The sequence below is a fragment of the Mya arenaria genome, chromosome 15 (assembly GCF_026914265.1).
Source record: "Mya arenaria isolate MELC-2E11 chromosome 15, ASM2691426v1".
NCBI lineage: Eukaryota > Metazoa > Mollusca > Bivalvia > Myida > Myidae > Mya > Mya arenaria.
Genome location: NC_069136.1, coordinates 35,815,641 through 35,887,729, shown reverse-complemented (window position 1 = coordinate 35,887,729; position 72,089 = coordinate 35,815,641). Strand labels below are relative to the sequence as shown.

The following is a 72,089-nucleotide window of genomic DNA, read 5'->3' as shown; positions in this document are numbered from 1 at the left end:
CAAAACTTCATTGGTGCAATGTATGATCTTTGTCGATATCCAACATAATTGTCCGCATGCAACTGAGTTGCATGTCTAATTGGTGCGCTATTCGTTGGGACACTGTCCTAAAAGTGACACCAGGACTTCTGCATTTCCATTGGCCGTTTTCCAGCTTAAATTCATGCTTGCCGCCGCCAAGATCCACTGAAAGAGTATAACATTGGTTAAATCAAATAAAACACTGGTGAGAAAGCAAAATGAAGAATGAACTTAAGGTCACCGCCACTATACGCTTTTGGAAAAAGTACCTAGTAAATGTATAAAGCCAGTCTTGAAACCATAACTATTGATTTAATTATCCCATAATCTAATAAGATTACAAATTCAACCCGTCTGCTTTAGTTCCATTCAGATATTCATTGACAACACTTATCAATGATTCTTTAATACAGATACTCGTACTTCTCAATTTTGCCAATAGATTAAAAACAAATGTAATACATTCGATAACGACGGTTCGATTTTGTCAGTACCTAAACATTACTTTCCGATAAAGACAACCAATGCTTAACTTACCTCTTATGCTAGGTATGTTCGGTCTGTCTATGTTGTTTTTATTCTCAGCGATCTCTAAGTTAAAATAACCGCTCTGTCCATTTGTGTTGTTTTCATAAATAGATACGTCATTACAGTATTTTACAGTATTGTTTGGATTTCCTGCTTCTGCAATTATTTCCCTTGCGGCAGCGTTGCCTTCCTGAACAGAAAGTTCATTATCAATGTGGTGGCAAGCGTTATCTATTTCCTTTTTTATTTCTTCTGGATTCATGCATGAAATAACTTGATTTTTTGATTCCTCACCCTCGTCACATCCGTTTGGTGAGATGGGCTGCATTGAGCGTGCATGCTCATTCTCCTTTTCATATGGCTCTTGTTTAATTTGAATCAATGGCAAATTTTGCTTGTTCTCCTTTTCATCTTTGATTTCCTTGTGTATTGCATTCAGTTTTAGAGGGTGTATATCTGATACACCTTCATCGGTGGAAAAATGCTTTCTAAGAAGAACATCTGTGTTTGTGGAATGGTCTACCCCACTGACAGTTATACTCAAAGCGTTTATGTCGCTATCGTCTTTTCCGTTGGCATTGTTGATGGCAATTTCATTTTTAATTAGGGCAGGAAACGTTCCGGAAGCAGATACATTCACTTCCAATGGTAGGAAATCGACGGTGTGAATGTCTCGCTTTGTTTCAATGTATTCCTGGTCAAGTGGATCCCTAATACTAGCAGTACTTTTATCCTGGTTTTGTGTGGTAGGATGTAAATATTTCTCTCTGAATGTCCTTTGAATCAATTTCTTTAACTGATCGTTGGAAAACCCTTCTAGTCCGTGCCGTCGGAGAACCTCAGACGGTTGATTGTCATAAAAGTAGTGGCTCCGTTTGCACCTCGGTGTGAATTTGCAGTCGTCTTCTATGAAAAAGTTACAAATATGCAGAAAGGGGCAACTGGTATTTTTGTTGCATTGTCCTCGGTTGTAAAACCTACAAACTATTGGTAACGTTGTACTGTTCCGACTACGTACGTCTTTACATATCAGTCGAATTTCATTCCCATGAAGATTTTCTACTCTGTGGAGTGCCAGAACCTTTTGGTTGTGTTTGGTTTTGAAGTTGTGGCCAAATTTGCAGCGCTCATTACTACAACCGTCAATTAAATAGAATTTGCATAAATGCAAATCGCTACATTCGTGGTTGTTTCTCACTTCTTTGGTATAAATCGGACATATCTTTAAATCTAACTGCGGCGTTTCAACAGTTTTGCTGTGTACTTTGACTGCTGATTGAGCATATCTACTTTTAATGAACTTCCGCAAGCATTCGATATTCTCTAATGATGGCTTATTTTGCTCTGCAAATCTCTGAAAAATTCGCCGAATTTTGACTGCTTCCCTGTCACTTTGCATGACAATTTTCATTATCTTTTCGCCCAAAATACATTTAAATTCTTCCGATGAGTGCTCTATTTTCTCAATTGAAAGCGGTATCTCTTCTCGGTTCGGCGATGTGTTATTTTCATGCATTTCTGGACGGTTATAAGTCGGGAAACTACCCACGTTGTTTGCTTGGGTTTCCATCGAATGTTTTATCATTCTTTCATTCGTTTGATTGATGTTATTACCTTCGTAATAGGAAGTATCAGAATTGTTTTCAGTACTTTCATGCATTATTTCCCTTTCCCAATCCATGTTTGCGTCATTCTTGGTTCCCTTATAAGGATGCGTTTGGGCCGGGGATTTTCGGTGTTTTCTGTACTCGGAGTAAGGCCGATGAATTCCACCATATTGTACCTTGGTCTTTAACGTTTTACCATTTTTAAGACGTAATGGTGTATTTGTGGGTTTTGGTTTCTTTGTCTTTTTCAAATAGTGTTGATCAACGTTCAGTCTTCTTTTTCTGTGAAAAGCTTTATCACTGTATGTTGGTACGTGAGCAACGTTGTCATTTCGATCAAAGTTTAAAAGAAAATCATTTTTATCGTCTGAGCAGTAATCATGAGTTCCATAATTGTCGTTGTCGATCTCAACGTGCTTTCGATATTCACCATTCTCGTCAATTTCATCCACGACCGTTAGTTCGCCTTCTTCTAATTCTCCATCGCTGACATCGCTGAGAGTCGCATGGCTCATTGTTGCGTGTTTCAGTCTGCTTGGTCGTGTCAAACTCGGAGATTTGTATTTACTTCTTATCCTTTCATTGTTAAATAAGAAAGAAACCTATTAAATGTTAACATACAGGTTTTAGTTAACAATAGTATTATACTTTAAAGCTGCACTCTCACAGATTTACCAATTTTAAAACTTTTTTTTATTTTTTGTCTTGGAAAGAGCAAATGTTGGCGTAAATATCTGCAAACAATGATATAAGATTGCTGGCAAAAGATCCGATCGCAGATTTTCATATTTCCGTTCGAAAATTAATGTTTTATGGCCTAAACCGTTACTAACGGTTTAAGAAAAATGCATAACACATCAATTTTTGAACTTAAATATAAAAATCTGCGATCTAATTTTTTGTCGGCAGTCCTGTATAACTGGTTGTCATGGATTTTCGCAAAAATTGGTTCGTTCGAAGACAAAAAATAAAAAGTTGTCAAAACGTTCAATCTGTGAGAGTGCAGCTTTAAATAAGAATCATAAATAACTTTATTTACTAATACCATTACCATTAACATTAACATTACGATACGATGACTCATGGAATATGATTATATTATTATAAATATTTAAGTTATATTTCCACACTTTTATATCCATTTACCGATGATTTAATAGATTAAATAACTTTTAATAGAAAAACAATAACGTGTGTTAATATCCTAAACTGCTAATCCCAATCTTACTGCGTAAATAGCTCACAAATAATTCACTCAATGTAAAGTTATCACCCGAAACATTTATGTTATCGTCATGATACCGCGATAACACTAGCTACATAGACTATCGATTATAACGCCTACGATTTCTTAAAAACCTATCCTTCATATTACGTATCGAAAACAAAGACCATTTTCGGAAAATGAAGTTATTGTATGCGCAAATCGATGAAATTTGATAGCATGTATGCATGCAACGGTATATATAGGTGCACCTAGTATTTTCTGTCAATGATATTTAAATATCTTTATGAGTGTTTAAACATCTTTGCTCACCTGTTTATTTTTGGGTTTCATGTCAACACAAGTTTTTGTAAATGGAATTCGGAACGTTTATTGTCCAAATATTCAACTCATGGTCAGTCCCTTAGTTGATATTGTATATTAAACATATTTTAATGCATGAGTGGTCTGGCTGGGGTTTTCCACAATCTGCGCGTTCCACTTTCGTTTTCAGTTTCGGCTTCGGCTTGTGCTTAAAATGGCAAAATTACATAAATTTGGGAGTGCCTACTCATGGTTACAATCATTATTTCTTTTAATTTACAAATAACAGTGAATCATCAGACCATTGGCTTTTTCCATATTTATAGGTTTTGAATCTGAAAGGTTTCTGATTCAACAACATACTGATCATGCTAGATCTACACCGCATTGTTTGTACGCCTACACTGGATTTGGCCACTTTATCGAATACACAATGGTTACGTTCAACTTTTATTTTTTTAGTAACTTGGTTGATGTTTTCCTTTTTTTTCTTTTGTTCTTTCCATTTTTGAGTAATTTCTGAATAATCTGTCAAGGATACAAAAATCATTTAAAACGCGTTACTGGTATACATGAAACTATATATATTTTGATTGTTTATTTGTGTGTGTTCTATATTTATGTTTATATTTGTGTAATGTGACGATGCGCTGTTTATGCTTAAGTCAAAAATAAATGTTCTGTTCTGGTCTGTATATATTTTTTAAGATAACTCTCACTTACTAGCGTGTGAATAAATGAATGACATTGTAGGGCACACATTGCGTATACCTTGGCGTGATACATGCAATAAGGCAAAAGTGCAAAGTTGCAGATATGTAATCGAAGAAATTGCTAACCATGTCTTACTTAAAGATGCACTCTTATTACCAAAAAGGATAAAGCACACTTAATAATATTGTTTTAATATTCCAAAAAAGATGAATAACTGTCGAAAACAATGGTTTTTATGAAGGATACAGAGATTGATTTTAAAGAAAGGTGCAGAAAACACGGTATTTCTACCTTATGAGACTATAGTAGACCATAATATTTTTTAGCATTCACCAATCATGTAATATTTTTGCGCTTTCTGCTATTAAATTCACTGTTACAATCTTGTTATCAGTAATTTATATCTTCCATAAATGCATTATTTAGTAAATAGTTAAAGGTTTATCAATCAAGCTGATGTTTGTTATACATGTTTATGTATTGATTTTGAATAAGATTGTCACTTTAGTACAAACTCTACATAAGTTACTATTTTACAAGATGTGAAAACTGATAGAGCTTTCCAAAAAATGTTGTTAAAAAAACTTTGTACATTTAAGATGAAAACTACTGAAATGAGAAATTCGATAAGAAACGCTACTGTTTAATTATATTTGAATGTTTTAATATGTTTTGTTTTTCGTTTTTATTTGTATAACCTGTATTCATAATTTTTGCATTTTGTCTTATATGAATGAGAAACGTTCTTTTAAATCCAAATAAATCATCTTTTGTCGATGTTGTTGAGTTTATAAAGGTCTGCCCACGCCCTATTTTATGCGATGCATTGTGGCTTGAACCATTCAGAACCTTAAGTGTTACTTAAAAAATATTTCAAAGCCAAAGGGGGGGGATAAATCGTCGTTCTGTTCATTTACTCTATAATTTATCCACACGCTAGTTATCGAAGGGTTAAGCTCCGCCCACTTGTTCCCGTTCCGATATGGGAGTTAATGTATATACGAAAGCTAAGAAAACACTCTGCGATAGTTGTTATATTTTGTGCTACGGAAAGATGTTTTTCGAGTACATGTACAGTCGAACCCCGTTGGCTCGAACTCCCAGGGACCGGCGAAAATACATTGAGCAATCGGTCCTTAACATCCACTTCGAACCAACGAGGAATTCGAGCCATGGGGTTTGACTGTATATATTAAAACTATTTTTTTTATTTTCATTTCGTTTTATATGACACTAAATCTGCCTTGAAAATATTCTATTTTCCTGTTGTAGCAAGTTATATATTTTATAATAAACATTCTATGTCGTCTGCTTTTGAAAATATTAAATGTTGAAAAACGAGGAATGCCTATGTGAACTAAGTGAAATTAATTGACGTACCTAAGGGTTGGTCTTTTCCATTAGGAATACGGTTTAACACGCAAGTACGCTCTATATTTCTAAATCGGACCACCAATAGCATGCTAACGATCGTGTTATGCAGTTTAACAATCGCATTTCGTTTTACTTATACTAATGGCATTCTAATGGAAACAAGAAAGACCATTGATGCAAAGCATCAAAGGGCGCCGTTTAATAGTTTATGCATTTGTTATATGTTGAAAAACAAGGAATGTCAAGGCCAACATGCATATTACAATGCATCGGACCGCATCCATGAAATTCTCAAAATATTTGTAGTATTCTGCTTAACAACATAGGCTAAAGCATTGAAATTGTAGAGTTTCAAGTTGAACATTTCATTATGAGTGTGGTACATTAATGAACACGACAGAATTAGGGTGATTCAATACCATGAGTATTTTGAAAGTAATGCTCTGGTCAAGAAAAAGAGGCAAAGGGCAATAATTCTGTAATTAGCTGAAATACAGCTATAGTCATTGTGAACTGCACTTCCTCTTGTTGTGCTTTACCATTAAATGATGTTTAATGAAATTCCAAAAAGTAGTTTTCTTGTTATGCTACGGACAGGAAAAGGAACAAAGGGAATAACTCTTGCAATTCGCTGAAATAGAGTTATTGTTCTTGTACACTGCAGTTCTAATCATTTAGGGGGAGGGGGCAAAGTCACCGTGCTGGAATGACAACTTGAAGGGAAGAATAAGTTTCTTGATTATATGGGGAATTCATCATAAAAAAGTGACATGAAATAACCATTTTTGTAGTACTTTAATAAACATTATCATTTCGTATGAAAGTTACAAACATAAATAGAACATAATTATTGAACTGTTATATAAAAAGAGAACATTGTTCACTAGATGAAATGCATTTATAACATAACATGCCTTGTTTTTAGCTGTTTTATAATACTAAAATGTATGAAATTGGACAAATTGCATAAAAAACTGGTCAATAGAGTTATTATGTTAACTTCTCCATTTACATGGTAAAGAAGAGTTGAAAATGGATGTTTTAGTTCATAGTGATATTAACACAAAAATAGCATGTGTCTTATAGGACAATGGCAAATTTTTCAAATATGATAAAAATAATGCATACAAACTGAATATGTATCAGACTATGCATGAAAGAAATAACTGTTTCTATTTTTCACAAAGGTTTTGAAATACAACAATGCACATATAAGCATAAATAGGCCAAATATGCACAAAATTATAGTAAACAATGTGTGAAAGTGATACTGAACACTTTAAATAATTTCTTTGTGTATTAAATTAATATATACCAGAAAAGCAATACTAAATCAAGTCCAAAATGTATAATAACATGAAGAACACCCCTTTATGAATATCTTCATAACAAATTAGAGTACATGTAAACAATAATCATTTATATAATTTGTATCAAATGTGTCTACTTCAAAGTGTGTTTTCATTTGCATTAAATTAATATATACCAGAAAAGCAATTAAAATAATAATAATAATAATCCTTAAATGTATAAGAAACTGAAAACAACAAAGAATAACACCCATTTATGAATATCTCCAAAACAAATCAGAGGTCACCTAAACAATAATCATTCAAACAATTAGTATCAAATGTGTCTAGTTTTTGTGTGTCTGTTCATTATCTTTAAATGAGCATCTTTAAAGTGAAACTCTTATTTGAAATCAATACATATAACAGGGCTTCCATTAAGAATTTGAAACTGGAAGTATAAACTTCCTGTCCATCAATTTTGGAAGTTTTACACTGAAATGTGGAAGTTAAAATCTCCCGAATACAATATCTTTTTCCACTATTTTTCAATTAGAATGTTAAAAATCAAGTAATTTGTAACTTTAACTTGCCAAATTCAAAGACTTATATTATAATAAATCATTTTATTTTATTTTATCATAAGACTGATTGAAATTGTGACCATAAAAGTAATATTGACACAAGGATTGAATATTTTGAACTTCCAAGCTTTCTACTTTGGTGGTTTTCTTCAAAATTATGGAAGTTTTTGTTCTTCCTAGAAATCAATTTTGAAAGTTTTACACTGAAATGTGGAAGTTAAAATCTCCCGAATACAATATCTTTTTCCACTATTTTTCAATTAGAATGTTAAAAATCAAGTAATTTGTAACTTTAACTTGCCAAATTCAAAGACTTATATTATAATAAATCATTTTATTTTATTTTATCATAAGACTGATTGAAATTGTGACCATAAAAGTAATATTGACACAAGGATTGAATATTTTGAACTTCCAAGCTTTCTACTTTGGTGGTTTTCTTCAAAATTATGGAAGTTTTTGTTCTTCCTAGAAATCAATTTTGAAAGTTTTAACCCATTTCTAAGGAGTAATATACTTCCTTTAATGGAAGCCCTGCATATAATTGTATTTATAACACACATCAAATTGACTGATAAAACAATAACTACTTACTAAATAATGCATTTACTGAAATATTGTTTACTGATTTATAACAAGCTTGTGACTCTGTTTATAATAGCAGAAAGCATGACAAATATCAAATGATTGGTGATTGCTAAAAGATTTACTGTAGTCTTCTATAGTATCACAAGGCAGAAATACCATGTTTTATGTTCATTCTTATTAGCAAATTGAACTCAAAATCCTTCATTAGAAACATTGTTGTTGACATCTATCAACCAATTTTGAAAAATCAGTACAATAATATTAATTGTGATAAGTCTTGTTTGGGAGTAAGAGTGCATCTTTAAAAATAGTGGGGGGGTTTTCACTTTATATGAAATATGTACCAATTCAATTTGACAAATGAGACAAAAAATTTAAGTTAAGAAATAGAAGTAGTAATTGTACATAATACAAAACAACAACAAAATTGACAAAGCTCAATATAACAGGAAATCTATTTGAAAACAAAAATTATTAAAGGCCATAATTATTTAAACTGAATTAAGGTATTTAAGTTAAACACACTTTAATAAAAGCTTAAACCGACAACATAGTTATTATCAAGGTACACTATGGGACTTTAATCCAAATTTTGAAGATATTTTACCGTGAATTAAAGTTATTTAAGTTTCATTTCACTCAACACCAAACTCCAAGCGAAAAGTAAATATTTTGTCTACATTTGATTTTTGTTTCACATTATCAGAGCTTATGAAATAAACACAACAGTTTCTGGTGAAATAAACTTCAGTTAACAGAAAACATAAGTTCAACCGAACAGCATTATTGATACACATGCAAAAAAATCATTTTGATTGATCTTGTGAGTCTTCTGAACAAAGCAGTTTTTCGATGTTTGAAAATATAAAGCAGTTTTATAAATTCATAAAAAATAATTAATAATAAGACAACCTGCTGAAATCATTTTAAATATTTTCTATGATGTCTAATGAACAATTTAAAAGACAATTTATGATAGTTTACCGTTCAATTTTGAAGAAAATATACATAATGTCATGTAACCATACATTTTTATAGCTAATAAAATGCTTAAAAATCAACCCTTTTCTTGTAAAAATTGATAAAGCTTTATTGGACTTATTCATAAAATGTAATCATTCAAATAAATGAATTTTACATATGATACTAACTCAGAATTCAGATTTAAAAACAATGAATGTACTTTCAAATTTAAATATGTAAAGAAACAAGAACACTATGTACATGTAGGCGGTAATGCCCCTCCAAAAATGTCAGATTGAAAGTTCTTTAATATTATAACATGTAAACAGTCTCTGTAGGTAATCGATGTCTATTTGTTTTTTTTTATCAATGGTATTCTTACATTTAGAATTTTTCACATTAAGTCTTCACTCTTCAACATTTGAAGTTTGGTCTGTTCCCATGCGTTTGTACTTGTAGTGTGTGCACAGATGATAAATACTCAATTCTGAGTCAATGCTGATTTGGTTTTTATGCCCCTTCAGGTTCTTTACCCATCTAGAATGTTTAGTGCTGTAAAGGAGAAAAAAATGTACTTTAAAAGCCTTTCTAACTTATTAGTATAGATAATAATACTGCCATACATATACAAAATAAAATATAAACAGTTTAATATTTCTCGACATTATTTAAAAAAAAAACAAGCTGATACATACATGTAGATAATATATAAAGAAAATTACTAAATTTATTAATAAAATTCATCATCATCATCATCATCATTGTCATCACCACCACCACCACCACCACCACCACTACCACCACCACCACCACTTGATTATTGAATACAGTGAGTTTATAAAACAACAAACACCAACTCAAATATGTTTTATATGAAATACTCACATCATCTCTATCAGATGTGACTGCCTTGTGGATGACATGGATGTCAAATCTGTCTCAATGATCTAACATAGTATTTGATGCAGGCTGGAATTCTTCATAACCACAATTTGATGACTTGGTAATATTCAGTCATTTTCCTACCTGAAAGAAATTAAACTTCTGATTATCAACCGGCAGAAACTACAACTATGAAAGACAAATGCACATGTATCAATTATGCATTCTGCACTAATATCCGTTTTAGCCAAGAGTAAATTGGTAAGCACAAATGTGTAGTTGTGCATATGGTTGATAATGATTCACAACAGTACGGGGTTTTAACGAGACCTACACCAAGCAAATGAATGTCGCTAGTGTCAACGCTGTCGTGGCTTCCAGCCCGAAACCATGTATGTCTTTTCTTACAGGTTTATTTTGAAAATGTGCAGTTTGTAAACAAATAATGGATATGTTCATGTAGTATGGTATGTTAAAAATAGGTCACATACCAAAACACATCATTTTAAAACAAAATTTTAAGTCTAATATGTCTAAGATAAAACAATCAAATAAAAGATTACATACTCATATCATATACATAAATAATGTGCATAAGTACATTTAAAAATACGAAACATGTACATAATGCACCAGTCAATTGTAACCATGGCCCCCCAGGTCCGGGGTTATGCCGGGGATAGCCAGGGAAACGGGCTGTGTTTTACCTTTCAGGTGGCCCTGCAGTGCCGGGTGAATGCGGTGGTTTTGTCTTCGAGCAAAATATAGCGGGGAATATGCCTTACCTTGGCTCCCTGGGGTGCGGGGGCATATGGCAGGGATTTGACCATCAGTTCGTCCTCACAGGACGAGGATTTTACCTGGGATTGGCTGGACCGAAAGTCAAAGTAACCATGCCCCACCACCGCATTCACCCGGCACTGTGGGGACACCTCGAAGGTAAAAACACGGTCCTTTTCCCCCGCTATCCCCCCGACCTGGGGGGTGGGGGGCGTGGTTACAATTGACTGGTGCATAAGTAGATGTAACATGTATATTTATAATAATATATATAATTATAGTACATGTATGTAAAAATATTAACACGCTGTCTTAACATTTAGCAAATAAAAATGATTTAAGAATTCCAAAGATAAATTAAAAAACAAACATTTTTGAACACATCAACGTACAAAACTACTCAAAGATACTTACATACATAGCCCTTTGATACGAATATCCCAGTTCCATGCCGATTGTTGACATTCGATTGTTGACATTCGTTTTTCGACAGAAAATCTTCTCTTACGCGTATAATTCACTTATAATTCATGTTTTACTGTAATGACTCAAATTGTTAGGTGTATCGTAATCAACTGTCAGTGTGCACTTTGAGTGTTTACATATTTTAAACGTATATTCATGATAAAATCATCACCCGAGTTTCCAACTGCTACGATGTAGAAATTACATTATTGACCTATGAATAGCGGGGAAATACCTTCTGGTTCAAAAAATAGCAACATCCGGTATGTGTTACAACTCGGGGACAATCGTAATAAAATTTTACTAACGTCACCTTCAACACATTAACAAATAAAGTTAGGTGAACATTTAATTCTAATATCGATTAGATTAAAGAATAAAAGATTACCTCATGGTTAATCAATGCAGTAAACATAACAAAACAACATAAAACATAATTATTCCCATTCACATAATTACCGGTCCACACATTTTACATTTCCGGCATATGATATTTCAGATATTTCAGGTAACCAATCGGAAAACGTAAACGAATCGGGAACAGTTATTAAACTTATTTGTCGTTCTTCCTAAATAATGTTTTGAAGATAAATTGAAGACTATCTATTCAACCATAAAAAGCATTTTTAACATCCATGCAATCGCCACCCATTTGCATTTTTTAATCATTATAAAATAACAGTAAACCCCAACTGTCAAACAACTTAAAAACCGCTCCTACCACGAACTAAAATAAATTCCCATTCCATAATAGGCGCGCACTTCAGTGCGGCGCCAATAATGCGTTATGTTCAGAAAATGTCAAGCATTTAGGACGTTAGGATAATGTTTGTTTCATTTGAAAAATTCAAATTATAATTGCATTTAATATATAGTACACCCAAAAGTACGCAGCCGCTTGCACAAGATCCCCCCGCCCCCGAAAAGGAAGAAGAAGAAGAAAAACCCAGACAAATAATGAAAATTGCAACACAAAAAGGATAAAGGTTGTTAGGGTGACTAATATCTCTAAATAGAAACATCCATATTTGCTTTTATTTTTCTAAAAGTATTACTTTCATGTGACACTATATATAATAGATAATTATTTGTTAGAGAACTCGCTCATGGTTTGTAAATTGCACATTTAAAAAAAAAATAGTTAGGCAAGGTTGCAAATCAGTTAAATCTAAGATACAGACAGATTAGAACCTTCAGCAAATGTCTCTATTATCTCAAATATCATCTTTGAAGACTGCAATTTTGAATACCGTTACTAACAGGATTAAGCGATTCATTATAGCGCGATTATTTGATTGACATTTTCACGTGATGTAATCTATGTATTCTTAAAGGTCAAAATATACATCTACCGGTGTTGTATAAGTCTCTGTGGCCTACTGGTTTATAAGGCGGTTTTCTATTTGCCTTGCCTTTAACGGCATGGGTTCGCAACCCACCAAAACCAAATTACTTGTTCATACTTTCAATTGCATTGTATATTTCTTCAATTTCGGAATCATAGAGTAAAATGATGATAAAATAAGTGTTTTCAGATGCATAATCGGGAAAACTAAATTTTCGTCCAATAACATGAATGAGTGCCTTTAAAGAATCGTAACAAAGACATCATTACAAAGACTAAGCGTTTTCTAAAGTGTAGGAGGTAAAATCATTCTTTGATTGACTTATAGTATTCGCCTTGAGATACCGGACTTAACAAAACTTGTAATTGAATGCGCCATTCTTATGTTTTGGTGTAACACAATAAAAACAATAAAAAAATGTTTCAATTAACGATCGCAAAAAAATTACTTCATGTTCGTGAATCCGAAAATAAATAGTTTATATATAATCCTGAATAAAATAATGCACATGCGAAAGTTTGGAGAGAAGAGGTGAATGAAAAAAGAAAGTAGCGAAAAGGGAGAATGGTTAAACAGTGGGTAAAGTGATGGATAAAAAAAAACTTAGTAGAGCAGAAAATATGGGAGGAGATCAGGGGAGGCTTATAAAGAGAGTGGGTTAGGTGAAGCGAGAGAGAGAGAGAGAGAGAGAGAGAGAGAGAGAGAGAGAGAGAGAGAGAGAGAGAGAGAGAGAGAGAGAGAGAGAGATGCGGGAGGTAAGAGACTAGAGGAGAGTATGTTGAAAGAGATTGGTGTGTCCACGTATCGTGCGCGAGCGTAAACGCATGTAAGATGGTAGCAATTTCGTAGTGGTGTCCATATGTTAGAAATCGAAAGAGGACGTTACTCCGGCACCCCTCGAAATCAGAGACTATGTAAATTGTGTGCTAAACAAGAGGAAGAAGATGAGTACCACTTTCTCTCCTTGTGTCCGGTGTATGATGATTTGCGATTGTCACTTAAACCGCGTAGATACAGGACTAACACAAATATCCATAAGATGCATGTCTTACTAGCATCCAGAAATGAGAGTATTATTCAAAATATTGCTTTTTATCTTGCGATTAAGAGACGACAGTTATACTTGATGTTCTGTCTTAGTGAAAAACGTAAAAGGTGTGTCGTGCATGTTCATGAGCATTCATGTATATATGTTTGAATGTGTAAATGTTCACTTAAAACACTGTACTGTATTTATATTTGTAAAATTGAGTACAACTGTTTCAGGGGCTGGAGGCATTAATCACAAACTAAATGTCTTGTCTTGTCTTGTCTTGTCTTGTCTTGTCTTGTCTTGTCTTGTCTATGAATACAATTATGATTGTCATAGCAATGCTTTGCTGAATGGCGTGTTTCATTTCAATACAGGTGCGAAATTGCAATTTATGAAATAAGGTTAGAAACTTAAGCAACATATCGTAACAGTATCTGTCAGTGATGACGAGAAAGGTTAAATGTAATAGTAACTAATCCACAGCCCGATATATTCAAACTATACACGAACACTTCAGCGATCTCGATTGTTTTATGGGTAAGTACATGTTGTGTACTGTGTGGTCAAGGGCAACGTTACAAAGACAAACGTGCGTATCAGTGAATGGCGTTGTTATTTATCCGCACGATATTTATTGTAACGTCAATTTTTAAGTTCAGCCTACTTGTTAGGGTTCTGATATCGTCGGGTAAAGTGACACTCTTATTCAACATCGATACATACACATGTATAACAATCATCACTTTTGACTGATAAACCTTTAACTACTTACTAAATAATGCATTTATAAAAAATATTAATTACTGATAACATGATTGTAACCGTGTATTTAATAGCAGAAAGCGCAACAAATATAAAATGATTGGTGAGTGTTCAAAGATTTACTGTGATCTACTTTAGTCTCATAAGGTAGAAATACCGTGTTTTCTGCACATTTCTTTTAAATCAAACTCGGTATCCTTCATAAGAACTATTGTAATCGACATGTATTAATCTTGTTTGGTATATGAAAACAATTGTGTTATATGTGGTAAATCTTAATTGGGAGTAAGAGTGCATCTTACTGGCCTTATTTCGGTGCTCATTCTCATCATAAAACCCCTCTTCGAGCACTAGACTACTGCGTCAAACTAGTGTGTGTATATACCATGAGATAAATTACGTCATATATGCCACGTCGGAAGGCAATATTTTACTTATAATATAGACTTAAATCAAAGATAACTTTTCGCTTACTTCACCATTTTAAATGAAACAAAGGCTAGTCAATGCAGCTTAAAGAGCCCCACCTTTGTTTTATAACCGGAGTTTGATAAGGTGATTAGTTTCTTCAAACACTTCAACAAACCTGTTTCCCAAACAATGTTTTGACAGTGCTCCGTCAGACGGCCGTATCGTGAAAAGGTTTGTCGAAGTGTTATAAGAAACTAAACTCGCAATCAAAATTTGGTAAAAGACCGAAGGTTGGGCTCCGTAAGCTGCATAGACTGCGCTATGTTTCATTTAAAATGGTAAAGAAAAGAAAAAGTTATCATTGTTTTAAGTCTTCAATCGAAGCAAAATATTGCCTTCCGACGTAGCATTTATGACGCAATTTATCACGTGGTATACACACACTGCAAACAAATCCTACAAACAATTTCAAACAATGCATTCAGTAAAAACTTTTCTATTATTTCTCGATTTTTTTTACAAAAAAGTAGGGATAGTAGGGCTTGTTTAAGAAAAGGTAGGAGCCTAACAAAAAAAAGTAAGGAAAAATAGAAAAAGTAGGGAAAGAAGGACCAGCTTGAAAGCCTGCGTTAACAATGACACTTTTGAAAGCGCAGTGTAAAGAACCAGCATTACTCCAGAAAGCACCAGATTCAATCTAGATGACAAATACTAGTATTCAACAGGAGGTATTGCCCGGATTGCCATTTTTAACTTAGTGGAATGTCCGTGTATAAAATGCGAACCACGTCAATTTTGGACCCCTTCCCAGAACTTAACTTTAAACGGGCATGAAGAGACCCACTGACATGTATTGTGTTTACAACTATTTGTTTTAACTGTGTTGCAATTGATTCCTTAACTTACTTTTAAGGAAAAACACCAATCACTGATGGTTACTCTTTTAAGCACAATTTTCTAAACCCAAAATAAGTAAATTTTCAATAGTTTAACCGTTTTAGTTTCGATTTCCAGAAAAAAATTGCAGTGTCTGTCACACTTTTAAGAAGTTATTAACATGCAAGCGCTGCAAGAAGATCGCGTAGTAATTCAAATTTAGCAGTAAACCCTATAAGGTACATATACTTTAGGAATCTATTAAATGCAATAATACACTTCACTGGGAATCAATATGAACTCAGTAATACAAATTACACGTTATAACACTAAAATTAATTAATTAATAATACTTCTAATGATGTATCTGCATTCATCCGAGGTAATTTTTGATGGGAAATGGCCTTGTTATTCCGATTGCTTATAAGATTGAAAAAATAGGACATTTAATTACGGCCTGTTTCAGTTGCCCGAGAAATAAAGACACAAACTGAAATCCAGTTATAAGTTATTTTACATATAATTTTAGTTTTCAGCAAGAAATTACGTTTTAAAATGCCACAAGATTATATAGGGTCATCAGGCATAAATATTTTACATTATATTAGTAGTTAAAGCAGCTATCATGAATTCGGGTTTGAAGTGTCGATCGTAATCCTTGCAGAAAATAAACATATTCCTAACCTTTGAAAATGTGTGACTATTTGAATCAATTCAATAAAGCATTTCAGTCGTTTCTTCAATAATCTCCAAACTGTACAAATGTCAGAATTAGTAACATATCTATTTGTTTAATTTCCTCAACTTCGTAGTCATTTTTGATACTGGTTTAAGTTAGAACCATTCAAGTATGTAATAAAACAATTAGACTATGACACTAAGATAATTCCAATTCATGATTAAAATCGACTATGACTTTAATTCAAATGACCCCCAGTGTCATAAATACTTAACATTCCAACCTCGTTTGCCAGTGCGCTGTGTTTATATTTAACACAATGTCGACATAATTCCATATTTCGTTCAACGTTTTAACCGGAGACGTTTTGACTAACTCCGAACAACCTTCACCTTCAATGCATTTCCGGTCAAATGATTGCGAATAATGTAAACATTTTCGATTTAGCTACTTTTTCACGATGCAAAAGGTTAGTAGCTCTTATTTTTTTGAAAATTTCACTGCCTTTTTTTCAATAGCTGTTTACATGTAGCCACGGTAGCTCAAATTTAATAATACGTCGATAAGAATCGTTTTCCTTTAATTTGTACATATTTGTAATTCAATCACTTAGATGTGTGTGTAGAAATGTGCCGGGACGGTAAAACAACCGGTAACTCAAGCATTTTCACCCACCTTTTCCCCGCAGCTACAAATTTTGTCACATGTTTAGGTTTACATCTGTTTAAAATCCGATTGTTTTGTGTTGTTGAAATAGAATTTGGTTTCCCAGAGTTCCAGGCATTAGCTTGATACACTACCTCATGTTTTTATGAATGAAAATAAACATGAAAACATGCACCAGTAAAGTAGATTTTTATGCGTGAAGAATCCATTTTCAGTTGGGAGGGGACTCAAAATCCTAAAGGGGGTGTTGCCCCCTTGATACAAATTTGGGGAAGACCCCTTGCCGATTTAGGGATATGCCCTGCTACTTTAATTCATTTCTACACCCCTACTCATAGTATGTTTTATTTCAAATAATTTATTTGCATGTCACCCCATATCTTGTAAGCCTTTGTCAATATATACTGATTGTTTTCTCTCTTACATTTTTCTTGTTCATTGTAAAGAAATGTCAAGCTTGACAGTTTAATGTATCATCACAGATGATGTCATAGTTTTACTTTTAAACAATATCAATGGACTGAAGGGTCATATTTTAGTGTCCAAGCCATTTGATGGACACCCTTAATGATTTTTGTCAAGGCAAACCTTTCATAAGGGATAAATAGTATGCGGTGAAATATGTTGGATTACTAGTTGCTATGACAAAGTTGTTGGCGGTCATCGGGTCATACATTGTTGACAGGTTTTTTTTGTGTAAAGTAGGTCAATGTTTGAATGAATAGAAACATGATACATGTAAGCTTGAAATAAGTGCTGTATCTCATAAATGTTGATCACAACTAAGACAAAGTTTAAATTGTTTTAATGGTACCTATTCTCATAATTCTGTTTCAGATTGGAGCTAGCATTATCTTCACATTTTACAAAGATTAAAGAACATTTAATGTTAGTGACAATGGGGTGAAAATCACCAATCAAAATGAATTGCGCTTCAAGCAAAGCTGAGAAACGACCTAGTAAGAAGGGAAGATTCCCCTTCAGGAGAAACTCGAGTAAGTTAAAGGTGAATCCTGAACATGGAACTGTTTCTAATGAACAGAAGCTTGAAGATCAAGTTGGTGCAGGATTACAGAAAAGTGCTGAGGGTGCTGGAAGTAATATGAATGATGATGCTGTCCCTCATAATGTGCTGGTGTTTGAAGAAATAGGAGAGTCAACTGACTGTGTAGACGAGAAAGATGTGGAAGAGCTTGAAAATGCGGCAAAGTTTTCTCTTGGCCAAGATGATGGTGATGAAGATCAGTTTGTAGAACTTGATGGCTTAAATAAGGACATAAAGGCAAGCCTGAACAGAGATGATAGTAAAACAGACAAAACTGATTCAGACAGTTTAGAGCCAAAGAAAAATGAGGTTAAAGAAGACAAAGACATTACTCATCTTGATCATACTGATGAGCTATCACTTGATAATGATGGAAGTAAATGTCATCAGACAAAATACGATAATTTAGTTTTTCCTGGGATTGAAGTGACTTCATGTGATGGTGAAGAAGAACGACCCAAAGTTTTGGATGAAGTGCCGACTGTGATAAACAAAAAAGACCAACCAGAAGAAGATGCTGAAAGTCTTGATGATAAACTAGCATTTACTAAATATGTGGACAAGGCTTCTGTAAGGAAAGCTCTTGAAAAACACAGTGACGACATAGTAGAGGGACATGATATCGAGGTAGGGGAGGAACTCATTGTGCAATATTTAAACAAAAAAGACAAGAAACACTTGAAAATGGTGTTAAGGCCTGCTGCATGGTCAATGAGTCATGAAATTCGCAAGGTTTTATGGTACAACATGTGTCACTACCTCCACAAGGCTGATGATGGGGACATATATACAGAATATCTGGCGGATCTCTTCCCTAATAGTGGGTATTTATGGGTCCATAAATTGTTATTATTTTTAAATGTAACTTAAAGCTTGTTTGTTTTTTTCGAAAATATTATCATAGTTTTTCTATTGATGTCATTGGTATCTGTATCAGAGTACTGAGTCAGTGTTTAATTGCAGCCCTTTTTGGGGCCAAAATTGGGCCCCTTTTCCTCCCTGAAAAGGGTTTTTTTTCCTACCCAGACAAAATATCCCATTTTAAAAACAAAATCGACGAGCATTGACCTCTAAACATTTAGCAAATGAAGCAGTATAGTTCCATTGACGAATATGTAAATATTATACATGTAGGTTAAAAGTTGAATAAAAGGTTTAAAAACAAATTGAACATTATATATGAATCATGTAAGTATTTTTACTGGTTTTACCAAAACAACGCTATTTTTCCACTATTAAAGGGTCCAGTCAGCATTCCCTAGTGGAAAATAACTCGAAATCCTTTTAAAATACAAGGAAACTGAGTTAAAATCAAGGAGCAAAGTGGATTGTTTGGCAATTGTCAATTTAGGAGTAGGTGTCAGAAATAAGGAGTCTCTTACACTTATTTGATTTTCACGAGTGTCAAATCCTGCATTTTGATCTTACATGTAAGTCATTCTCTGTTATTTTGAAAGCAGTTATTTTATTGTGTGTTGTTTTTTTTTACTTTTTATTCAAAATTCAATTACATATTCATTACAGGTGACAATACAGAAGAGCTCCGTCTTCCATCATTTGTGGACCCTACACATCTTTACAGCTTCCATCTGAATCTAGAGGGAATCAAAACTGTGGGGAAAATCCTGTATGTCGTGGAACATGCGTGCCCGGACATTATTTACAGCCCTCTTCTCTACCCCATCGTGTGCCTGTTCCTACACTTTATGGACGCCCCGCAGTGTTACGGGTGCGTGTACGCCCTGATCCGACAAAGTGACTCCATGTTTCTCCCTACCACAAGAACTTGCTACGAGGCTTCTAAACTTGTTATCAGGGACCTCGCCAAGAAATATGCAGTAAGTAATTTATCAGAAAATAATATTTCAAAATACAAACTTTAATGTTTGAAAAAAGTAGCAACTGAATCTTTTAAGAAGTGCGCATTCATCGTTATAAAATGAAAAATCAGAAAAATAAGGTCAGATTAATCATTTGAGAATTCACCAGAATTGAAAAACTGTTGCCACTTTCGCGATTTAGTCACTGTTGGCACCAGCGGCGATCACCGTGATCCTGGTATGTTAAACAAATAAAGGTTTTTAACTTAAACTAAATCTATGCCTTTTGTTCGAGTATACATGTAAGTGGCTGATGATTTTTTAACTATATTTATAAAACATTGGAGTCAACTAATGTAGGAGTGTCAAGAAAATATGAGGAAGAATTCACTGTCCAGCTTGTTTTGTTACATCACAAATTGCTTGGTGTCCACATAAATTTTTTTTTATCAATAGTTTAGTAAGTTCTTTTACATGCTACTGCATTTGTTTTTGTCACTTCTAAAATACCTTAGAAGATTTAAATAAAGCACTTCACACAAAAAAAGTAATGAGCCTTCAATTTATTTTAAAAAATGGTGATGTAACGATGACATTCCAATATAAATGGAACCCTTTCTTGTTGTAAACATTTGCTTTATTATAATTTGTAATGCTTTGTCACATGAATAGTTGTTTTTTATGCCGAAAAACAAAGCAAACCATGCCGAGTTTTGAAGCATACAATCGGTTTTAGGACTTTACATCCAGATGTAATTGGACACAAAGGTGCACATCAAAGAGTAAAGTTATATACTTTTGTGGCAGTAATATGAGCTATTTGAGGCTTATTTCTCGTATATGTCTCTTGATTATTGCGTAACACAGGTACATAACATGTTTATACATTCTTTCTTACTAGCACTAGAGACTTAAAATGCTTTTCAAAATTATTTGGACGTAACTTGGGACTCTTTTACCCAAATGTCAAAATCGGTAATGAATGGTATCGCCGTTACGTATTCGTGTAATAAGAGCTGTGTGACAACAGGCATTTTTTAAGAAATTCCCAATTATCTGGTTAAAATTTACTCAGTTTATATGCAAAATTGCGAATTATGACTGCTTAAAATACAGCGTGTACCGATGTAAACACAATGACTTCGTAGACATAACATAAGACACCGTAGACGTAACATAAGACACCAAAATACCAGCTTTGGATCGATCTTTATAACACATTTGAACTGAACGCTCTTGAAATCGAATGTTTTAAACCTCAAGACAATTGAGACAAATCATTAGTCTGTGCACCCGTACAGGCGAAATATACAAGCTGCATCAATTAATGTCATGAAAATGAATGAAATAAGCCCACCTCGAATCTGTTAGGACGTAACTTCCATGACAACACTTACCCATGCTTTGCTTGTTCCGCCATCTTGGATATACTACACAGTATCAATGCGCGCGTTCGGTGCTACTTTTCTGTCGCGGTATTAGCTATATGCCACACAGTAAAAGTTTGTCGAAATACACAAAGGGCTGTGTACATGAACAAAATCTGAATTATTTGTGACGTAACATTTGAGACACAACTTTAGGCGAAATATTTCAGTCGATCAATACACGTTTTGTACGTATTTATGGGAACTATTGTTTTTATCAAATGAACACCTGACCTCGGTAAAATTAAAAACAGGTCACTAAAGTGAATTATACCTGTCTGTTGTTGTCAAAAAAACAAGCGATTCGAGACGTAACATATTTGACACGAAATGTTACGTCATGTTTTTTTCAGATTAAATCGGGATTTATATGTTTTCAACTCTTCCAAATGCTTATTTGGCAAATGGATGTTGGGAAATATACCTTTCTATAAAGATAAATCGTCTGAAGCGACCAAAAGTCCAAAGTGCTGAAGGAGGCAATATCAGTTTTCTGAACCCACGGTAAAAATGTTCATCAAATGTCAAACAAAATTGACCAAATTTCATAAAAAATAACTAGTTCCTGTATTTTTAAAAATTATTATTATACACATATAAAATTCCATCAATGTTGTCTTTCTAATGACAGGGCTTTTTCTGCCCATTTTGGGAAAAAGACCCTAGACATTTTGGGAAATTTTGCGTCGTGAAAATGCCAAAATTTGTAAATTTTACAGTTAAAAAAAAACAACGTCTAGTCTCCTGCGATTAGGAAATGACTAATATTAGTTTATTTTCCTTTTAAAAGACCCCAAAAATATCAATCCTTGGGGTGTAATATCTATTGCAATAAATCATGACAGTTAATAAATTAAGTTCATACTGATCTCTGAATGTGATGAAAATCAATGATTTCCAAGTTCAATTATCAAACAAACTTTACATCACATAATCAGGGATGTGATTGACCTGGCAGCTGGAGGGCTGAAACCATTTTCGGCAGGGGTTTATGGGGCGCTCTTGGGGTCAAAAGCGCACTACTGTAGAAGAAAAAACGGCTTTTAGAAGCTCATTTGAGGGCTCTCCTGACTTTAAATTTGAAGCAAACTTGAATATTAATGATGATTTAGGATGTTGAAAATGAACCAGTACAGGTAAAAAGACTCCCAAAAAATTATTTTTTATTTTATTTTTTTATTGGGATTTTTTTCTGAAGATTGGGAAAAATATCTTATATTTTGCTTTGGGAATGGGTCCGATAGTCGGACCCGTGGGTACTATAGAAAAAGCCCTGAATGATTACAACACTGGAAGCATAGAAAAACGCGAACTACAACTAAATCAAATTATTTGAGATGTAATTGAAAATGCAGGACAGTGAATTCTTCCTCATATGGTAAAATGAAAAATTTCTGTTAAATATTGAGTTAGTGCCACAAATTTTAGTGGAATACTTCACTTGAAAAATTGAAAGAACTTTGCTTAGTTGACCAATAAAGCTGTTAGTCATGAAAATGTGAATGTATGATAAGTTCAATGTAAAGATTGCCCATGTGATGTTATCCTTCAATATTGTTCAAAATGTTCGCCTTATCTCGTGTCTTGTCATACAAAATCCTAGCAGCCAGCCATTACCTCTCACAAATTAACTGCTTCAACTTTCCATTTTACAGAAGGGAAGCTACTCCCATCTGGTACGCAGCGTGGGGAACATCGACAACGTGTTCGACTCCTGGCTTTGGTGGATCCTTGAGGACATACCCATCACTTACCTAGTAAGTATTTCTCCTACATGCATGTGAATAAGGTTAAATGCCTTCTCACTACCAGTAAGACATGTACAATTGTGCTATGTACACACCTGTTGCAGGTTAGTTGTTATTGATTTTTATGCAAATAATTACCTTTTTGTAGAAAATTTGGTGACATTTGAATAAACAACAACATTATCTTGCAGTCTGCCAATGGACAGCTCTTGCATGTTGTCATTAATTGAGTCATCAAAAATTATTAGCAAGCCCTGCTATATAAACATTAAAATGTGAGCTTGACCAGAAAGGATTTTACCAATGCATGGTTTGTGCTTATTTGGAGCACTGTTAATGAAGAAGTCTAATTTTTTTACCCTGAAATTATTTACTGTTTTTCACAAATTTAAGTAAAATTTCGAAACATGACTTTATTGTTTACATTGTTGACTGCTACTCTGCAGGTCCATATTGTTGACTGCTACCTTCATGAGGGAATCAAGGTGTTTTACCGCGTAGCCCTGGCCATCATCACTCTACATCACAAGCAGTATGGTTAGTACACTGTTGGTAGTGACACTTCACACACTTGTTTTAAGCGACTGTATTAAGTAAGGGTGAAAGGCCGAAAACTGTCCATTATGTCAGAGAAAGAACAGTCCAAGGACGAAGTTAAGCCTTGTTGCTTTGAACAGAAGCCTTGCTGCTTTGAACAGAAGCCGTGTTGCTTTGAACAGAAGCCTTGTTGCTTTGAACAGACGCCATTACCCTCTTCAAATAAAATGGACAAGAGACTAGGCTCCCTTTCATTAAAGCAACTGTATGCGTGATTGGCTAGTCGGTGTTATCACGCTGGACTGCAATTTTGGCGACACGTGTGTCGAACCCGGTCTCCGACACAATTTTTTTTTACATTTTGGTACTTTTTTTACAATTATGATATCAAAGCGTAACACATTCTATCAAATAATCGTCCTGAGATTCGTTACAGAAAAAAATATTTTTTGGTGCCAATCTGGTGTACAGTCCCTTTAAAGGATCTTAGTTGTAACTTACAACATTTTCAGCCTGAAGATACTTCATAGATTCAGCAAGATGATTTCTTTCATTTCCTTGACTTTATTATAATTTTCAACTTTATAAATGGTGAGAGCTTAATTTACACAAATATGTTGCAATATAACGGAAATATTGCACTAGAATAATTTTACTTTACGACTAAGACTGTTTGGTTGTTGCTTTATTTGTTAATAGAATTGACACTGTGTTTCAAATTTGTAGTTAGCAAAATGGTTTAAGCCCTTCAGCAGCCAGGTCAATCACATCCCTGACATTTTGTGATCTTGGTGATTTCATTACAGTTTCTTCCCCACTTTCAGGGAAGCGCTCAGCAAACAAGACTGACATGGTCGCCAGTATCCGCCAGTTCTGCAGAGAAATGCCAGTAAAAATCGACAAACTACTCAAGGTAACTTCAGGCATAGGACTATATTTTTCTCATTAGGACAAAAAAAAAATGCAAGGTTAGGTTTACATCTGGTCAGAAAACAGGAAGGGTTTGTAGCCCTTTTTTAGCTCGTCTGATTTTCGAAAAGAATGACAAGCTATTGTCGCCACTTGATTGTTGTTGGAGGCGTCAGTTAAGTTATGTGTTTAGGTCACTTAAATGAAAAACTATCAAAGCTATCACTTTGAAACTTGGGGAACTTGTTCATCTTATACCCTTCCTCACATTGTACCCAAAAGATGCTGAGTCTGAGGGGTAAAAAACATGAATTTTGATGGATTTGGGTTAAGTTTTGAGAATTCGGACATAGTTTCCTTAATTCTTGTTGGATTGATTTCATTTTTTTTTCACAAACAATAAATGGATAATGCATTAAATATATCAGTTGTGTTTTTGAGTCACACATTTGGAAGGGTAGGGGGATATTTTAGTTTCTTTTATGCTTAACGATAAAATATGGGGGTTTAACAGTGAAATAACAACAGTGAAAATATCAATTTGATATTTTAACTGCAAAATAATGAGTGAAAATATCAACTTTCAGAACTACTTTTAAATTCCTTTGTTGTTACATGTACTTGCCTTGATCAAAACAGAACACTGGACTTCAGTAAATTATGTCAAAAAATGTTAAAAAAATATAAAAAAATGTTTTATAAATTTAAATAAATATATAATTGGAAATTAACAACTTACCGTTTATTTCCGGATATCCCGTTTATCAAACATTTTACTGATATTTGAAGCTGAATGTTCCAACATTTGCTTTCATACCAAACAAATTACAGACAAAAACAACTGTTCGAATATGAATAAAATTTTATATCATCGTTCAAATGTATTTTGAACTGTTTGCCGTTGTAGTACGTAAAATGAGCTTCCTGGAGAATTCACACAACAATTTACAAATAGATCCGGTATTTTTTACCCCACCCACAACTCAAAATGTGACAACAAACTAGCGTGGCATTTACTCTTTATCTGGAAAACAAACATTTTAAAGCGAAACAGACTGGTCTCTGACAGTAAGATGACTGAATATTAACTTACTATAAAAACACACGTACATGCAGGCTTAAACTGAGAAGAATGGTTAAAGTCCAATGAGTATCCACATTTGTATTGCTAACACATTTGACCTTCCAAATTTTCATTCTTTAAATAGCGGCATAGTAATTTGGTTATGTATTCAAGCCCATCTTAAAATAAAAAGTGTTTTCATTATTTTTTGGAAAAATTTGCACTCTTAATACTTCATTGTTTACTGTTCATAAAGCTTTGCAATAAAAAACGAGCGAATATTAAGCTATAAGAATGAATAGCAGAGAACTATTTCTCAGCAAACCGAAAGTAGAAAAGTTGACAGCTATAATTATGCATGAGGGGCACACCACGGGTAGCGGCGTAAAGCCCACCCTTTTCAAAAAAAGGGGGTAATTCAGAAATAAATTTAAAAAAACAAATAAAACTCCGAAAATAAGCATAAAAGAAACAGAAAATTTATTTATTTCAGTGTAAGATCGTATTTAATTTCACTCGTGATCATAAAAAAACTACATTTTCACTCGTGGCTTCGCCACTTGTGAAAATATGTTTTTCTATGACACTCGTGAAATAAAATACAATCTAATACACTGAAATAAACAAATATCCTCTATATCTTTGGACTGAGTAATTTTTAGCATGTCTAATTTTTTAAGTTTTGTGCTTGGGTCACTTACATGCAAACTATCGAAGCTATCACTTTCAAACTTTGAAATACCTGATGTACAATATGAAATAAATAAGCCGTAAAAGGATAAAATCAGACGAGCGTTCAGCACCCGCAGGCAGTGCTCTTGTTAATATTTTATTAGGCTTTATGTGAAGTTATTGTCTTTATTGGTAAATCTTCATTATAAGGATTTTTAAGAGACATACTAAAACACACATATTTTTATTTTAACCAACTGACTATAAAAATGGAAGGGTCGGTGCCTATTTCTTAGGCTGGTCACGGAACCCAAACCAGAAGTTGTTTTTAATTCAGCCTAAAGAATGCAATCAGGCTACAGGTGATTTGATAAATAGTTTGTTTAAAATGTCCTTAATGGGAAAACTCAAAATACCTTTGACCCTTTTCTAAGCTTCTTCGGTGGGTAATATTGTTTCCATCTAAATGATCTTTAATCATACTGTTAAAAAACAAAACAACCTACATGCCTTCCAAATCCTCAAAATGTGGGGGTTGGGGTGAGGATTAACAAACTATGTATTTACATGTGACCTCATTGTCATGGCTTATATTCTATATTCTAGCACCGGCATGTAGGCAGTGCTGAAGTCAATCCTGACACTTTATTGTCCTGTATAGTACACAAAATGTATCATGAATTCATGGTTACAGTGTGTTTACCACGTGATAAATTGCGATATAAATTGCATCATAAATGCTCCGTTGGAAGGCAGTATTTTGCTTTGAATAAAGACAACAATAACTTTACTATTTCTTTACCTTTTAAACTAAATTTAACAAAGCGCAGTCAATACAGTTTACAAAGCCCGTCCTTTGGTCTTTTACCAAGTTTGATTGATAGATTAGTTTCTTGTATTACTTCCCTGTTAGCATTTATGAAGCAGTTTATTATGTGGTATACACACACTGGGTTAAGAATCATGCAATGTTTTTATGACAATTTTGCAAATTGTGAAAATCTTGTTAAATTGAAACAATTTGCAGGTTTAGAAGATGTCTTTTTGTTTCCTCAGGTTGGGTTTGGAGTTCGGGGTTTGAACCGCCGGGAGATCTGGAAGCTGCAGATGAAGCATGAGATGTACGTGAACAGTGTGAAGAATGTGGCAGAGACCCCGTCACGCGCTAATCTGCCCCTCTCCCGCTCCTTCAGTGGCCCCGTTATCCTCCAGAACATACCAACTACTATGCTTACACCAGACATGGTGAGTCCTCAGTATATTGTGCGCTGAAGATAAGGCCAAGCATGTGTTATGGGCATAGGGCTGTTAGATTTGCAGCCTATCAGAATAAAAAAAAACAAAAATTTAACCATAATCTAAATAAAGCAAAGATATATGAGTTTTATAATCATGAAATATATCATACACAGTAAGAAGTTCAATTTTAAAGATGTCTCTGGGGGCCATGATTACAAACAGCCTCAAATAGAAGTCTAGATCAGAAAAGCACTTTTATCATATTACAAATTATCGTCTTGATTCCTTTCTTTTAAACAAAAAGAGGTGAATATTTTATTGAACAATTTCCAATAGAAGTAAAATTCAGTAAATTTTATCATCAAATTTCAACTAGAAAAAAAAATACTATTAAATTAAGATTTTCGTTTTTGCCACTTGTGTCTGAACTCCGACGTAGGACTAGTGTTACAGTAATCATGGCCCCTCAGCCTGACCTGCAAGTGTAACAATCCTTTCTCTTTGATTTTAGTATAGTTTTAAGGCCCCTCGTTTTTCATATCCTATTTTCATGTCGGTTTAAAAATGGAAGCTGACGCTTAGCATAGAATAAATTTGCTGTGACTTAAGGAGGAGCGAAGGTTTTTTGTTTACAATTTCTTTTTCATTTAAAAGCTATTGATATTGGCAGGGATTTTTTTTTCTATTGTGAATTTGTAAACAGGGCAATTAAATTACAAATTGGTAAATAATCAATATAGTATAGACCATGTGATACATGAGATTACAGGGGCAGGGTGCTTTGTTATTCCATACCCCCTATGACCACGCCCCCTATAATTTCTTAAACCTTCAAAGGAAAGAGCTTGAGGAAATTATATCAAGGAAAATTCTTAGTCAGGAGTGGTTACTGTACTTTTAGGTTTTCTAATGCTGGAACATTTTCTAAGAGATGAATATTCACATATCAGCATAAAATTAGGAAAAATAAAAAATGACCTTTTCAAGCAAGATTTTTCCATGCTTGGTTGGATTCCAACAAAAAAAAACACACCTGAATTTGCCTTTTCTGATACGATACAACTGACTTAATTGTAACTCGCTTAAAATTGTGAGAAAATGATGGCCAACAAATCACGTGACTTAGGGCTACAGCAACAGTAGATGTTCATGTTGCTCCGGTGAATTGTCTTGGTTTGGGCTTTCTCTCTTGGGTATTCTTCAATAACATATCAAATATATTACTGTTTTAGAACCAATGGTGGTTTTCTATGGTGTCCTTCAATCCCTTTGGTTACTGATGTAAATTTTTGATCCGTAACTCTTAGTTTCTCATTTGTAAGCCTTTCTTCATCAGAGCTATTGGTGAAAAACAAAAATAGAAAACACAATTGAATGTATTCTTTTGCCAGGTCACCTGAGCCAGTATTCAATATTGATCTTATGCTTAGACATGCCTCAGTGATTCCATTCATCCTATTGGTCAGCTAAATATACAGGCCAATCAAAATACTTTAATCTTAAACTTAAGTTCAATTTAAGTTGGTTAATGAATACGACCCCCGAGCTTACTTTGTGAGCCATATTTAGAGAACAAAATCAGAAAAGAGTAGTATGGGTACGCCAGGTCACCTGTTAAACCATGTGACGCTGAACTGTAGCTATAAATGATAATACTGTATATTGGTATTCGATATTTAAAATAATGAAAAGATTGTGTGATATGGAACACTTTAAGAATGGTAACATTAGTGTCCTAGGGCTGTATTCAATGTCATTCTTATCCTTAGATTCCATTCTGTCAATTGGCCAGTTATTTTTACAGTCCAATGAAAATACTAGAAATATTATATTTTTAAAAATAGAGGGACTCATCATGATTTTATGTTGGCTTTTTTTATTGTTGGAATTCAGTTTTTCTTACTAATCTTTCATGAACAAAGCCGGAACAGCAACTAGTAGATATATTTGAACAGAATTTAGCAAGTCAGAGCCAAAAATGATTAAATTTACAATGTTTGCTTTTCAGCAAATAAGAGCATCTTTTTGTCACATTTTCCAATGATTTTTAAGGATAGGGCTTATTTGATGTTTTGTAGATGTTTTATCTTTGGTCCAATTATTTCGTTCACAAATCACACTTTTGTAGAGGTTTAATCATTGGTCCAAATATTTCGTACACAAATCACACTTTTGTAGATGTTTTATCATTGGTCCAAATATTTCGTTCACAAATCACACTTTTGTAGATGTGTTATCATTGGTCCAAATATTTTGTTCACAAATCACACTTTTGTATATGTTTTATCATTGGTCCAAATATTTCGTTCACAAATCACACTTTGTAGATGTTTTATCATTGGTCCAAATATTTCGTTCATAAATCACACTTTTGTAGATGTTTTATCATTGGTACAAGCCTTTTGTTCACAAATCACACTTTTGTAGATGTTTTACCATTGGTACAAGCCTTTTGTTCACAATTCACACAGAATAAAAAAATGTCTCACCTTATAAAACGTTGGTCTGTTTAACTTAAAACAAAGATAACATATCTTTTTCTTTACCATTTTAAATGAGACAAAAGTCAGTCTATGCTGCTTTAAGAGCCGCCTGCCCTAATTTATAAATAGACTGCTTGATTAATTGATTAGTTTCCTCACCTACTTTAATAGACAAGCCTGTTTCAAAAATTGTTTTGACAGTGCTAAATCAGGAGGCAGTTTTGTGAAAAGGTTTGTAGGCTGATCTCTCAATCAAACCCTGGTAAAAGACTGAAGGTGGGTCTCTGTGAGTGGCTTTTGTTTAATTTAAAATGGTGAAGAAATAGTAATCTTTGTTTAAAGTCTACATTTGAAACCAAATAGTGCCTTTCGAGGATGCATATATCAGGCAATTTACCATGTGTAATACACACCCTGTGTAATGCACCAGTCAATTGTAACCATGGCCCCCCCAGGTCTGGGGAATAGCGGGGACTTTTGGTCTAGCAAACCCCTGGTAAAATCTCCACCCTGTAGAGATGAACTGCTGGTTAAATCCACGCTAAATGCCCCTGCACCCCAGGGACCCTAGGTAAGGCCTAATCCCCGCTTATTTTGGCGCGAGGACAAAACCACCGCATTAACACAGCAATGCAGGGCCACCTGAAAGGTAAAAACACGGCCCATTTCCCTGGCTATCCCCGGTATACCCCTAGACCTGGGGGGGGGGCTTGGTTACAATTGACTGGTTCATAACACATGCTCTAGATTTAATTGATTTTCATATTTCATAGCCCTCGGTCAAACAGTGACTTTAGCACTTAACATAAGATCATGTGTAGATTGACAGTGGTAATTAGCCACTTACTGCTATCATGTCAAACACCTCTCTCTAGGTTTTTAGCCTTATAAATTAGATATTTCTCATGTCTCGATCCAATATGATAATAATTAGATTACTAAAGAAGTTTTTTCTAAATCTATATTTGTATTATGTACCTTCAAAATAACCAAAAAATGCAATTAAATATTCTTCATATCTTAACTGTCCAATATAATAGGAAATAACAAACTATTAAAACAAGATAATCTTTTCCATGCATGTTTACATTCTGTTCCTTCAAAGGTTGCAAAAATAACCAAAGAAATGCAATTAGATATTCCTCATGTCTAGAGCTAATATGATTATAATTAGATTTGATTAAATTTTTAATCTCAATGTATATTTACATTATTGACTTTCAAAGGATGCTTAATTAACCTAAAAAAAGGAAATTAAACATTCTTCATATAATCTTCAGCAAATTAGATATATCAAATTACAAACTAAACAAGTTTGTTTTTTTGTGCATGTTTACATTCTGTTCCTTCAAAGGTTGCAAAAATAACTGAAGAAATGCAGTTAAATATTCTTCATATCTTCAGCCAATATAATATTAAATACCAATCTAAGCAAGTTTGTTTTCTTTATAAGTTTTTATTCTGTTCCAACAAAGGTTACAAAAATAACCCGAAAAAAATGCATTTTTTTTCTTTTATAAACATTTTTTTGCTGTTAATCAGGTATTATATGAGCAAAAACAAGGCTATAAATAACATTCTTTATCTAATTCTGTGATCTTATTGAATAACATCAAAGCATGATATAGTGTGGTATTGTTGATTTATATTTGGGTCGCTTACTTAAGGTCATAAAAAATAGGTGATAACTTGAATAACATTCTTAAGGTATTTGCTACCTTGGTCCGTGTAAAATTCACCGAAATCTTGATAAATTATGTTTCTTTTGAAGCGCTGTTTGTGTTTATAACCCAAAAATGCTAAGACCTTGATTATCAACCTCGCCTCTTTTCAGTATGATAACACTTGTGCTTTTTTTATGAACAATACTATGCCCTTTTTCGTTAATGCCTCTCAATTTGAACTTAAAAAAAATAATTCATTAGAAGTAATATAAAAGGTCAAGAAAAGATGCATGATTCATGATTAAGAAATAATTTTTGCCACAATCATACAATTAACAAATTAAAACATTACCAAACAAAAACATGTGTTATCATGCACTATACCATTAGGGAGACTTAGTTTAAACAGTATTCATTTTTCAATGATTGTGAAGAAAGTTATGATAACTTATACTATGTCACTCTTGTTGGCACAATGTTGGGCGAGAGTGTGGTCTTGTAGTGTTGGCGAAACCGGAGTACTCGGAGAAAACCCACTTTTCTGGCTGGTGACCACCAACCAAACTCACATGCGCCCAGACAGGAATCGAACCCGGGTCGCCTTGGTGAGAAGCGAGTGCGCTAACGGGACAACCAGAGACTTCTGTGTTATTTTCCAATCTATAATTTGGTCTGGAAAAAATACAAAAAATGTTGTCTCATTTTGGTTACTTTGGTCAATATTCATTTCATTATTAAAATCATATTACAAATATGCTTAAACAAAGAATGACTTTTACATATAAGATTCAAGGTGAACACAATTGAGACTTAAGCAGACATGCTTTAGCTTAGTCTCGCTTCCTAATTTTGAGTCTCTTATTTTTTAAAATTCATTGAATAATATTATGTTGCCACAAACAGTATATTCATCAATTTGAGAGTACATTATAAATTATTTTATGGGCTCTATTTTCTATGCAAGCTTACGGTACACGTTGATGATGAAAGGATGAGAACGCGCTCGGCAAGCTCTCTGCCGTGTTCACCGCGTGTAAAACATTATGGCCTATTAGACAGAGCCAGTGTAAGTTCATGCATTTGTTGTAGTAACAAAGTCACAGTTGTCTCCCTTGTTAGTTCAAATGTCACTGTAATACTGTTGTCTATATTTTGTTATTTCATAGTTCTGTTAAAGTTCATGTTTAGTCACTATCGCTCTATTGCTTAGCTTTCAAAATCATGCTTTCAGTGTTTTACTTATTTTGATTTTGTAGAAATTTATTTTAACTTATGCTAAGTCACTCTCGTTGGCTCGGTGTTGCGCATCGTCGGATACCCCCCATACACACTACGCTATGCTTCGTTGTGTACCGTGGGCAATTTTGCCACTGAGTGTGGTCTTGAAAAAAACAACAGAATGTCCTAAAAAACTCATCGGTCCTACTTGATGACCACCAACCAAATTTCATACGCCAACCGGACAACCAAATATTTTATTTGTGTTAGAAATAATTTGATATGATACGTTTGATTTTCAAAAAGAAACAAGCAAAGAAAAAAATATCTAATCAGTATAATTGTTAAAGGCTCTTTGCTAAAAACCAACAGATATCCTTAAGTTACAGGCTTATGCTAGTAAAAATGCACGCCGAAAAACCGGGCCATTTTTTCTAATTGAAACTCTTTATTGCTTTGTTTTTATCCTAATGAATATTGACCAGCAAATGAACTTATAATGAGTAACCATTAACACCCACAAATGTAGGGTTTAAAATTGTTGACAACCAGTAATTGTTTCTCGATTTTAATAAAACAACCATTTCCTGCTAAGATGCCCTGGAGTATTTTACATTAAATGTGCATATATTAAGTTTAAGTTGTTTGAAAGGCTTATTTTGTGAAATCCTGGTGGTAAAAAGGCTTGGATTTATTATTTCTGCGTCTTTGTTGTCTGTTCAAGTTTAGATAAGGTTGCAGTTTCTTAAGCTTCATTACTGATACGGAATTTTGATCGTAAAAGAGGTTGACATATTTTGGGAGCGATTTTTTTTAATCTGTGTTCATTTTTTTAATCTGTAATTATCGTATTCTCGTTGGTGCAGGGTTTGATTGGATTGTTATTGGAATTGTTTTTAATATTATTAATTTTCATATTCTCCTGTGAATGGAATAACTTCAACAAGTAAATTCTGTTGTTTATACATGACAGTTTGTTTTTTCTCACCAATTTTGCAAATGGGATTTGGGTCTTTTCTGATTTGGAAAAAGGCATCATTTTGATCAAAAATTGGGAAGTTCAATTTTGTCTAAATCTGAACAAAAATGCTTTAAAAATAGTGGGAAAAAAATAAAAGAATGAGATGTAGTTTGTTTCCTTCAGAATACATTAATGCTACCATAACATTTGGTTTGGGGGTTGTATTGTTTTTTCTTAAAAAAATAAATTGGCTCGTTCCAAGATAAAAAATAAAAAAGTTGTCAAAACATTTAATCTGTGAGAGTGCAGCTTTAAATGCAAAGACTTTAATTTATTTATACAAAATAAACATTATCACTGTCTCCTATGGTGGTGACTGGTTAGAAAACTATTATAATTTACTTAACAATACCTAATGATAGATATTATTGCCGATTTTTGTCAAATTTATTAATATTTTTTTTTACAAATGATCACGTGTCAGTGTCATTTTTGCTCTATAAATAAAATATCTCTATAAATAAATATTTAATAACTGAAACTATAATGACATTGTCCTACATATTTGTCCCTGTCTGTCACATGAATGATTATTGCACCAGCCTATGATGAAACACAGGTATAAAATGATATCATGGTCATAAGGGGCAGTATCTGTCAGAGATTGGGACAAAAATGTTTGTTTATTTTTTAAACATAATTATATACAAAATGATGTAAATAAATATATAATGATAAACAATAAACACCATTTCTGTCTAATCATTAATCCTATGATGGTGACAGGTAAAATTAAATTTAATCATATACTAAACAATAAACCTTCATTATAAGGCCTAAAAAATAGCTTGTTTAGGGTAACATCCCCAAAATTACTAGGTAGGGAATTTTTTTCAAATGTACTTTATGTCAAGATCATTTTCTTGCAAGTAGCACTATTTCTTGCAAATGTCACTCATATGTCAATTGCTGTTGTTTTGGAGCTTTATTTTGTCGACATTAATGACAGTTTACGTTTAAAAAAGAATGTTTTTTATGACTAAAGGATTTTTTTTTAAATATACTAGGGTAGGCATTTTTTATGAAGTTGGGCCAGGTTAACAGAACAAAAAAAAATTGTTGGCTATTAAATTGAAGATTTTTGTAAAATTTATTATTTTTTTTTTACAAATGATCATGAGTGTCAGTGTCATTTTTGCTCTATAAATAAAAATCTTAATAAATAAATATTTAAGGCTGAATATATAATGAAATTGTCCTACATATTTGTCCCTGTCTGTCACATAAATGATAATTGCACAAGTCTGAGATGAAACACAGGTATAACATGACATCATGGCCATAGGTGGCAGTATAATCTTTCAGATTGTGAAAAAATGGTGATATTATTTTAAATATAATTATGTTCGTAATAAGGTGTACAAATATGAAAATAGAGAAATATGATAACATTATAAAAATACATTTATACATATTTGTATACATATTATATGAATATAATTATGTACATTATAAGGTAAATAAATATGTATAAACAGATGTTTTTACCATCTATGACTGTCATATAATACCTTTGTACATTGTGACTGGTTCGATAACCAACTGATAATATTATTATAATTTAAAAAAAAAATAAGAAATGATCATGCAGTAATACTTCTAATTAATTGATATTAACATTACACAAAAAGCTAATATTTGCACATTCCTCCATGGTGACCGATTTCTTATAATAAATCGGTAGGGCCAATATAAATAATGCAAGATTTTTATCCAAATTTGTTTCTTTTAGGTGGGAGGTAACATTTTAATTTTTATTTTTGTATTTTTCTAACATGACTGTTACAACGTTGAATATGTGTTCAATTAATTAACCCTTAGGCTGCTGATAGTGATTTTAAAGGCTTTGCAAACAGCTTGGAACCAGACCATGCAGACACCGAGTAACTCGGTACCTGGTCAGGTTCCAAGCTGTTTGCCACTCAGTCAATATATATTATATATTATCCCCAAAGTTTTAAGTCAATTGAAAGAAATTTAGAATAAACCAGACAACATTTTTGAGCAGACGACAATTTACCCAGCATGCAAAGGGTTAAGCTCTTTTGTATTGAATAAGGCACCATTAAACATTTGTTTCTAGCCGAACCACAAACACCATCATAACAATTCTTCTTTATTACATGCAGCTCAGCATGTTTACATTGACACTGACTCAGGTATGAATAAACACAGTTCCCAGACAGTACCGGACTGATAAGCAAATACAGACCCCAGTTCAACATTTTTATTTGAGTCAATAAGATTTAAGGAGTCGGGCGGAAAAAGAGGGGGCTTGTGTGGGATGACAATCTAGCAATTAATTTATAGTCCCCTAACCAATTGATAAAATGCCTTAATAAGATTTCAAATCATTTCGGATATTTTAAAAATAACTTGAGGCATTCATGTCCATTCTGAAGATTCTCGTGTAAAATATCAATGACTCAGGCTGTTGGTGTCGATATAGCTATAAATAATTACGTGATATTTACATTTTGCAAAAAGCTAATATTGCTCATTTCTCAATGTTGACCAATTGCACATGGGCGTATTTGTCCATGTGCTTGTAGTCAGATGATGAACATGTGTGCACACTGTCAAGAGAGACAGGCCTTGCCGGTACAACATTAAATCAGAACAATGACAATCTTTAGATTAAGAAAAAGGTCATGTATATAATTAAATTTTTCACTTTTAATAAACACTTTCATTCTCTATATAGAAGAGTAAAAACTGATAAATTAAAATAAATTTTGCTGTTTTAAAATATCATTTTTGTTAATTTAAAATTACATTATGATAAAACCACAGGGATTATAAGTTGAAAGCATGATATGAAATGATATTTGCATCATAGGAGGTAGTATCAGTCAGAGAAAGAAAATCTGGATATAATTCAATTATTATATTTAGATAAAACCACAGGAATTAAAAGTTGAATGCACGATATAAAATGATATTTGCATCATAGGAGGTTAAGTATCATTCAAAGAAATATATATATCTGGATATAATTAATTATTATATTTAGATAAAACCACAGGGATTATAAGTTGAATGCACGATATAAAACTATATTTGCATCAATTAGGCAGCTGCATTTCAATCAGAGAAAGTGAAAAAAGTATATTTGGATATAATTTAATATTATATTAAGTTTCTATACATGTACATCTATTTTTTTAATATAAGATATAAAGGGGATTTTAATAGCACACATCAGGTGACATAATATATTATATTTTGAATTGCAAGGGATATATATATATATATATTACAAGTGTTATTCTGAAATATTGTGATTTTCAATCAATATGTATTACAATTTAAATAGTATTATAAGTTACAGGATTAGTAGGTGACTTGATATGGGATATACGGGGCAAAAGAAACCAGATCGGGTAAGAGCGAAACTTGAACCCGAATATGGTTTACTGCGCCCTGTATATTCCAAATTAGGTGGCCTATTGTACCCCATAATCTATATATCAAGTCAACAACCTTTTGACACTGATTTTATGGGATATGGTTTATTTATTCATTGGAATTTTAATATAACCATCATTTTTGTACAATATAATGTTAAATTGCTCAATATGGAGAAATATGGAGTCACCGCGTGACCAGTCCTAGACCTATGATGTTGCTTCATTCATATACTCTGAAATCATTTATATTTGTGGGCATAAAAGTTCATGTTTTTCGAAAAAGGACATTCTAGTGGGTTCTTAAATTTGTGGATTTTCATTATTTATCTTTTTAATTATTGAAACTGCTATCCTAAATCTTCTGCAAATTCATTATGTGCCGATCTCGTGCTGTATCATCTATGTCACGTAGTCTATGACACTTTAGTGGGACAATTAATATAATGCCAATAAGCACAGATACCCATGTCAATCATAGCATCAGCTCTGTAAAAAGGTCATAAATGATATAAAGGATATACTAGAGTAAAGCCATTGAATTTCAGTTAAGTGTTTTTGCAAACTATGAAACCATAGTAAGGGTGTTTAATTAAATATTTGATTAAATATTTGATCGAAGAAACAAAATCAGGTGGCGACACATTTTACATGTGCCGCACAGGAGATTGATAATCAGCTTTTTTCTTAAATGTCATACAAAAAAACTGAAGTTATAATAATTGACTTTAATGTATTATCATTGAGGTTAAAAAATATATAATATAAACCATAACAATGATTTAGGTAACTTGCAATTTGTATATTGTGACCATGTTAATCCTCTGAATTCATCATGTAAACCCTTTTACATAGCCAGTTTGATTTCAGAATAAAAGGTCAAAATTTTGTAGGGAATTTGATTTCCTGGATAAGCCATTAACACAGGAAATCCATGAAAATTAATGTTCCATGAATATTTTTGATTTCACAGTGTTATTAATATATCCAAAATTATTTTGTTCACAATCTCTGACTGACACTGTTACCTATGGTTTGGTCAATAATGGTAAATAAGTGGTATTATGACTGGTGTAACCCTTTTTAACCCTTTTTGAAGAAGGTAAATGTAGGAACTCCTTTTTGAGTTTGCCACAGAAATAAACATGTTTTCAAAGCACTTAGTAGGGTATGTTAGTTGTCACATAGATAAATAAGACAAATAAAATGGTGCAATTTTTTATGAATCTTTCATTGTCAAGGTTCAATATTTTTTTCTTCGAGTTTGGATAAAGTTTCCTGAAGCAGTTGTTGTTTTCGTTCTGTGAATTGATTAACTCTGTATTTTGTGAATATACGCTTTTGATTTTGTTGGTTTTTAAGGGACAATATTAGAACAATTAACAATTTGAATTTGAAAGATTGATAACCAACCTCAGTTTTCATTCAGACAAATAAAGAGGATTAATAAAGTGAGCAGTTGAAGCTGTATGCAAGCAATTGTGACTTGATGCTTCTCTCTGGAATACCTAAAATAAGGATATTTATGTAAATTGACATATTTTGGTAGCAGTAGAAAGGTCACATATATGCAAGCTGATGTTCAATAATTAAAACTCCAATTTTAAGCAAGCAAGCATGACAAATAGGCTCCAACTATTATGACGCAAGCAAGTGTGACAATTAGGGTCTAACTAGACGCAAGCAAGTGTGACAATTAGGGTCTAACTAGACGCAAGCAAGTGTGACAATTAAGCTCCAACTAGACGCAAGCAAGCGTGACAAATAGGCTCCAACTATACACAAGCAAGTGTGACAATTAAGCTCCAACTATTGGCAACCAAGTGTGACAATTAAAACTCCATCATTCTGTAGGCAAACAAGTGTGACAATCAAATGTCCCAATTATACGCAAGCAATTAAGTTCAGCAATAATAACTTGAACTATACGCAAGCGTGACAGATGAATTAAAACTCAAACTGAAGCACGTGTAACTATTAAAACTCCGCAATGAGTTCGTGTATGAGCTGGTTGAAGAAAAAGTCTCACTGGCGGAAGAAAGACTCGTGTAAGGAATGTGCGATGGTTCGACAACGCAGTCTCCACTTCAAGGAGGGAGATATGTTCCTCCGTAACTCGAACTTCAAGGCTGGATTTCATGACTGCAAGGTTTGGCCTTAATTGTGCTCATACAGTGTTTGTTCATAAATCTTTTGATAACTGTCAATGTAATTGGTATTATTTGGAAAACCGCGTGCTATGAATAATGGCATTCTTATCAAATAAGGTATAAAATCAAATACTTGTGTATTAGAACAAAAAATTTCCAGGATGATAATATCGGGGTTAGGATTGAAAGCTTTCATTTTCACACCATTGTACAGCTTAAGGTTTTATTTCTAGGCATTTGCATTGAAAAAATAATAAAAGGTTACACTGTGAAAGGAATAAAAATGCATTTTGAAAGAATTTCAAGAGGGGGGCGGGGAGAGTGGGAGTTATGCCCCTTATCCTTGTTTTGGGCCTGAATCCCTGTCTTCTGGATTGGGATTGTTGTGGTCTGTTAGCCTCCCAGTATGTGCGTTGGGTTCTGAAATACACTCATTGTTATGCACCAGTCAATTGTAACTCTGACCCCCCAACTGCAGGTAATAGCTGGGACTTTGACTTTCGGTCGAGCCAAACCCGGATAAAATCCCCGCTGCAAGGGTTAAGTGTAGCTTTTATAATATTGTGACATTGAAAAAATATAAAATGATTTTGATTTATTGTAGCTATAGTTAATATAATCCACAAAGTTGTGTTGCATCAGTTTGCATGCCTGGAGCAGTTGGCTTGTTCTGTGTTGCGGTTTACCTACACATATTTAATACCATGTTAAATTTTGTAACATTCTTAATGTTCAATACATGCATTTCTTTCCCAGAAAGTTAATTATACCTTGTAAAGGTGTTCTTTACATATAAATTATAAAGAGCAGCTGGTTTTACTGAAATTATTTTCGTTTTGAAAAACATTTCAAGCACTACAGTGCTAATAAATGTCTAATGCATGTATCCTTAAATGATGTTTTTTTCAGCTTATTTCATACCAAAGAGCCTATTTTTATATATGTATGTTATAGCTTGTAAATGGTGGCTAACAAATATTGTTTAACGTTTTGCTACAATTGTATAAACATCTCATTAAGAACCATATGAATTTCACATTAGATTATAAATTAACCTGCTGAGTGATGGCTATGTTGACAATTCTCAATGGTCGTGAATTCAACCCATTAGGACCCAGGTTTCAGAGATGGGATATGTTTGCAAATTCTTTATTTTCACAGTATTAAATACCTCCAGGGACCCCTCCACCCTAAAATATGAAATGAATAAAAAATTCATTGATTAAAAAAAGTTAACAGGAGGCTGCTTTTCATTGTTACTTTATTTGTTGTTAGTTAAGATAATTGAAAGTCCAGTGTGTTTCAAATTTGAAGTTACGGGCTCTAGGGCTACTTAAAAAAGCTTCTGCAGCAGGTTTCTTCACCTTCTTTGACTCCCATTGGAGGCCTTGAGCACCGCCCATACCAATCGTCAGAATGGTTTCAGCCCTTCAGCTGCCAGATCATCACATCTCTGAGTCAAGGAACTATCTGATCCAGAGTTTAATATTTTAACCATTAGGCAACCACATCTGAAGTATACAAAAAGATATATTTGTATATTTTCATATATATATATATATAATTATATATCTCTTGTTTTCAGTTGTACGCTGTTTGGACGTGGCTGCCTACGAGATATGCAGTCTGCCAGCCCGAACTGCTCTTTACCACTGAGGAACATGGAACCAGTCTGGTCACCTTGTACCAGCGTGTGGAGAACTACCAACCAACCATTATTGTCATCAAAACCACTAAGGATGAGGTGAGAATTCGGTCAATTGTTATTGTAATTATCACCACCACGACCACCATCGTTGTTGACATCCTTGTTCATGGTTGTCGTAAGACTCATTTTATGAGTACACTAACTTCAGCTGCAGCTTCGAACACCTCTTGAACCTATGTAGACTCACTTAATGTGTACTCAATATTTTGCTGCATGTTCAAACAACTGTCTTAAACCTTGACAGACTCACTTTATTTGTACACATTCCTTGGCTGCAGATTCAACCACTTCACTTAAACCTAGGCAAACTCCCTTAATGTGTACACAAGCATCATGATCATCATCATGATCATCATCATGATCATCATCATCATCATCATCATCATCATCATCATCATCATCATCATCATCATCATCATCAACATCATCATCATCATGGTGTCATTTTGACAATAATTGGGAATTACAATTTTGCCTTGAAAAGAAAAAGAACTCTTTTAAAAAATGACAGCAAAGGTGATAAATCATATGATAAAAGCCTTTGTTAATGAAATAGAAACTCTCCCATACTGTTGCAGGTTTAGGGTCAATTGTTTAATGTAATAATAAAAAAATATTATCCAAAACAGCAATTTCGTTTTTTTTCCTTCACATTTAGGATTTTTGTAATCTGTGTAAGTATTTGGAATGGGGTCTTACTTCTTCAATAAACACAATCACAACATAAGTTGAGAATGGGAATGGGGTCTTACTTCTTCGATAAACACAATCACAACATAAGTTGAGAATGGGATATCAACATGGTGTTTTCCTGACAGTCTTGAGTCCAACATTACATGGGAGCATGCACCAGTTACATGCATTTGAAGTTCATTCCATACTTGTTTAAAATTTATCAATGTTAAATCACAGGAGTATTCTGCCTCCTTGCAATGTCCACTCTTCTGGGAAGCTATGTAGTATGTATACTTGGAATGTGAAAGTCACGTTATACAGTGTGTGTGTATACCACGTGATAAATTACGTCATATATGCTACGTCGGAAGGCAGCTTTTTGTAAAAAATGAAGACATAAATCAAATATTTCTTTTCTTTTACAAGACCATTTTAAATGAAACAAAGGGCAGTCTATGCCGCTTAAAAAGCCCTATCTATGTTTTATAAATGAAGTTTGATAAGGTGACTATAGTTTCATCAACACTTGACAAACCTGTTTCCAAAATAATGTTTTGACAGTGCTCCGTCAGACGGCCGTATTGTGAAAAGGTTTGTCAAAGTGTTTTAAGAAACTAAACTCTCAATCAATCTCTGGTAAAGACCGAAGGCGGGGCTCCGTAAGCGGCGTAGACTGCGCTTTGTTTCATCTAAAATAATGAAGAAATAGTAAAGTTATCATTGTTTTAAGTCTTCATTCAAAGCATAATATTGCCTTTCGCCATAGCATTTGTGACGCAATTCATCACATGGTATACACACACTGTTATGAGTACAGATAAATATACCAACACTAAACTTTGCTGAAAATGACAGCGAGTTTCTTAAACGCGTATTGACACTCAAGTTTGAAAATAAAAACTACATTATGTACAGTTATATAATTATGTTGTATGGATACTGGTAATATATTTAGTTTGTCTTTGTAGACAGTATGCTAGCTGAGACAAAGCCTATTGTTACATGGACATGTCTGATTTATTATGTAGTATAAATATATTCCTAGTCTGCTAACATCTCTTTTCATGGCTAATAACACTTGCTTCAATTCTGAGAACAGGTGTTTTACGACAAATATTAATTAATCACATCTATATTTTCACTGTATGTTTGACGTATTTCCCTGTAATAGGATATATTTGTCTTGGTCAGCATTCATTTCAATGTGATTCTTTGACATTTCTGAGTTCCATGATCGTACAGTAATTATTGCCGTGACGCATGTATACTCTCATTAAGAACCTTTCCTTGTTTACCTTATATATCCATTTGATATATTTAAGATATATTTTAGAAATAGCAGCGTGTAGTAAAATTGGTACTTGAGTTCTCGGACAATCTTCCAATCTAGTACTCGGGTACTCGATTTCTCGGAAAACTTTTTTTTTTGTTTTGGGTTATACAAGTTCATGAAAGTCACGATCATGTACCATGCGCTTGTGTAGTCAATCTATTGGCCATTTCCATCTACAGAAAAATAAATGTTTTATTTTTTTTAATTTGTCCTTATTCATTTATTCTATACATAAGTATGTGACGCTACAGTTTAGCACATGTGAAGAAGTAAACAATATATATGTCAAACAATTATCACGTCATAAAAGTAGCAAATGAGCTACACTCAATGATGAACAAAATACAAAATTATAATAAACAAAATTTCATAGCATACATGTAACTTTAAAATACAAAGCTTGGTTAAGGTAATACCATGCTGTGGACTTCGTGCGAACTGCATAATTAATTGAAATGTATGTTAAGTTGTTTACTCAATAAAATATTATTTCAGAATGACAGTTCTTCATGCTATAAATTTTTTAAAACCTTGTTCATATTCAAAATTCCTTATTTAAGATATCCACCAATTAATTGTGATGATCAATTCAAAAATATGCCTATTAACGAGTCAATGCTGGTAACAGTCGTTCCTAATTCGCTCGTCAACGTGCATTGGTAAAAACTCTTTAATTGCTAAACAATTTAATTGTGAAGGAGGTGTACCGCTATCAAAATTTTGCTAATTGCCATCAGTGCTGTTGCTAATTAGAGCTCTTTGTTGACAGTTTGTTTAAATCGCAACAACTGTCATTTAATTTGTTAGGGTCAATTGGTCAATTTAGTACATAGTGGGGATAAGAGGGACCATACATTTTCCTATTGCCAATGAGCCAGAATATTCGAGTAGTGAATTAGTACTCATGTACTCACACCATTTATCGAATACTCGAGTACTTGGGTACTTGTTGCCATCCCTAATACATTTATGTATTATATATCTGACAATATTCGTACCACCAATATCATTAATATCTTGGTCTTTTACAGATATTTGGTGCCTTCTGCTCCATGAAGTGGTCCGACCGGCGCCAGAAGAGCCAGCTGTTGTCGTACTTCGGGACGGGGGAGACGTTCATCTTCACACTCTTCCCTGAGAAGAAGAAGTACGACTGGGTTGGCCTGACGGGAGAGGACATTCCAAACACAGCCAACATGTTCCAGGCCGGAGACAGGTCCATTCTCACCATAGGGGGAGGGTAGGTCACTGTTTGTTAGATTTGTTGGACTGGTCCAAGTTGACTGAAGGTTGTGTGCCTGTGTTGAATAACAGGTCCATTCTCACTGTAGGGGGAGAGTAAGTCACTGTTTGATTTATTGGACAGGTCCACGTTGACCGAAGGGTATGTGACTGTGTTGTAGAATAGGTCCATTCTCACCATAGGGGGAGGGTAGGTGACTGTTCGTTAGATTTATTGGACAGGTCCAAGTTGACCTAAGTTTGTATGCCTGTGTTGTAGATCAGGTTCATTTTGACCATTGAGGGAGGGTAGGTAACTGCTTTAAAGTGTTATGGTGCAGATCCATTTTCACCATAGGAGAAGGTATTTTACAACTTTGTACAGTTTTTAATAGGACAGGCCAATTACATGCAAAGGGGGAATGGCTGTTATGGTGTCAAGACATTAAAACCAAAAAAATATCTTACCACATAAGAAGGAGAAGAAACCATTGAATTTTAATAATCATTTGTTATGAATAAAATAGACCCCACAAACGCGTAAAGTTTATTATCTTTACTATCTTTTTTATAATCAATTGTTAGAAATAAACATGACTGAAAATAAATCTAAACATTGTTTCATAACTCTTGTTAATCATTATTGTGTTATTGCCCTTGATATTATTAAGTGATTAACACATTTAAGTGAATGTTAAAAAGCTGGTTATTCTTTGTTTCGAAATAGCCTTATATTAGCCATGTAACAGTCTGGCCAGTCCATGACATCGGAAACATTGGTTTTCTATGAGACATGTTAGTATAAGCTGTAGATGATCTTTAGCAAATTTTGAGTAGTATATATTCAAGTAATCTCTCTTTGTTTCTCTCAAGTTCCAAGCATGAGAAGGCAATGTATTTTATTGGATGAAAATCTGCTCCATAATCTGCTCTAAAATAAGTTTGACATTTCTTCAGAGTTTGTGATTAATAATAGACAGGCATATATGGTCATTGTTGATGGCATTCATTTAACATCAAATCAAGTCATCTCATACTGTTTTTCATTCAGGCATGGTGAGGCAATATTTCTTGACCAGAATCTCCTTCACTGCCGCTCGGAGAAATGTGACACCTTCAACAACGAGCCCCTCTCCGAGAGTGAGGACTTCACTTGTAAGGTTGTCGAGGTCTACGGACTGCAGTAGGGATCGCGAAATACTGGGCATCTAGAGTGTAGCTTCTGGAGGTTGTGCGCTATATTGTAGCATCTGCAGGATATACCTGTATGCAATACTGCATCAGCTTAAGAATGTATGCAATACTGTGGCATCTGTAGAATATTGCAACATCTTGAGGATGTACATGTATGCAATACAGCATCATCGTAAGAATGTTTGCAATACTGTGGCATCTGACAAATATTGCAACATCTGGAGGATGTACATGTATGCAATACGGCATCATCTTAAGAATGTATGCAATACTGTGGCATCTGAAGGATATTGCAGCATCTGAAGGATGAACATGTATGCAATAATGCATCTGCAATACTGCGTCTGCAATACTGTGGCATCTGAAGGATATTGCAGCATCTGGAGGATGTACATGTATGAAATACTGTGTCTACAATACTGTGGCATCTGAAGGATATTGCAGCATCTGAAGGATGAACATGTATGCAATAATGCATCTGCAATACTGCGTCTGCAATCCTGTGGCATCTGAAGGATATTGCAGCATCTGGAGGATGTACATGTATGCAATACTGCGTCTGCAATACTGTGGCATCTGAAGGATATTGCAGCATCTGGAGGGTGTACATGTATGCAATACTGCTTCAGATTAAAAATGTTTGCAATACTGTATCAGCTTAAGAATGCATGCAATACTGTATCAGATTAAAAATGTATTCAATACTGTGACATCTTTATCAAACTGCTTCATCTGGAGGATGTACCTGTATGCAATACTGCATCAACTTCAGGATGTATGCAATACTGAATCAAATTGGAAGATGTACGTAATATTGCAGCACCTTGAGATGTAAACAGTTCTGCGTCATCTCAAAGATGGATACATACTCCATTGGAGGGGTGATGCAGTATATCTTTTTAGCCATAATGGATGCAGTACTGCTACATAAAAATGAGGGTGTATAAAAATCTGCATTCATTAATTTGGTAGATGCAAATGAAGATTCTGAACATGTATGCTAAACTTTTGTAAGCTTTACTTTTTACAGCACATATTGTAATTTATGGATTTCAACTCCAATTGTGAGATTATGGTGTGCGTTGGTAGATTTTATTTGTTGTTTTCTTTTAATGAAAGAATGAGGTTTATTTGAGTTTGTGGTCTAAGGCCAAATTGCTAGTAGAGTGGAGGTTCGAACTGGGGCAACCAGGATGATAACCTAAAAGTTATCTTGTTATGGCCTACTTGATGTTTTAGTGAAATGAAAAGATGAGCAAATTTTACAAACAAAGATTTTATCAAAATTTGTTTAAAGCGCATTTGTATGCAAATGCGGAATTGCTGGTTGAAATTACTTTAAAACCATGTGCCTCATTTAAGTTGAATACACACTCTGTTTTTGTTGTGATGTTGAGTTCATCATGTTGTGTACCATTTGTGACATTGGTTTTGAAAATATGTCTTATCCATGTATTTCATTGAATGTGGAAAACTGATAATTAGGCCAAATAAAAGCATTATTGTGGTTATGGTTAGTACTGTTCCCTGATTGACCCTATTTTTAAATCAGGACCTTCATTATTTTTCTGCTAAAGAGATAAAATAAATAAACAACAAAATTATTGTTATATTAACTTTGTGAATCTATTATTTGTACAAATTGATAAAGTTTTCTTGCATTGTGTTACTCTCTCAGTGACAACGTTTAAATGTCAGAATGTGTATGTATGTTTGTATGTATCCAATACGATCCAATTGATATACACACTTCATAAGCAATAAAACAGTGTCCAAAATAAAATATTTGCCTACCTTCCTTGCCTGTTTTTTTGTTAGCATGTCACAGTAACCACAACATTATTTTCATTTGGCCTTGAAGAAATAGTAAGTACTATAGTCCTGTTGCAGAAAACATACATACATGTATCTCTTTAAAATTTATTTATATACCGTAAGCTTTATGTCTCAGACTCTTTTTATTCTTGAAACAGAACCTGGTAGACGTTTGAAATAGATTATATTGTTATTTATGCATGTCATTATAACCTTCTAAATAATTCCATTATTTCATTGTGGTAGATTTATAGCAGTGCTGCACTTTTGAAAATCCCTCCAAAATGCAAAAATCTCTCCAACTTGGTGCATTGGTTATTGAAATTGCTCCAACTTGGTGCACTGTTGAAAATCTCTGTGAGGTAATAATCATAGTGTGTGGTCTATTGTATATCTCCCAGTTATATTTATACTCCCGACAAACGAAGTTTGAAGGAAGTATATTGGAGTCTCCCTGTGGTTGGTTGGTTGGTTGGTTGGTTGGTTGGTTTGTTGGTTGGTTTGTTGGTTGGTTGGTTGGTTGGTTGGTTGGTTGGTTGGTTGGTTGGTTGGTTGGTTGGTCCACAGTCTTCCTTGTTAAGAGAATAACTTGAGAAAAACTTCTGGATGGAATTAATTTTAACTTCATACAATGATAGAATATAATAGTAGAAAGTGCAGTGTTCAAAAACCATAACTCTATTTTAGCCAATTACAGAGTTATAGACCTTTGTAACTTTTCCTTGTCTCAAACATAACTTGAAAACTACTGGATGGAATTAATTATTAAACATCATACAATCATAAAGCACAATGTACAAGACCTTTGACTCGATTTCAGCTAATTACAGATTTATTGCCCTTTGTTTCTCTTTTGTCCGGAGCATAACTTGAGAACTACTGGATGAAATTTAATTAAACCTGATACAATGGTAAAGCACAATGGGAGGAATTCCAGTGTACAAGGAGAATCATATCTCTATTTCAGAGTTTTTGAACTTTGTTACATTTTCTTGTCAGCAGAGAAACTCCTAAATTACTCAATGGATTTTTAGTATACAACATACTTTGGTCAAGCATACGGTTAGTGGAAATGCGATGTACAATTACCTCAATGACTCATGGCCTCTTTTCAAATAGATAGTTTTGCCATTCCTTTGTCCAGGTGGCATTCAAGGGTATTAATTTTGTCACTTCCATGACATCTCTTCTTATTCTATTACATATGTTGAACTCTTTTTCATTCCATGCAAAAAAACAGCATTTTTATGTTTATATTGAAATAATCTACCAGGGAAGTAAAGTGGGGTACTTATTCAGTGCGGGTAATGAAGTAGGGTTATAATCAAGAGGGATGATAAATTGGGGTACTAATCAAGTGGGGCAAAAAGTCAGTAATAATCTAATGGGGTAATAAAATGGGACAATGATCTACATTTGTATTTAGGTAATAAAGTGGGGTACTTATCTAGTGGGGATGAGTACCTAACGGGTGATAAAATGGCATTCTGATATAGTTGGGTAATAAAGTGGGGTACTAATCTTGTGGGGGTAATAAAGTGGGGTACTAATCTTGTGGGGGTAATAAAGTTGGGTACTAATCTTGTGGGGGTAATAAAGTGGGGTACTAATCTTGTGGGGGTAATAAAGTTGGGCAATACTCACAGTGTATGTTATTTGTCTACACCAGGTGATTTGCTTTGTTTATTGTCAATATTGAATATTGTCTTGATATCTGATGTATGCTATGAATCTCTCACATTGTAAAAACTATGTTTATTTCACTATCTTTGTGATACCTTGGTCATGAATTATGCAGGGATGTGATTTGTCCGCGGATTCGCGGAAATCCGCGGATTCAATGACCCACCCACCCCCAAAAAAAAATAATATATATATATATATATATATTTTTTTTTTTTTAGTTGATTAAAAAAGTTACTAGAGTGCTTTTGGTTGTTTGAGTTGATATTCCTGTGTGCATTAAATTTCAAGTCAGAAGAACCCTCAAAAGAGCTTCTAAAAAGCCAGTTTTTCTTCTAAGGCAGTGTGCTTTTGACATCAAAAGGGCCATAAGAACCCATGGCCGAAATGGTTTCAGCCCTTCAGGTGCCAGGTCAATCACATCCCTGATTATGGTACATAAAATTTTGTAAATAATTCAATTATTATAGGTCAGTTTTGTAAGCAGAATAAAGAAAATATTTTTTATCTGTTTTTATCATGTTCAAAGGCTTAAACGGATTTAATTTTTCTATGATTGAATATGGTTCATTTGAAAACTTGTTTTAAACAGAATATTACACATAATAATTTCACATTTTAATCAATGTTAAACCACATGTTTCATCTTCAATGATTATTTTCTTTGTACAATATATGTTTAGGTAAACAGGTGTAGAAATATAGATATTACTAAGACATTCAGCAGGTAGATTAGAATATTTTTAAACTCGTCTCATTTTTCGAGATAAATTACTTGAGGTATTGTGCTAACCTTGGTGTTGTTTTCATCAGCGTTGGTATGTATTCAACCGTGGCCATTAAACTTGGTACACATGTTGCCTGCAACCTGGCCCCAATATCACAAAAAACCTTAAGTCAAATCTCAAACTCAGTCTCAACTCATTTAACCAGATAAAAGCATAATATACTTCAAAATCTTGCAAGTTTTTATACTTTTTGAAAACGTATTTTCTCATAGGATCTGTTGATAAACATATTTTGTCAATAATTCAAAGAAAACTTATTCTAGAGCAAAAATTATACTTGAGTATTTTATAAAGAATACAGAATTGTACTCAAGTACTTTTTTGGCTGTAGAATATATTTACATAGGAATTCGACCAAAGGCTTTTATCAGCATATTTTATGATAGAATGCGCTTATAAAACTGTAAAAAACATATATATATGATTTTTAATAAATGTTAATGCTAGGGGATAAAATGTGTTAAGACTGAGTTTGAGATTTGACTTAAGTATTTTCATGATATTGGGGCCAGAGGTAGTAACATTATAGAGTAAGTATGTACCCAGGGGTGGTATTCAAAATTTAACTTAAGTCAATCTTATGGTCATGCATCATTGATTTCATTCACTGTATTGGTCATTTATTTATAACAAGCAATCAGATTAGCTACATCGTTCTTAGATCCAATAAACACCAATATTAAAAACCAGCCCAGAGCTTTGGTTTTGATTATTTTTGAGATATGTCACTTTTTGGCTGAAAAAAATTAGACTAGCATTGGCTCTTGTTTGTTTAAAAGAGTGAATTGTCTAGTGTATGAAAAATAGTGTCCTATAAAATACTATAAAAGTGCTATTTATTTAAATATGGAAGCAATAGAACTTTAATACTCAAAACAGCCAGGTTCAGTATGTTCATGTAATACTGTTTACTGTAAAAGTACTCAGAAAGTATACGTTTGTAGTTAATGAGGTTTTAGAAACCAGGGTAGAGGATGTTTTACCAGGATTTATTATAAATGCACAACATAGGTCTATGGAGCACAAGGTTATAGGTTGATGCCAAAATATTTTTTTAATAATTTACTGCATTATTATGTTACACACATTTAACTTTTAAAGGGACTGTACACCGGATTGGCACCAAAAAAAGTTTTCTGTAACGAATCTCAGGACAATTATTTGATAGAATGTGTTACGCTTTGATATCATAATTGTAAAAAAAGTACCAAAATATAAAAAAAAAAAATGTATCGGAGACCGGGTTCGAACCTGTGTCGCCAAAATTGCAGTCCAGTGTTGTATCCACTGTGCTACAAAGGCTTACTCCGAACGAGTGGTATATTTAAGCTATATACCTAACTTGGTAATATCACGTGATAACATCGACTAGCCAATCACACATAAGGAATGAATTCTACTAGGTAGACATACCCAGTAATCTTTTTTAATGGAAAAATACGAAATAACTGCTAAACTTAAATAAATTGTAAACTATGTGATACTTCAGTTAGTAAGTTTCAATGCATTGTACACATTAATACCAAGTTTATGTCAGTATTCGACAATTTTCTTTTTTTCTTGCAAATTGATCATCTGGTGCACAGTTGCTTTAAGTATCAAAACAAAAAAGCACAGCAGTTGTGCGCAGATAAAATATATAAGCCTTTATACATGCTTTTTTTTCAATTAATAGCTACTTGCCCACAAACTTACCTGTAAAAAGCGCCAAAGTATCGCTTATATTTTTTATCAACCTTATTTTATTGTGCTCCATTAAATGTCCAGCCAGATAGTTTTTAGCTTGTCTGCTTGCCTGATTTTATTTAGTTCAAATGTTTTAACAAGAAAAGCCATTAATACATGTATTTTCTAGCTGTTTTAATATTTGATCTTACTGTGGCAATTATTTTCAAAGCAGGGTATCAAATACTTTGTAAATTTTCTCGACAAACACTTATTTGTAAAAGCCTTGGCATTTTTGCTTGTGTATTTATGTTCCCATTTTAATAATTATTTTTCATGTATACTATCGTTTTAGAAACGGAAGGTTGGTTGGTCATTTTGACCAAGTATTTTTGTTTCAGGCAGTAAAATATATTTAATTGTAAGGTTGACTTAATTATTAACATGAAAGAAATATTATCTCACCATATTTTATTTCGCACTCATTGATATGCTTGTGAGGGCACGATGTCCTTTGCTAAGGCGGCTTTTATCACTTCTTACTTAGTGTTTGCTTATGTTTCCACCAATGGTATCGCTGGACGAATTATCATTTCATTATATAGAAACTCTTTGACAAGAACAACCGCCAAAACTCCGTTTAGTCAATAATTGATTTTAATGAATGGATTATGTAATAGTTAGATGACATGAAGTGAATTCTTAATGATTAAGAATGGGCGAAGTGAGCGTAGCAAACGAGTCCTTCTTAATTATTAAGCACTCACTTCATGTTATCTTCATGTAACTGACTTAGAATACAACCTCATTGGCTGATACATTTTCAATGGAAAATCTGACGCAGGGATTGTGTATCAGATGATTGGCGGACCTTGAAACACCCGCGAACGTTGAAATTCTTAATGTCTACTACTTAAATTAAGTCTACTACTTAATGGTCTGCAGTTTCATTGGCTGAAAATGTAGGTTGTATTCTAAGTAGCGGTTCATGCATGGGCAAACTGGCTAGAAATTTGTTAGTGCAAACTAATGCTAGCTTACTGTAATAGTTAAGTAATTCAAAACAACATTATTATTAAGTGTTATGACACATACTGATATAAGTATTGTGATACAGTATCCTGTTGTAAGTAGGTGTATCTGGTCATAGTGGAGTAAATAATTGTATCTGTAAGGCCAAAAGAAATTTTCTGTGTTTCCACAATCATCTAAAAAAAAAAATGGGGGTAGGTAGGAGGGTATAACTTTTCTTTTTTTCTTTTTTTTAATGGGGAGAACTGGGATTCTGTACCAAACCTACCTATATCAGGGTATATCACTTTTGAAGATAGTTATAAAATATAAAGTTGTCAGATTTTAACTTTTTCACTAAAAAAATGCACATTTTTAAAAAAAATAATCACTACAGCAAGAAAAAGTTGTAGGGTTGGGAGGAAAAAATGGGGTTGGTTATGTTAGTGGAAACAAACTATTGTGTTTTTTTACGCCGTATTTAGAAATGTATTTAGGTATTTGCTGTAAACTGTTCTACAGTAATTGGCTTTTTATGTACATGTACCGGGTATATGAAGTAAAAAAAAAAGTGCTGTGTAGTACATGTAGCTATTGTATTAGAATGTCTAAGGACAGATGTTATAAAGTTTTCACAGAGAGCTTTTTTTTTAAGCAGACATTGGGCCGATTGTTCAGAACTTGTTAATGTTAACAATGTTGTTAACATAATTGTTGTTAACTTTCAAAGCATTACTGCTCTGAATGTTTAATAGATACACTTGTATTATATTATCTGCAGTATTTATAACAAGATTTGAGACATCTGTTTCAGCTCTACTTGTTTTATTCAAGTATATGAGCACAATTCATCAAATAGTTAACATTTTAAAGTTAACAATGATGTTGTTAATTGCGTTGTTTATTTTAACAATTTTTTTAACAATTGGCCCATTGTGTGCCATGAAAATGTGAAATGTTGACCTAATTTAACCTATTTATCGGGTTACACTAAACTACATTTACTCATTCTACCTTGGACCAATTAAATATTCTTACTCCCAGATCCTACTAGTCTGAGATTTTAGGCTGGGTTTACAATTGCATGAACTATATACATCCATATCTTGTAACCTAATATTATAAAGTTCGCTTTTGTAGCATTCCTAGTCTATTTATTACAAATGTTTGTAACAATATGTATATAAATGGTTGTTATTTTGTTAGCATATAGTCGTTCCATATGTTATGTTTTGTTAAATTGTATGCAATGCAAAGTAAGAAAATAAATGTGTATTATGCGGATATTTTGTAGTTATGTCTGTTTCCAAATTGCTGCTTTTATACAAGCTTAAAAAAGGTTTTCTTAGGATTTTATTAATTTTTTTTTTGAAAGTTAAGAACAATGTCACGATTTCCAGAAACAATACCAAGTCCTAATAATAATAATCCTAATTCCTACAACTTTATAGGAATAAAGTAAAACCTGAGTGAGAGGGATAATGTGATTCTGTAAAATTTCGAGTATTATTGTGTAATGAACTTTTACCAAATGTCATTAGTTCTTTTTATGTTTCATAATTTTAAATTTTTTTTTCTTCCACCTCAGATAAGTAGATCCAAAAATTTAACCATGCTAGAAATTCTCATCTTGCCCTAGGGTAGAGATAAAACGCCCGTATGGAACTCCTTTTTAATGGTCATCACAATGTAATTACCTCCCTTGTTGAAGACTGTCGTCTGTAGCATCATAGAAACCTTGTCTTGTTGCAATATTTAGAATGCTTATAAGTTATTTCTCGCTTCAAATGTCACCATAAAAAAGTTTTCACACTCCTTTTAAGAAATAATTCTTCACTCTCCTCAGAACTATTTAAAGACCGATTTCACTACTAACATAATCTGAATATCTGCGCGCATATCCATGACAACCACGAAAACACCCTGCGCCTGGGTTGGGATGAACCTATCTTACACTCTTGGCCATGGACGTATAGTCTTCTAGAAACACATTTTTGGTGCTTACAGTCAAACACAATTTTTGATAATCAGTTAGGTTGTGATGTCTGAAAGGTATGCCAAATCTTAAGCCGAGTTATTTAATGACATTTATTTCTCTATTCAAAGATTATATTATAGTATACACAGTGTGTGGACTAAAAAGTGACACAGAACGCACAAACACGACAGACAAACAAAACATAAATATTATAACGAATCAAACACTAAACTCAGCAACAGTAGCAGCAGAAGCAGCTACAATTCAAGCAGCAACCACTACAGGAGCAGCAACACTAACATTACCTTGAAGATGGCACTGACCTTTTCTTTGAAATCCAAAGATCAAATTTTACCATTTTAGCCTGACCCACTATTTTTGCCGATTCAATTTTCATTTTGTGATAGATGGCAACATCCAATGGCTGAGTAATGTGTGTTGTTTTGATGGCAAATAAAGTAAGATGACATCATTTGCTACAGCGGACCTTATAAGAGGCATGCTTTCATGGGAAAAGGCACCGTCTTGGATTAATAGCACCGGGTCTTGTGATGCTGCATTCTGCAGGAAAGTTTTTTCAAACCACTTGAAGTACAAATTTTGGTCCATAAAACCGCTGTCTATACAAAGGTAGCATTAACCGGCCCTTGGCGATGGTATGCACCTCCGGAAAGAGTGTTTGTGAAAAATTATCATTTTTGGAAGTTCAACCGTAGCAGAATTTACGCAACAGTGCTCGTGTTTTGCCACTGATAAGAAGTGAGCATGTTTCTCCCTGGTTGGTACAATCGCCTTTTGACCTGCAGACTAATTCAAGAAGAGGGCTGCTTTGTCACACTTGTATATGCACTCAGGTTTGTTGGAAATGTTGTTGCTATCTAGCGTATCCTTCAATCAGCTAAAATACTCTCGATGGTTATGTACACTGCCTAAACTAACCCGACCCTAGTCCAATGCGTCAGGCCTACACAGCCCAAGATCAGAATGTCTTGTCTTAAAGCCCTGCCACCGTTTCCTGGACGGTCACGTTCAGTGAAAACATTCCCTTTTTCGTATTCCTAAGTGATACACCAAGGGGAGCCTAATTAACAACTAGGTAGCATAAAGTAACATTTTAATAATTAAGAATGGGCGGAGGGGAGCGGAAAAGAAAGTCGGGTTTAAAAGACTGGCCAATCTGGAAAGTGTATTAAAATATGTATTGTTTTGTGTATTTATAATTTCAAAACAATTTGTTAACAATACGTTTTAACGTTGTGCAACAAATAAATGTCATCTGCTTCAAGTTTACTAATTACAAATGATCAAACATCGGTTTCAGAAAATGATTACTAATATATTTGATTATGTTCAAAGGAGACAAATTCAACCGATTAATACTAATAGTAACGGAGTGGTTCAGTGAAATATAGTAAAGTAATTTGCGTCAAAAGAGTAATTGCTTATTTTTTGACTTGTACATTTATTCTGGGAGGAGGTTTGTTATTGGTCCATGATTAATTAAATTTGAGTATCATTTGATGCTCCTTTCTCTGTATGGGTTTCCTATTAATGCGTATATTGTTTACACCGTGTCTTTCCAACCATTACCAGGTATTATTTTTGACATACGTATTATATTTTTAATACTTATATGCACTAAGCTGTTATTTCTTAATTGTTGCTTGTTGGACTAGGGCACTTGTGGCCTAGTTCATAGCGATACTCATGATATCTGCATTCTCAAGCCGCATCTGGGGGTTCACTGACGTAATGTATTCATACGCTGTATTTTGATTGGATTGCCGTTAGCGAATTTGAATAATCAAAGTAGTACCAGAACTGATTGCAATGAAAACATCCAATAAAAATAGTTCTCCTAACAATTCAAGCTAACGAATGTTCTTGCATACGGTCAGATTATATGCAATAAGAATATGAACATATTGGAAAAATACTCATCGAAATTTTCCCGTTCAATGCTCTGTATTAATATACTGGTACCCTCTTTCTCTTTTATCCGAAAAGAAACCAGTATCAGATAACCGCGGTGCCCATCGCGCATTCGAAATGTCTTGTGAATTCATACGTAAAGCGACTAACGTGTGCAGTCTAAGTAGAAAACAACCAAGAAAGTTTGTTTACAAAAAGTATTGTTAATATTCTTTGTATAGAATGTTGGTATTTATTTATAAAAACGATATCCATTGTTAATAAAAAAAATCCGAAGTCGGTCCCTGTTCTTTTTTTCGACATAATTTGCATGTTTCCGTAATATTTTCTTTTCGATACAAAGTTTATTTTTTATCTAATCATTGCATGGCACTAAGCACTTTTTCAAACACAACATGATTTTTGGTATTTATTGTTCAAATACTATTAATGTTAACTAAAACCCATATGCCGCGTACCTGTATAACTTTATATTTTTGAGGAAAAGTAAATCAGGGTACCAGTCTACTGTATTGACCTCATTTACTCTGATCAGAGCGGCCGAATGATTCAGACATGTATGTTATCACTACTTCCGGATGCTGATGATGTGAATTTCATACGTGGTTTATTGAAAAAAATTATCAATAAAGCCGCCATTGAATGATTACCACCATCAAACGGATTTATTTTCATCTTACCGTGGGTAGCATTTTTAATTTGACACGTAAATTTTCAAGCAATACAAGTTCGTTTGATAAAATCATGTGATTTCAATTTTGCAAAATGGAGATAAAAAATATCAAATATGCGCATACTTATTTATGAAGTTTCATTCTAAATGAAGCCAAATGTATGAATATGTGCACAGTATCTGGCTTATGAATAAGATAATTGTTTACCTATGTGCATAGAAAAATCTTCGAGCCACTCTCAGTGTAAGTACATTTTGTTCAATGACATTGTGATAAACCATCGCCATTGATAAAACAATCTTGCATGCTCAATTTTGATTTCCTCTCGTATAATGCACCAGTCAATTGTTACCAGGGCCCCTTGGGGATATAACGGGGGCGGGGGCTGTGTTTTAACCTTTCAGGTGTCCTCGTAGCTAAAGAACTTCAGCGAACACATTATATATTACCTTTTGGACTTGTTCAATGTGTTGTAAACATAAAAAATAAATATCAACATTAAAGTTATGGAAGCCGGAGCTAGTGTCCTCGCAATGCCGGGAGATTGGGGTGGTTTTGTCTTACCGCAAATTATATCAGGGAATTGCTCTTACCTTAGATCCCCGGGGTGCGGGGTTATTCACGGGATTTTACCACCAGTTCGTTCCCGCAGGGCAGGGATTTTACCGGGGACTGGCTGGACCGAAAGTCAAAGTACCTGCTGTTCCCTGCGGGGGGGGGCGTGGTTACACTTGACTGGTGTATACTTAACAAGTTCTTTTTCTGAAGACGCTTTGTGCTCACTTTTTGTTTTCTAGGCAAGAATGAAAATCAATAATCAGTCAGAGATACAGTATGGTGAAGCATTGTTGTTGATATATCAATATAAATTTGTGAAATATTTGAGGGAAAGGTATTTGGTTATATAATTTACAAGTGTAACTTTTGAGTTTTATTTAACAATGCAGTGCCGAATATTGTGGAGATAGAATTGAATTAATTTGTATTCATCAGTTGACTTGTGGCGTTTAGGGAACAAAATTAAAATCAAAATATTCAATAAAGTTCCATTATCACCCAATGTTGTGGAATAGTAAAGTAATGAAGAATTAACCTCACAACAGTCTTTCTCAAATACTGCCCAGGCTTTTTTATGCTTAAGAATAACTAACCTGGCAATGTTAGAACAGAAATCGTCTTGGCATGAGATTGGATCACAAGGATCATTATGCACCAGTCAATTGAAACCACGGCTCCCACGTCCGGGGGTATACCGGGGATAACCGTCGAAATGGGCCATGTTTTTACCTTTCAGTAGGTCCCGCAGTGCCGGGTCTTCCCGGAAAATACAGTGTGGATGGGGCTTAACCTAATGTCCCTTGGGTGCGGTGCATTTGGTGGGGACCAGATTATCTCCGCAGGGCGGGGAATTTAGCTGGGGTTGGCTGGACCGAAAATAAAAGTCCCCGCTATTCCGGGACCGGGGGGGGGCATGGTTACAATTGACTGATGCATTAGCTTGTGTATTCAGATTCAGGGTTTTGGTGCGCAGTTGAAAAATTAACTAATTGTCTAATTACATATTAGAAGTAAAGAATATATATTTATTTATATAAGTTATACTTTACAATCCAAATCAAAGATACATTGTACTATCCAACGCAAGAAATGTTTGTTTATTCAAGTAAATCCCCATACCAAGGAACAGCAGTATTGCTTAACCAGCTTAATTGACATTATGAGTTGGAGTTCAAATTGCTGCAATTAAAGGCACATCTTGTTTACAGAATTATTCAAACTCTGATTTAGCAACCTTAGTATAGTTATATGAACTACTTTTGCAAAATGAAAGCTTTTTTAGATTTACAAGGACGGGTGAAAAGTATTTGCCAAATGTACTGCAACACCTGATACATGTTGCCTACGAATCCAACAAATTCTAGGCACTCCAAATGTTACAGTACTATTCAATTCGAAGTGCCTGAAAAGAAAGCTTCGTGATTCTACATTCAACATCTTCTTTCTGTATGACATATTGGACCAGGGAATCATGAACCTACAACCTTTTGCAACTATTGAGATAGGGAGCTATCAGGATAGTGACAGAGGATAATACAAGAATGGTCAACTGCTGCATTTATTCAGTTATCTAATGCATACAAATTAAGACGGAGAAAATAATTCTCATTTTTCCAAACTACTTCCTTAGCATCTTGTATGTAGTCTGACATGTAATTGTTTTTTACAATGATTGTTCAAAGTTACAATGGCCCTGTGGGTTAAAGATGCTCTGTCCATGGGGTAACAGGTTTTGTACACAATAGGGTTATAAGTACTGCGTTTTGATCCAGGAGGTTGTATTCGACTCAAGTGGATTTTTGCAGATTCGGTTTTCACAAGGCACAAGCCGAGTAAAATCAAAATCTACAAAAAACTACCAGAATCGAATATGACATTCCGCCATATCCGGATCAAAACGCAGTACTAATAAATTATTAGTACTAGGTAATCTAATCAGTAGTGTATATAATAAAAGGATTATTAATCCTAGGATTATTAATCCTTTTATTATATACACTACTGATTAGATCACCTAGAAGCCACATCTTTGCATAATAAATTGCATTTTAAGGATGTAATCATTGGTTTAATGACGTCAATTTAATATTGCGCAACATACTTGTTATGACGTGACGTCACAAGAGTGGTATATGGCCGTATTGCACTGGGGCGGAATATGGGTTGTTGTTGCTGTCGAATTTATAAAGGTCTGCCCGCGCCCTATAATGGCTGCATTATGGCTTGACCCCGTCACATCCCCAAGTGTGACTTAAACAGAATTTTGAATCCAAAGGGGGAGTTTTACCCCCATCGGTTGATGGGATATTCGCCAAAGGAGTAATTTTGTACCCAAAATGCCGCGAAACCTGCGATGAATGACATCTAGAGTGGCCCCACAGCTCTGAATATTGGATATGGTTTCATTTCTCTAGTCTTAACTACAGTTGTAATTTAGATATTGAGTTGTATCTTAAAAACATTTATGTGTAAGAATGGTATTTTTTCGAGGATGGGCAAGACTCGCGATCAGTTCATTGACAAGAAAGTGTTGTGAGAACAGGACCTTTCGCCCACTATATGTATTTATATTTCTAATAATAATATATATATATACTGACCACTTTGTTGTCGATGCCCGACTATTGCCTCACTATTTAATTATTGAAACTTCTTCAAGACCAGAGAGTGCGTTGACATTACTTGTTTTCCCTACATGTTTTGTTAAGTGTCCATGTACATATACAGAGAGGGACGGAATATGGGTTAAAGTGTTTTGTGATATGTTTTGCATGTGGATTGATGATGGGTATATAATAAAGAATATGATTATGTTTGGTATTCCATTCTCACAAGCAGTGTGATGAACTGCTGACACCATGTTATGAAATTTGATGGTCAATGTATTTAAAAGACATTTCAATATTTCATACTTTAAAAACGATATTCATCTCATCTTAGTCTACTCAACTTGCTTTGTACAAAAGTCTGCAGCAGTAATAAGAATAGCATGAGACAGAAGGCAGTGCCTAATATTTATCAACAGCACTAAGTTATCATGGTAACATTTTATATTAATTGAAAAGCAAGCATTAATTAAGAGGGAGAAAATAATTCTTCACTTTTAAATAAAAACTACTTCCTAATAGCATTGTACATGCAGTCTGACATACGTGTACAATGAAGATGTCTTTTACACTGATTGTTCAAAGTATGGCCCTGTGGTTTAAAGCTCACCTGAAAAAGAGGTGACAGGTTTTCTATATAGTATATAATTACATCATTGAAAATCTTCTCTGAAACTGCAAATAACAGATCTTTGATATAAAAGATTTGATCAAATTAAAGAAGTATGTGTACTTTGGTTAACATACGCCAAACACGTAGATTAATTTTTACAAGTCTGATTAAACGACTTTGAGAAATTCAAAAGAACTATGACTTTATCCGATTTAACGCTTTAGCCCCACACCCCGCCCCCCTCACTCTACACACACTTAACGAGATTTTTCAAATTTCCTTTGCAGCTTGCAAGCAAATTTAAGTCAAAAGTTTAAGCTAGCCCATTAAATCACCTTGTGATGTGAGCCGATTTTTTCAATGCTTAGAACATGGTTGTCAACATTCCCCTAAATGAAGCCCTAGTCCATCAGTGCTTTCAGCACTTTGATATTTGTGTACTGTGACTTGCCAGAGAGGCGAAGTATTTGTGTATTATACATGTGGCGGAGCATTAATTTTCTGAACGGAGTATATGCAAATGTTGGATTACATTATCTAGATTTATAAACTTTCCACGAAATTAACGACGGACGGAGCATGTGTACGAAATTTTGACTTTTCAGGATTAATGACTCCTAAAATTGTATAAATACAAGCGTATTTCAGTTACACGAGATAGTTCTCAATTTGGATTATGTCATTTATGTGGATTATCAAGTTTTAGAATACTGTCTTGAAACTGCAATTTTATTAAGAAAAAAAAAATGAAAATTAAATGATGTTGCTGGATGTTTGATATATTTATATATTCGTCATAAACAAAACAAAGACAATTAAATCATAAATTCCAATGTGGTGATAAAAAGTAGTTCAGTCTAATCATTGAATTACTTTTTTTCATCGAGGAATTCAAACTCAAATCGCCACAAGTGCGCTCAACGATCTTACTGCCATTTACTTACTTTTTATTTATTTATTTATTTATTTATTTATTTATTTATTTATTTATTTATTTATTTATTTATTTATTTATTTATTTATTTATTTATCAACAAATAAGACATTTGTTCCAACCGGAAGTTGAATGTATTGAAACTGTGCTTTTCTGAAATGTACATGAGCAGAATATATGCAAAGAACTATAATATGTCTAGTGAGCATTACTAATTGCAGTTATTGTCCCGTACACCAATTACGCTAAAATGCTTTCCGGGGTATTTCAAATTCTGGGTTTTATATAGCGTGGCTTGTTAAACAATTTGCATGGCAAGCACTAGTAAAGGGATTCGACCTTGTTCATCCATAATTCTAATTTCATTGACTGTTGACTTTGGTAAACTAAACGATGTCACGACATTCTTCATATAATGAAACTTTGAAAGAATTCCAATGTTAAAGATGAAATTTTGAATTTAGTCTGTTTAAAATTTTAGTATAAGATATCTGTTTCCGGTCCAGACAAAACACCCCTTACTGGTTGTCCCTAAAAGGGACACAAACTAGGGGGTGCTAGGCCTAAGCTGAGCTTATAGTGACCTCCGTCTACTGGTTGTGGCCTAAGGAGACACGTTCTAATGGGTACTGGGCCTGACCTAATATACAGCAACCTCCGCTTACTGGTTCTACAGTCAGTTTCGATGTCGATGTAAAAGTGGCCCGCTCACGCCTACCCGACGTAACCGAAACAAAAAAAAAAAAATCTAAATCAAAGAATATGAGTATGCATAAATTGAATGAATGCGTATGTATGTATGTACAAATACTGAAATATTCATACGAAAATGCCAAGAAATAAAAATATGACAGCATTTGGCCCGGAACTTTCCGAACACCCGTCGTAGTGTCTTCCGCCTACCGGTTGTCGCCTTAGAGACACTAAAAGGGACATTTTATTCCTGAGCTGAACATAAAATGACCGCCGCCTAGTGGTTGTCGCCTTAAGAGACATGATAAAAACGTACTAGTCTTGATCTAAACACAAACTGACCACCGCCTACCGGTTGTCGCCTTAATAGACACTTACATGGACATATTAGGCCTGAGCTGTGCATATAGCGGCCACCGCCAAGTGTTTGTCGCCTTAAGAGACATTTATAGGGACGTTTTAGTCTGAGTTACATATTATAGTGACCTCCGCCTACCGGTTGACGCCTTATTTGACACTTACAGGGACATATTAGGCCTGAGCTGAACATATAGTGTGGTTTTCATTTTAGGAGACACTTACATGGACATTGTATGCCTTGGCTGAATATGTAGTAGCCTCCGCCTTCTGGTTGTCGCCTTAAAGCTGCACTCTCACAGATTGAACGTTTTTACAATTTTTTCTTGGAACGAGCCAATTTTTGCGAAAATCCATGAGAACCAGTTATATAAGAGTGCTGACAAAAAATTAGATCGCAGATTTTTATATTTATGTTCAAAAATTGATATTTTGTGCATTTTTCTTAAACCGTTAGTTTAAGCCATAAAACATTTCGAACGGAAATATGAAAATCTACGATCTGATTTTTTTGTCAGCAATTTTATATCACTGGTTTGCAGATATTTAAGCAAAAATTTGCTCTTTCCAAGACAATAAGTAAAAAGTTGTAAAAATGGTATATATGTGAGAGTGTAGCTTTAAGAAACACTTACATGGACTTATTAGGCCTGAGCTGAGCATATACTGGCCTCCGCCTTCTGTTTGTCGCCTTAAGAGGCACTTATATGGACTAATTAGGCTTGAGCGAACATATAGTGACCTCCACCTACTGGTTGTCATCTAAGGAGACACTAACAAGGAGACTGTAGGCCTGAGCTGAACATATAGTGACCTCCGCCTACTGGTTGTCATCTTAGGAGACACTTACAGGGACATGGTTGGCCTGCGCTGAACAAATAGTGACCTCCGCCTACTGGTTGTCGCTTTAAGGGACACTAACTGGGACATTGTAGGTCTGCGCTGAACATATAGTGACCTCCGCCTACTGGTTGCTGCTTTAAGAGACACTTACAGGGACATTGTACGCCTACGCTAAAAAATATAGTGACCTCCACCTACTGGTTTTCGCTTGAAGAGACTTTTAGAGGGACATTTAAGACCTGCGCTGAACATAATTATAGTGACCTCCGCTAACTGGTTGTCAACTTTGAGGATATAGGAACGTACTAGTTTTGAGCTGAACATAGTGACCACCGCCTTCTGATTATCGCCCTAAGAGACAACACGTATAGGGACATATTAGGCCTGAGCTGAGCATTAATTGATTCCTCAATGGAATACTAGTACACATTGTAAAGTGACCTCCGCCTGCTGGTTGTTGCTTAAGGAGACACATACTAGGGGATACTAGGTTATAGATAAATACATAGTGACCTCCGGCTACTGGTTGTCGAACTAGTATACACATAGAAGGGACATACTAGGTCAGAGATAAATACATAGTGACCTCCGGCTATTGGTTGTCGAACTAGTATACACATAGAAGGGACATACTAGGTCAGAGATAAATACATAGTGACCTCCGGCTACTGGTTGTCGAACTAGTATACACATAGAAGGGACATACTAGGTCAGAGATAAATACATAGTGACCTCCGGCTACTGGTTGTCGAACTAGTATACACATAGAAGGGACATACTAGGTCAGAGATAAATACATATTGACCTCCGGCTATTGGTTGTCGCTCTAGTAGACAGTTAAAAGGGACACACTAGGTCAGAGATGATCCACCAGCTACTGGTTTTCCCTTGTAGACATATAATATGCACTAACAATGTCAGAGCTGAATACATATTGACCTCCGTCTACTTGTTGTCACCCAAGGAGACACTAATAAGATTATACTAGGGCTCAGCTGAACATGTAGTGACCTCCACCTACTGGTTGGCGCCTTATAGACACTTATACTTGGTCTGAGCGGAACAAACAGTGACCTCCGTCTACTTGTATAGAGATAAAGGGACATGCTAGGCCTCAACTGTACATGGAGATCCCCGCCTTTACTGTTTTGTTATACTTCAGTATATATATACATGTATATGCATGAGGCTGTTGATAAAATATAAATACAGCTGTCAAGTACTATCTTTTCTTCAACACCCACATCTTAATAATATTTCTTGTTTCATATATCCTTTTTATCATTGAAATATGTGTTATAATACGGCATGTTTTTCATAAATGAGGAAATAAAAGTGCATTTATTAATCTATCTATCAATTTACATTAAATATATGTTGTTAGCATATTTAACACAGTTATCTTCCTTAGTTGTGGTTATGACATTTCGTAAATACATATACTATTATATTTTTAATTGTAATCACTTTATTTATGAAAGACGTAAATATGTTAATCATAACTTCTATAGATATCCAAATATTTTGAACTATAAAAATTTAATGTGTAGTTCTGATAAAAATACATTGATAAAGCTAGCACTCTTTGCAAAAATAATAATGCTGAATTTTATTTGAATCATCTTCCTTAATTTTATTCTAAAATACTTTTCATGATATGCTGATATGTTTGTTTGGGTTTTTTTTGCTGTTCATCTTCATATTTATATTTTTCTTGCTGTTGTATGTTTTGATACATGTTTTTGTTACCTCTCATGCACATGTGGGCCAAGAGTATGAATAAAACTTGAAAAAACTTGAAAAACTTGAAAACTTGGAGTGTCAACATATGGAACATAACAGCAAAGGATCGTGAACCGTCATATATTTGCGGTTTCACAAAAATATTTGAACTGTGATAAGACTCCATACCTGTTAAGCTATTGACCCACAAAGAGTTGTTTATTGAAATACATGAAATTGATGAGAGTAGTCAGAGCCACCAAAGAGCTACAAGGTAAGATGACTTTATAGGTTAACTCGCTTACATATTAAAATGTTTTTGCTCGCGATTATTATATGAATTTAAATACGGCTATATTTTAAATATAATTACTTATAATGCATGTTGTATCGCATTACTAGTATTTAATTGTTTAATACATTATTCAGTAAATATTTATTAAACCACTATTCGCGGGTTTTAATAATAATAATAATGATGATAATAATAATAATGCGCTAACTGATGCATGAATGATCTTTATTTCCTCCAAAGCATGAATATTTTAACAGAGTTATATTAACATAAAACTGATATATTTATAGTTATATACACGGTACAAAATAACAAGTATATGTACGGTTATACAATAATGTATGTATAAATAAGTAGGTATTCATAATGAATGTGTGGTCACGGTTACATCATGTCCAGAAACAGGTAGGGAAGGTAGGCTTCGTTTGTTTTTATATGTAAGAATGAAAAATCACTAATTTCAGTTTCTCACTACTTGTGTTTATCAACTCCAAAAATGTTATCATGTTAGGTCTTTCGATATAGTGTTACGGTAAATATACTTCTATGTCCACATACTGCTCAGTATCAAATAGTTCACAGTATTTTTGATTTCAGTCAATGCGATTTCTTCCATATCGCCCAGTTCCAATTCTTAGACTGTGATATGATATCCTCATTTGTGTCAATAATTTGAACAAATGGTGGGGAATATTACTATTAAGATAAATCTCTTATTCAAAGTTAATATTATGTTCCTTATACACATTTAATACTGGATTTTTCATTATATCATTTCTCCAGTTTGGCATATAACACTCATATCATCTTTGTTTAAAGCTTAGTAAAAATACATCTTTATCAACTAAATATGACTATTCTCACACATCACCATAACCATACACTTACAACAAGTATTTCACATTCGACAACCAGTTCTTTTTTCTTATTCAGTAAATCATCCAAGCAAAATACATATAATGTTTTCATTTTGCAATTTTCCGAACCGTGACAGCAACTTTAACCAGTACTTTAATATTATATAATATTTGTTAATAAATAGCGGGCGATTTTTTCCAGTTCACCATAGATAGCAGCATTACTTTCAGAAAATTTAACACCTCTAATTTGCTTACAGAACCTCAAATGTATACGCTCTATTTCTTGAGGTTTTGTAAAGCCCCAAACTTCTGATGAATAATCGAGTGTAGACACTACAAACGCATCAAACAGTTGGCATTTTGTCTTCGCTGTAAAACTAGCATATTTTAAATTAAACAATAACACTGTATTAAGGCCTTTACACACAATACAAAATTATGTTCATTTGAATTAAATGACACATAACATTTAAAAATCATCTCTAAATAATTAACGTTGGAGAGAAGTGACACCATACATAAAGTGTTCATCATTTCGTAAACGACCGCGACGTCTAAACACAATATTTGTTTTATCAACTTTTACTCTTAGTCTCTATATATATCACAGTATGTCTTAAGATTGTCCAAGCTGCGTTGCGTGTCTTCTACGGTTTCGACTAGAATCACCATATCGTCAGCATACAACATTAAAATAAGACTTATTTCAACTTACTTTCAATGTTTGACTGTAAATATAGTTCCAGGTTTTCTATAAAGATGTACCAGGCAAGAGGAGAACAAATATCACCTTGCTTTAAGCCAACTGATATTCCAAAAAAATCTGAATATTTATTGCAATGTTTAACTTTAGATCTAACAAAAGCATACATAGCTTTCACAGTTTTAAGCATTTCACTTTTTATTCCTAGTTAAGACCTCTTTAGCCACACAGCATTTCTATTCACGCTGTCAAAACTCTTTTTTTTTCATTTCCATGCATGCGCAACATAGACGAAGTTGTTGAAAAACCATTTCGGAAGTCGATCTGTGCATTCGTTACTTTGTATTGTCACACCAAATAGTCAGTCGTTTATTTATTAGTGAAGAATACATATTTTGCTAAACAGCTCAGAAGAGTTATTCCCCTGCCACAATTCCCAGTCTGTCAACGCGTCGTCGCCCTTTTTTAAGACAGGAACGATGTTTCCCTCCATCCATGGTGTTGGAAAATGACCCGATGAGAAAATGAGATTAAATAGGTCTGCCAGATGTCTGGCTATCATTTCCTGAGGTTTAATAAAATATTGATAAATAAGCTCATCCGTTTTGTATCTTTTAGGTTTCTGATCGCATCATCTACCTCCTGTATCGTTATTTCTTTATGTATCTCATTTTACATTGGGTCATAAACAGGTAATTCTTGGTCACTGATTTGTTCACTCTTTGCATCTGCTACAATGTTTTTTTCATCAACCAAGTTTTTTTAAATAGTCATGAAATTCATTTACACTCAATGATTGTCCTTTTGATGATATATTCCTACAAAAAAAACTTCCAGAACTCCTTAAGTTTGTTTGTTTTCATCGCTTCAATTGGTCTTATTTTATCAAGTTTGTAACGTGTCTTTTTACGGTTCACTAACAGAATGGAAAGCCGTCTTTTCTCGAGTAAATTTACTCTATTAACGTCAATTCTTACTCCGTTTAACTGATTTCACGCTCCATTGTACTCGTGTATAGCATTCGGCATAAACCAATCGTTTGTTTTAATGACTGGATTTTTAAAACGTTCTTTCTGTTTATTTATTCTCCGAGTACAAGTTTTAAATAAGAGTCTTGCTACATTATTCATAAGGCTAGTGAATTGTGTGATAAGATCGTCAATAGTCCTTTGCTCCGTGTTCTGTACATTACGGAAAATATCATTTAAATCTGGCAAAATAAGATTCCTTCTATATTCTGAACGTTTGCTATCATCCTTTTTTATTGGTTTCATTTCACTGCTGATATCGTCTTCAATTTTAACAAGATGCAATGTTTAATTGGGTTGATAGTTTTTTAGTGTAAATATGATTTTAGGCGACATATTTATTCATAATATATAAATCGGATGATTATAGAAGTAGATTTTTGTGGTTAATTATGTGTAGGAACACAGTAAAAAATATAGAAGATTTATCATTTCAGGAAAACAACCAATTATCTTGGGAGTCGCGTGTTGCACGCTGAAATGTCATGTTCAGATGCAGTTTCTTCTATTCTCGAGCAGACTAATACCAGCAAGTACTTCATCGAATATGATGGCTACCTAATAAACCATGTGGCTCACGGGATAGTTGCTCTGCATCGTCTAGGAGCTCAACCAGAACGGATCAAGCGTTTTGTCGATTGGTACACTCCAAAGTTAGAGTCACCAGAAACAGACGTTGACGATGACAGACCTTTTGAACAACTCAAGGGACAAAGAGTTGCCTTTTATAAGATTATCAAAGAGTATGAAAAACGGTTCAAAGTACTTGGTAGCGATGTTAATAAGCTGGTAAAGCAAGAATACCCAGAACTGAGCGCAGGTCTGGCAGGATCAGTTCTTCACGGGACCATACATCTCGGTTACCATTTCGTGACTGGCAATGTTCGTGGTGTATTAGAAGGGCTGGCTTACACCCACCATTCATTCTTACCGATCGTATCGAAAAAATCGTCTGAAGAGCTTGCAAAATTTGGAAATGGGGTTACGAACATTTTGGAAGTCTTCGATGAAGTTAGAAGAAACAAAGACCTGTGCGAATCGATTATAGAAGGTTCAGAAATGGAGAAATATACAGCATGGAAAGTTGGAGGGCTTCTGAGAAAGGTTGGCTTTCTTTTGGACGAAAAAGGAGATACGTTGTTGGAGTACGTGCTATCTATTGCAGTACCGAACGAGGTTAAAACTTCCCTAGGAACTCTCGATCCTTCAAGACTGGCTAGAAAGGTTGTTTACTGGGCCGTTCTTGTCTACACAATGTCAGAAAACAGAAATGACTTTTTCTTACTTCACGGAGTAACTTGTGCGTGGAGCCTTTACCACATTGTACCTGTGTTGGATGAAAACGACGCTCTAAACGCGGTACGCAACTTCGCTGCAACTCTAATTGCTGTCTATATTGCCCAGGATGCACCTGCTTTGAATGTCCCTGTACATGACTTTGAACCATCTGATCAGGACTGGGAAACACTAATCAAGCGTGTACTAGATGATGATCGAGATGAGCATATTTACAAGCTGCTGCAAGTTTGTCGCGAAATGATGCCAGATTCTGCAAGTTATGGTGAAGATGCAAATGTCTACTTTCAAGCATCAAAAATTGTGGTCGATACGCAAGAGTTTCGGTTTTAAAACGACAGAATGGTTATTAGTAAATGTCTGTAAATGGAACAACTTTCGGTTGGGTTGACCCTTGCACACGACAAAAAGTACCAATTGCCTTATGCGCTAAATATATTGATACTGTGCATTTCTGTATGCTTGAAACGTGTAGTATTGAAAATTGTCCTAGGTCGTCATGATATTGTTATGTTATTTACCACATGTATACATATATATCTATTTCAGATTATAAATACGTAAACTATACAAAAAAAAACAATAACCTTGCTTTAAGTTTTTGACAATGATGACAACACATATTATACAATGTATACTGTATACGTATTATATCTGAATGTAATTATTAAACATAACAAAACAATTGGAATGTTGCCTTATAATGTATTCTATGTTTGTATGAAATGCTTATAGATCATATAGGTAATTGGGCAGCTAGTATATTCCAGTCGCAAGACTGTCCTGAACGAACTCCAGCTATTTCATTTGGGGTCATATGACCTGTAAAATTTAAAGAAATGTGACCTAAAATAATGAATTTTTCTTCAGATTCTATCATGAAATCATGAAATAACTTAAGAATTATGGCATTTTAATAATGCTAGAAAATATCCAAATGCCTATTCGAATAAGACTAGAGTAACCAAAAATTACATTTTCGAATGCTTCAGCGTAGGAAACGAAATCAAATCCACATACACAGCAGACATCTTACCTACATACATAGTATTCCAGACAGCAGCATATCTTTCAACGATCACTCAATCCCTTAGTTGCTTTGGCGTCTACATGAATATATACATGTTCGTATTTTTTTAAGTCTTGGACAAAATCTATAAAATATATCAATGTTTTATTATTATTACTATTATATACCAGATTTTTATAGCGCTCATTTCATGTACAAAATACGCGTTCAAAAGCGCTTTTTAAACTTCATATCACATAAAATGAAAACAGAATAACCTTTCTTGATATATTATGCTTAAAATAAATTCCCAATACCAAATTGTAAATTAAACAGATAAAACACTTTAAACAAAGATAATTTTATAAAACATTACAAAATAATTAAAACAGTTGTAAAAGTTAATGTGGTTTAAATATAAAAACTAGATATATGATAAAGTTTAAAATTATATATAGTATTTTTAATATCAATTTGATATTGTAGATATAATCAGTTCCCATATACTTCAGTGAAATAGTGAGTTTTGAGTGCCTTTTGAAACTAGCCAATGTTTTACAGTCCTTTATACAAGAGGGAAGCGCGTTCCACAATCTTGCAGCTGCTGACTGAAAGCTCCTGTCGCCATATCTTACTGTAGGACCTTTTGGCACCACAAGTGTTAGAGAGTTGTTAGGGGATCTTATGTTCCTGGATGGCGCGTATATTTCAATTTGGTTACGAAATACCATTACTTTTTTTCAAATTGGGGAGGTCTGCAAATTTGAAATAAGTCACCTCTCCTCCCTTTGCACATCGTTCAATTTTGAACTGGAATCCGGAATATATCGCTTAATTTAGGATTGAAATCCGAAATACTATCTAGAAATTCTTGACAATTAAACCTCCAAAACCTGATTTATTTTCCGTCACTTTTCTTAAATTCTCGCCTTCTTTGTTCATTTACAGTATAAATCAATTATTAAACAGCAAATAAATGGTGAATTGCTAATGGTAAGTTCATATTAAGCAATGGTCATCCTACTAGCGCGTAGCAAGAACCAAATAGATGCATTAAGACGGTCGGTTCTTCTAAGGGACCCCGGGAGTATACTTCTCAATAATAATTTATAAAAAAGCGTGCTATTGCTTTCCAACAAATAAAACCCATGACAACCAAACAATACCCATAGTTTAAAAATATATGTGCAGAAGCCCGAGCCTAAAATGACTCCGTGACACGTAAACTTTGCTCTGGCAACCATAATTACCCTTGAAAATGATTAATTTATCGATTTTAAAGGCAATTATCATAAGTTGATGCTTATTTCAAAGAAATGTTTGAAAGTTAACATCCTTTTAAAATGTGTTGCAATATTGCAGAACTTTTTATCGTACGTTCGTTGTATGTATCCTG

General features: G+C 34.0%; 3 protein-coding genes across 10 annotated transcripts in view; 2 read left to right on the top strand and 1 right to left on the bottom strand.

The window, feature by feature from the left end:
* The window catches only part of LOC128220605 (uncharacterized), a 4,146-nt gene extending 255 nt beyond the window's left edge, over positions 1-3,891 (bottom strand). Inside the window, exons 1-3 of one of the 8 annotated variants that reach the window (XM_052929064.1) lie at positions 3,694-3,891; positions 559-2,758; positions 1-186 (exon numbers count right to left, since the gene is read on the bottom strand). The exon at positions 1-186 is cut by the window's left edge and continues 255 nt beyond it. In XM_052929064.1, coding sequence (XP_052785024.1) covers positions 8-186; positions 559-2,758; positions 3,694-3,714 — 2,400 coding nt within the window. In that variant the 5' untranslated portion in view covers positions 3,715-3,891 and the 3' untranslated portion in view covers positions 1-7. Of the gene's footprint in view, positions 187-558; positions 2,759-3,207; positions 3,533-3,693 lie in introns of those variants that run through there. The other 7 variants (XM_052929067.1, XM_052929066.1, XM_052929069.1 and 4 more) reach the window with 7 other exon arrangements.
* Positions 3,892-16,801: 12,910 nt separating this feature from the next.
* On the top strand, positions 16,802-53,876 carry LOC128219810 (GTPase-activating protein skywalker-like). The gene is made up of 10 exons (XM_052927849.1): positions 16,802-16,899; positions 17,934-18,961; positions 19,666-19,979; positions 23,044-23,145; positions 23,583-23,673; positions 24,498-24,586; positions 27,374-27,562; positions 41,085-41,243; positions 44,247-44,455; positions 45,488-53,876. The coding sequence occupies exons 2-10, from the start codon at positions 18,019-18,021 to the stop codon at positions 45,621-45,623; spliced, it is 2,232 nt and encodes a 743-aa protein (XP_052783809.1). The 5' UTR covers positions 16,802-16,899; positions 17,934-18,018; the 3' UTR covers positions 45,624-53,876.
* A 14,992-nt stretch (positions 53,877-68,868) lies between these two features.
* LOC128219327 (uncharacterized) lies at positions 68,869-70,059 on the top strand. Its single transcript, XM_052927135.1, has one exon. It carries the CDS (start codon positions 68,869-68,871, stop codon positions 70,015-70,017), a length of 1,149 nt encoding a protein of 382 aa, XP_052783095.1. The 3' UTR covers positions 70,018-70,059.
* The last annotated feature ends 2,030 nt before the right edge of the window (positions 70,060-72,089 follow it).

Bases quoted from the DNA above. Each gene is read 5' to 3' on its own strand.
- LOC128219810 (XM_052927849.1), top strand. From the start codon at position 18,019: ATGAATTGCGCTTCAAGCAAAGCTGAGAAACGACCTAGTAAGAAGGGA. The intron at 18,962-19,665 runs GTGGGTATTTAT...TATTCATTACAG, and splicing joins GGCGGATCTCTTCCCTAATA to GTGACAATACAGAAGAGCTC. The intron at 44,456-45,487 runs GTAGGTCACTGT...TTTTTCATTCAG, and splicing joins ATTCTCACCATAGGGGGAGG to GCATGGTGAGGCAATATTTC.
- LOC128219327 (XM_052927135.1), top strand. From the start codon at position 68,869: ATGTCATGTTCAGATGCAGTTTCTTCTATTCTCGAGCAGACTAATACC.